Below are 72,089 nucleotides of genomic sequence, written 5' to 3'. Positions count from 1 at the left end.
CACCCTTCGGGGTACTTGAGCAACATCTTTCTAGTCCAGAAAAAGGACAAAGGGTTTTGCCCGGTCATAATCTTAAGGGACTTCAACGAATGGCTGGTCTACCGCCATTTCAAGATGGAGGGGATCCACCTCCTGCGCGATATTCTCCTCCAGGTGGATTGGATGGTTTGCCTGGACTTGAAGGATGCGTACCTCACGGTACCCATCTTTCCGCCTCACCGGCGTTTTCTCCAATTCTTATGGAACGGAGAGGTCTTCTTGTTTCAGGCTCTGCCCTTCGGCCTCTCATCGGCTCCATGGTGTTTTACGAAACTCCTGCGGCCGGTGGTGGAAACACTACGCGAGAGGGGAATACGATTGATCATCTATCTCAACGACATTCTGATTCTGGATCAGTCGCCGGACCGGCTCCGTTCCAACCTGAACATGACTATTGCTCTGCTCCAGGAGTTAGGGTTTGTGTGAATGCTCAAAAATCCGAGCTCCTGCCGTCGAGACAGATCACTTTTCTGGGGTTCCTCATAGACTCGGAATCAGCTTGTCTCAGTCTTCCTCAGCAGAAGGTGAACAAAATCCGCAACCCAGGTATAAAAATTTCTGGGAAGTCAATATCATGCTGCGGTTCCTCTGCTCCTGGCGGGACAATCAGTATCTTAACAGGAAGGAATTGTCGGCTAAGCTGGCGATCCTGCTGTGTCTGGTTTCGTGCAAGGGCGTCTCTGACGTGCGGGCATTGGACATCACGGCACGTATGTTCACTCCGGAGGAATTCATTTTCACGGTCGCTAGGAGGACCAAGACTAGTATCAGGTCGGTATCATACCCTTCGTTTCCAGATCAACCCAAACTATGTGTGGTGCGATGCCTCAAGGCGTATGAGGATATGACGACGGAGTATCACCCTCCTGGTGAACATCAACTCCTTTTTGCTTTGCAAAAGCCGTTTAAGGCGGTTTCCGCTCCATCCAACGCCAGGTGGGTCTGTTGGATCATGACCGAAGCGGGGGTGGATGTCACCAAATTTGGAGCCCATTCCACAAGGGGAGCAATGGCCTCTAAGACCGTTCAAGTGGGCGGTAGACTGGAGGATATTATGGCAGCGGCGGATTGGTCCTCCGAGTCCACTTTCAAGAAGTTTTACTTCAAACCCATCTATGGTGCGGCAGAACTGGTGGTGGATAGGCTTTAAACCTGCATAATCCTCGCCTCCGTCCTGACATAGAATGAAAAATTTCCTATCTAACGTAAAGGAAAGTTTCAATTCTATTAAGGACTAGGAGGCGAGGATTATCCCTCCCGAGACTTGCTGGTCTTGGCCCACCCGTGAATCCTCGTTCCGCGGTAAGTAACGACTTACAATTGACTTTGATGGTTTATGTTGTTGCATTGAAATAAAGTCTATACAGTATTAGAATGTCAACGTGTACTAAGTTTTCTTTGACATGTTTCAATGGTTTTGTACTTTTTTCACGGAAGTGCTGTGTACTGCCTTTATTTGCTTCCTTTCACGGAAGAAGATCAGGATAACGGTTGTCTTGTGTTGCTTTAGGACAAGACCAGAAAGATTGATGAGCCTTCCTGGAGTTTTTCCTCACAGAGAAGAAGAGGAAGCGGAATGGACGTCACGGCCAATTATACGGCGGACGGCATCATCATTGGCTGGCGGTTACTATGGACACTTTGCCCCATGTGCTCATGGGAGCTGTAGTTCCAATAATGTGTTTTGATTGGTTTTTCTTTAAATTGTTGTTATAATAAAGAGAAGAAAGGGCTGCATAATCCTCGTCTCCTAGTCCTTAATAGAATTGAAACTTTCCGTTACGTTAGATAGATAATTTTTCATTTCCAAGTAGCTAGCCTTACTCACAACCTGTCATAGTTGAAAGGTTCATGTGACGTGACCAGGGTCGCACTGGGAACGCAGAGCAGCCGTAGCACATTAAGTCAGACGGGTTTGGGAGCGGCGAGGGCTTCTCCCCATAACAACATTTGGGCAAAAATGGCGCATTCTACAACACGTATTTAATTATATATACAGTTGTATTCGTTTTTAAAGCATAGTAAAAAAATGACCTTACTGATCAACAGAATTCAACAATCTTTTTTGGGGCCCTTCACTGATTCCCCCACTAGTCACCTTCCCACAGTGCCCCGGCCCCCTCATCTCTCCATAGCCCATCCGTGACATGAATTTAATTTGTTTTAAAGCTACAGTGACAAGATTTTGAGAAGTACAAACCGGGAAAGGGCAGACATAAAAGTAGAACTTGCATTTAGCCTAACTTTTATGTCTGGCCTGCCCCGATTTTTCTTACTTTCATGTCTGGCCTGTCCCGATTCTTGCGTTGGGGAGTAGGACAGGAGTAGGTGTCTGTGTGTTTTTATCTCCCCTTAAAAAATATATATACAATCCTTAAGTAATTTTTGTGTTTCTTTCACGAAGTGCATGGGGAAATCAGCTGCATGCTTACAGCAGAGGGGAGAAAGAATGGGGAGAAGGGCAGGGGATCTCAGGGTTCAGGTCTTGTCATACCAGGCTTTAAGTGGGCCAGGTCCTGCTATGCTGCGCACCAGCAGTTCCAAAAAGCAGATGTCGAGTGGGTCCCTATCGGGCTCCCCATTTTTGCGATCACCCAACGGGTGAAAAAAAAATCTTACCTCTGCAGCAGTACCACCCTTCACTGCCTTTGGGGTAACTTCAAAGAGACTTGTTAAAGTTCTTTCCTAGTCTCACCATTTCAGAATTGAAGGATTGTCATATTATATTCAACCAAGTTATAGTTGTTTCTTATGCAACTAACAACAATTGACAGAGTCAATAGTTTTGGCTTTCTGTAGGTGTAATGTTACTTGTCCTATTATATATCTGGATGCAATGACAGAAGCAGCAACATGTACTGGGAAAAGTAGTCAATAGTCAACTGTCTAATTACTTAGAATCCGACAAGTTATTGGATCCTTCACAAACAGGTTTCAGGGCCACCAACAGCACAGAGTCAACTCTCCTGGCTGTCCTAGATAATATAAGATCACTGTTGGACCAGGGAGAGGCAGTTGCCCTGATCTTGTTAGACGCTTCGGCAGCCTTCGACACAGTCTCAAACCAACTCCTATTTGAAAACCTGCATGAAAAGGGGATACGCGCAAAAGCCCTTCAATGGCTCAGTTCATTCCTATGTAACAGAACTCAAACTGTGCAACTGGGCGCCTTCTCATCTACTCCAAAATATTTCAGCTGTGGCGTCCCGCAGGGAGCATGTTATCTTATGTTATGTTATTGGTATTTTTAGAGCGCAAACTGTTACCCAAAGGTGTTCTGGCGCTGTCTGCAAAAACCTCCCAAAGAGACCTACATATGAGGCCAAGGAGTACACGGCAAAAATCCAGGTCTTTAAGGCTTTCCTGAATGCTAGTAGATCAGTGCTATTTCTAAGATAGAATGGGAGGGTGTTCCATGCCTTGGCTGCCTCTGTCAAAAAAGTCCTACCTCCCCAGCTGGCTTTTTAAGAGATAGGGACTGTTACCGATTTTGCTCCCAGAGAGCGAAGTGGTCTATTGGGGACATACCACTGAAACTGCTGCTTCAGATGATGTGGACCGATACCCTGAAGAGCCTTGTAAATAGTACAGAGTGATTTGAACTGCTTCTTAACTGGTAGCCAGTGAAGTCTTGTGATATCACCAGAGACAGATGCAAATTTAGCCGTCCCTGTGAGAAGTCTGGCGGCCGAGTTCTGTAGGAGTTGGAGTCTATGCAGTAACCGCTCCTGAATGTTAAGGTAAAGGCTGTTACAATAGTCCAGCCTCAACATAGTTAATGCAGTTAGTCCAGCCTCAACATAGTTAATGTAGTGACTCCTGTAAGTTGATTTTCCTTAGATAAAAACTGTAAGATTTTCTTGCATGTTCGAAGAGCAAATGTGGTAGCCAAGACAACTGAATTCAATTCGTCCTCAAAATTGAGTTTGTCATCAATCAGGACTCCCAGGTTTTTTACTTTCCTAGTGGGGATCGGAAGCAAGCCCAGAGAATCTGGCCACCAACCTGGGGTCCAGAGCTTGGGGTCATTACCAAACAGAATAACTTCCATCTTACCAGAGTTGAGTTTTAAACAGTTTTGGGACATCCATTTACCCACTGCTTCCATGCAATCGTGCAATCGTTTTGCTGTCCCCATCTCTTGCCCTAGTAGCAGAAACACCACAATCTGAGTTTCGTCTGCGTACGATGTCAGAGCAAATCCAAAGGATTTGATCAAGGGGGCCAGAGAGGACACATAAGCATTAAAAAGCGTAGGGCTAAGAGAGGAACCCTGAGGAACTCTGGAGGGCAGTGAGAAAGGTTTGGAACAGAATGTGCCGAGTGACACTGCATTCTGTCCGAGAGGAAGGACTTCAGGAGCTCCCATGCTTTACCTTGGACTCCACTCCCCCACAACCGGTCCATCAACAGGTCATGATGGACCGTGTCAAAGGCCACAGACAGGTCCAGCGTAATCATTGCGGCCTTACCTCCCTGGTCAAGTACGGCCCTAATTTCCTCTGTAGATTTTAAGAGAACAGATTCTGTACTGTGCCCCTATCTGAACCCGTATTACGTTGGATCCAATACTTGCGCTTCTTGTAGGTATGTGCTTAATTGTGCATTCATGCTTTTCTCTACCAGTTTAGCAGGCAGGGGGAGACGCGAGATGGGCCGAAAGTTATTAGGATCCTTCGAGTCCAAGCTAGGCTTCTTGAGCAGAGGTAATATTGATGTGATTTTCCAAGCATTGGGAAAGCGTCCTTCCTTGAACATCGCATTCATCATAGAGTTAAAAGTTATAACAATGGGTTCTGGAGCTAGTTTTAAAACTTCCATCATCTGTATCATCAGCATCCCTGAGCCCCACATTATTTAATGCCTGTTGGAACTAGGATCACCAGTTCCCCGAGGGTAGCATGGCACGAGCGGGTAGGCATCCGAAAGCTTACGTGTAAAGTGACCATACAGCACACACATCCACTGAGACAGTAAATGGGCACGCAATGACTGACGCCACTCCAGTGAGTATGTGTAAAAATTAAATAACTTTTTTTTTTCCCCATCTATTTTTTTCCTTTTTTTTTTGTTTTTCTTTGTTTTTCTTATTTTTTTCTTATTTTGTTTTTTCTTTTTGTCCTCATTTGCCACCTAGGTTCTAAATAAGCAATCTATAGGTTTACAAGCGTTGTGCTGCCACAGTTGTTTCAACTGGTGGGGACAGTAATGGAGCGTGGGCCTCGTCCCTCAGCAACTAAACATCAACCATAACGATCGCTGGAATAAAACCATACGGAGGTCACTGGAGTACTGCCAAGATGCTGGTGAGAGCATATAGACGCGGCTATTCCCAATAATGGGATCGATGGCTTAATCATTGGACCTGGAAAAAAACCAAAAAAAAAACCCCAGATACTCAATGATCCCATTTCAGCAAATGCCAGAAAGATGTTTTTTCTGGGTTCCCTCCTCTGGCCAAGTCCAATTTGGAAACCTGCAAGGCCGAAGCGTACCAATCATTAATAGAGGGAGGAAGAGAGTCTTTCCATTTCCTGCATATCTCCCTCCTAGCGAGCAGAATAGAATAAAAAATTAACTTCCTCTCAGAAGAAGGAACCCCTTCGAAAAGACCAAAAATTACTGAGGCAAGATTCAAGACAATATTAGAGCCGACAGATACTGAAAGGGTCTTACTTATGTCATCCCAAAAACGGGTTACGTGAGGGCACTCATAAAACATATGAATGTCATATGTGGCCAACAGCCCACATCTCGCGCAGGCCACCGCTTTTCCCTGTGTGAATTTCGAAAGCCTAAGGGCTGAATAATACTCTAGGTGAATGGTAAACAAATGGTTCCTGCGTAACCAGGCAGGTTTCACGATGTCCCACATCATTCTACATGATGAACTCCAAAGATCTTGCAATTTAGAGTTGGGAACAAACGAGGACCAAAGCGTATCCGGCAGTAGGAATTCTCCATCCATTTCTTCCAAGATTAAATTATACCAGACTGAGATCTCCTTTTTGGCGGGAGGTTTGTCAGCTAGAAGGGTTATAAGGTAGCTATACACACCCAAGGGGAATTTACCTCCTCGCGGAAGTTGAACAGAGTATGCACGAGACCAGCTGGAAATTTGCAAATATTCAAGCCTAGAAAAATTTGGGCCAATTTTATTACTTAAACAGTCCAAAGGAAGCAAGTCCCCTTCAACAAATAGATCGCCCCAAACATCCAGCCCCGCCTCTCTTATCGGTACGGCAAGTACGTCCCCCAGCCAGGCAGGGCTGTCTGGAAGGTCCCACAGAGGTGTTCTACTTCCATAGTACCCTATTTTAATAGCCTTGGATATCTGGGCCCAGGTTCTTGCCATACCTCGTAGGATTTTCAGCGTAACTTTTTTTTTTAACTTGGGGTCCCCGAATTTAAAGAGAAAGCCTGTCTGGCCCACACCTTCTGCCTTCAACAACATTAAATAAATAGACCCCACTCCATGATTAACTGGATGTTTTAGTAACATCCTGGTATGAGATAGCTGCAAAAAGCCCAGGCATAAACCTGAAGATCAGGGGCAGCGAGTCCCCCCTTCTCCCTACGCCTCCTGATTTTTTTCCAGGAAATTCTTGGAAGATGTTTATTCCAAATAAAGGTGTTAATATCAGACTGTAGTTTTTTAATAAGGCAGGGGTCAAAATGTAAAGGAATAGTATTAAACAAAAAAAATCTTCGGTAAAATTGACATTTTGACAAGGTTAACCCTTCCCACTAGAGAAAGCGGGAGGTGTGCCCATATTTGAAGCAGCTTACGACATTCTTTTGCCACCTTTGAGAAATTGTTGGTTGCGATCTGGTCAATATCACCTACAATATCCAAGCCCAGATACCTCAACCCTTTCCCCGGCCTAATGCTGGAGCTAAAAGTACTCTGGTCGATATTCCAGGTCAACATCTCGGTCTTTAGTATGTTGACTTCGTAGCCGGACACCTCCCCGAATTCCGAGGCCAACTTAAATATTTCAGGAAGGGCCGTGCATGCATCTGAAGTAAAAATGAAAATATCGTCGGCATAGAGTGCCACCTTTCTCTCCCAACCCCTGTATGCAAGCGCCTTGATGCTAAAATTGTCCCTCAAACTCTGGGCAAATGGTTCAGCGTATAGATCGAACAGGAGTGGAGAGAGCGGGCAGCCCTGCTTCGTTCCCCTCGAGATGTTAAAAGGATCTGATAATACACCGTTAACCAGAACACAGGCACTAGGTTTCTGGTAAAGAAGACTAATTGCCTGATGAAATTTCTCACCCACGTTAACTTTTGCCAAGGCCTCCGACAGATACATCCAATTGACCCTGTCGAAGGCCTTGGTGGCATCCAACGTAAGGACCGCCAAGGGAAGAGAATGTAGAACAGCTAAGTCTATAGCTCTGATTAAAACAAAAGTTAATTCATACAACTGCCTGCCCTTGACGAACCCTTTCTGGTCACTGTGTAAAATGGTGGGAGCAACTAGGGTCAGTCTCTTTGCCAGAATTGAGGAAAATATCTTGTAGTCCCCGTTTAGGATCGAAATAGGTCTGTACGAACCACAAGCAGTTGACGGCTTCCCTGGTTTTAAAATTACGGTTATGGAAGCATTGTCCCATGACACTGGAGGACGTACCCCGTTCAGCAGAATCTCATTAAACAAAATTACCAGAAAAGGGACAACTTCCTGCTCCAGAGCTCTATAAACTTCAGCAGGAAGGCCGTCCGGTCCTGACGCTTTGCCCTTCTTGGCATTCTGAATAGCTTCCCTCACCTCTTCTTCCGAAATTCTGCTTTCTAGCATAGCACTCTGATCATCAGAAAGAATTGGGAGGGTAATTTTACTAAGCCAGTCCTTAATAATATCAGGTTCAAGCCAAGTGTCCTCAAGATAAGATAGATTGATAGAAATCTCTAAAGGCTGACCTAATATCGACGTCTAGGGACAAAGGGACCTCATTGACTTTAATCAGGTCAATGTTGTTACGGACCTGATCCATTTTTGCTTTCCATGCCAGTAACTTCCCAGCTCCCTCCCCATACTGGAAGTGGGCAATTTTACTGGCATCCCACCTTTCTTGTATTCGTTGGTTGAGAATAGAAGCTAATTGGCCCTTTAAAGAAAGTAATCTGTCTCGCAGAGGTGTTAAGACGGCATCCACAGAAGCAGAGTTAGCGTCAATGTCAAGCTGAGTCTTAGCTATACTTACCTCCACTGAAACCACTGCCTCTCTATACTCCCTCCTTCTATAGGCCACTTTACCTGTAATTAGACCTCTCAAAAACGCCTTAAGAGAATCCCACACTATTCCGATGCCAGCTGAGCCTGAATTTACCTCTAGGAAAAAAGCCACCTCATTTTTTAGAAAGCTGACGTCGTCAGAATGGGAAAGCAAAGTGCGATCAAACAACCAAGACCTAACAGGAGTAGAGAAAGGGGTCGTGAGTTCCAACACTACTGCTGAATGATCCGATAAATGCAATGGGAGATATTTAATGTCCTTAACAGCGTCAGCTAACCTCTGGTGGATTAATATAAAATCAATCCTGGACTGATGATGGTACTTGTAGTTCCTAAATGAGATACCCTGCTGTTGCCCTGCCCTTAATCTCCAGATATCTACATATCCGTACTGCTTCATCACACCCAGCAAGTAGGATCTTGTTTTCGACGGTACCCGGGATCTATTATTGTGTGATTTATCTAGGACAGGGTCTAGGACGATATTAAAATCACTGGCAAGTATCACAGGTTCGGGGAACGACAAAAGCTGTGAAAAAATGACTTCCAAGGATGATGGATCGTCTCGATTGGGACCATAGTACCTTACAATCGTTAGTTGGGCACCCAAAACAGACAGAGAGGCAATAACCCATCTACCAGCAAGATCCACCTTTGAATCTAGGACCCTAGCCCTAAGTTGTTTCTTGAAGATGAGTGATACTCCCCTGGAGGTCAAAGACTGTGATGTTGAAATTGCGAAGTCAATCCATTTATTCCCTTTCACTAAAGTGTCGATCTCAGCTTGGATCAAGTGTGTCTCTTGGAGTAAGATGACCTGTGCATCTGAGTCCCGAAGATACTGCATCAAAGTTCTGGCCCTAGATTTCGTACGGAGGCCATTGATGTTCCAAGACAATATCTTCAGTCTAGCCATGACCACTATCCCAAACTCCGCTCAGCCTTAATTTGATACAAAGGCCAGAATTAAGCTGCCCACCCCCTAAGAAAAATGGCATCACAATATGCAAGCACAATTGGCGAACATAAAAAGAAAAGGCAAAAGATTGGCAAATGAGGAATTTTATGTAGATTTCCCCGCCCTAACCGCGTGACCCCACCCCCCTCCCCTCCCCCACCCATGGAGAACCAGTGGTGTATCTAACCGGATCAAGTCCAGTAGATGGCACCCCTACCTCAAGCTCCCGCTACTCCTCCTGAACCATGAACCTAGTGAAAAGGAAAAAGTAGGAGATTCCCTACTATAATAAACAACCAGCCAAGAAATAAATAAAAATGTGCACTCTATGAAAAAAAAATGTATTCTTCTTTTCTTTTTTTTTCCTTTAAATTTTATGTTTAGTAATGTCGTTTTTTTTTTTTAATTCATCTATTCCTTTGCCTACCCATTACCAAACAATGAAAGGTAATTGTCTGCATCGATAACATAGATGTTTCTTAATTAACCCATGTCAGCAATGGAACCAAACCCTATTTACCTGAAGACCTCCCGCCCAGATCTAATAGGAGCTCATCTGCTGCTTGGACAGATCTAATATTCGTCATCTTATTATTGTGCATGACCTTTAGTGAAGCTGGGAACACAAGCTGGGCAGTTGTGCCCAGTTTCCTAAAGGCGTCCAATCGCCTCCCGAACTCCCACTGCTACTCTAGCATGGTTCTAGATAAATCTGACCTAACGAGGAAGGTAAACCCCTTACCGGATAAAGAGTTCTGCTTTAGAGCTAGGTTTAAGATCTGCTTTTTGAGGGCATACTTATGGAAGTTGACAAGAATCTTACGTGGTTTCGACCTCTGAGGGTTCTGTCTGAATGGGTCCCTGCGGACCCTCTGGATGTCAATTGTCAACTCCTCCAAAGTCTGATCCAAACATAATGCTTCCTTTAGTAAATGTACCACATACTTCTTAACATCAGCATCTTCTGATCCTTCAGGAACATTAAGAATGCGGATGTTCCCCCTTCTCGCGTTGTTCTCCAGCACTTCCATCCTGTCTAACAGAGCCTGGTCCTCTTTCTTGAGTTTACTAATGTCCTCTTCTGCTTTATCTAAATGTAAAAACATTGCAGCCATTGATTCTACCAAAACCCCCGTTCTTGATGATAACACATCGATCTTACTATCGAGGGACTCGCAATAATTCCGAATCTCAAGCTGAATGGCAGAGGACTTCTCGAAACCCCTTTTTATGTCCTGAGATATGGTGGAAAACATAACCAGCAGAGAGGCAGCCGAGATCCCCGAGGGTAGCCTGGCACAAGCGGGTAGGCATCCGAAAGCATACGTGTAAAGTGACCATACAGCACACACATCCACTGAGACGGTAAAATGGGCACGCAATGACTGACGCCACTCCAGTGAGCATGTGTAAAAATTAAATAACTTTTATATATAGAGCAGAGTCAGGGTAATCAAGAATTCACAGTATTATTAGCTTATTAGCTTTCCTTCAAATACATGTGTTTCAACACTTGGCAATAAATACTAGAGGAATAAATATTAAATATAAGATAAATATTGAATATTAGATAATATTAAGTAATAGATAACCACAGGCCTGACCTCAGCCTTGCTCCTTGTCAGCACCTGTAAGGATTACATTACAAAGGCAACTAAATGACATTGCATCTTATTAGTTCTGTAGGCATTTTACCCACTTCTCACCAAGCAAGGGTGAGCGTTTCACAGCAGTAAACATGTAAATAAATAACTGTAGGCTTCCAATAAATGTGGCACTAAATGGGTGAAAACATGTCATTGAGAATACACGTCCCCTTGTGCAGGTACCACCATCTCCTTTATCAGGAATAACCATGTTAAGAATAACTCCCAGTAGGAATAAGCATTTCCTAGATTAGGGCTACACATTCCATTAGTTATAATACATTTCTATAGGCCAGAAAGAACATTCTCCTTGAGCAGATGTCGAACTTCCTATGAAGCCAACGTAAAACATTTTATTAGGCCAGAATTACCCCACCTCATCAGGTAAGGATAATCTTCCATTGAATGTAGAACAGTTAATTAACCAGGGTAAACCCTCTCAGTAGATAGGGACACCCCTTTAAATAGTTACCTATAGGCCCCCAAGGGTTGCAGAACTAAAACAGGACTAAACATTTTCTTTTCCATCATAGGCAGTGCCTTGGATGACTGGATGCCTTGAGTCAACAGTTTCCTTTGCAGGCCTAAACACGTTAGTGAAAAAAAAACAGGCAACATTTCATAGTATAAAAATAAACAGTTCATTACTCAGTCCTCAACATGCCATTAGGCCCTAATAAATGAGGCATCAAGCAAAGGTGGAACATTCCATTGCCAGTGAGTAAAACCACTTATGGCGAAAGATAAGCAACATGACCTTCTGCGGAATCAACACCTATTTAGGCATACATGAAGCATTTCGTTAGCAGAAGTAAAATGTTTCATTAACAGAGGACCCACGGTGGCCTTCGGGGGCCCCGGCCCGGTCCCAGTGCCTGAAGGGGCATTCTGTAAATAATTAGGGCCAACGGGGCCCAGTTACCAGTTTCTGTATGGCTAATTGGGGCTAACGGGCCCAACAACAGTGTTCTCCCAGGGGAGGGGCAAACTCGGGCCTTCTGCAGCCTCCCCGGAGATTACCTTCGATCTTCGGACGTTCTCGGGCCCCTTGCGGTGGTTGTCGGGCTGGAAGGAAAGGCTCCTACTCTTTCTTGAGCCCCTCCGTCATGCCCTGCGCTGCTATGGAACCGGTCAGGGACACAGCGCGGGCGGCAGCGGAAGCAGGACAGGCCCGGCCTCTCTCTCTCAGGCCTGTTCGGGCCCCAGACACAAACACCAGAAGCTGAGGGAAAAGAAGGTGGGGGCGCGGCCGAAAACGCGGCGCACCCCAGTCATGTGATGCGTGATAATGCTGGCTGCACTCCTGCGAGGCCTACCACGGCCTGACAGACACGATGCGGCGGCCCTCCCCTGGCGCAGAGGGCCGCCAAGGGGGTTAAGAACACGGCAGAAGCAGGGGCCAAGAAGCCCTCCGGGCTGCAGCGGTGAGTCGGCCTGTCAGCACACACTCGGACTTCAAAGCGCTGCAGGGGGGCAGTTTCCGCCAAAGCGCTTCACGGACAGCACTTGTCTCTAGAATCCCAGCGCTCCTCACAGGCGGGGCTTCTAAGGCAATAATGTCAGCGCTTTAGCTAGCGCCACACGGGGCGCAGAAACAGTCCAGGCAGTTTTGAAAAATGACCAATAATTCTCATGCTAGTATGAGTATTCCCAATTTTGAAAATTTGCAAATATATACTGTTTCTAAACTCTATAATTTGTACCCAATTCAGAAATACATAGGTGTCTTTCATACCGACTTTTCCATGTATACATTTTCAAAGAATAAGTGCTCTATACCCAGTAAATAATAAAATACCATTGCAAGTTGCTGCTCAGTTTTTGGCTGTGGGTTCGTCGGGTTCTTGGTGAAACTACAAGTCCTATATATCCCCACAACCAGGAAGGTCAAACGGATGTAACTGTATATTGCTTTCAAAGAACTGTCAAAATTACTGAAGAACCGGGTTTTAGAACCCAGCGGCGCCAGGGGCACGCCCAATGTCTTAGAATACAAAGACACAGGATACTTCTCGGTGACGTCAAAGACCAAGTTTATTGCCTGCAACCAGGAACAGAGGTCTACGAACCACAACACGGGTGTTTCGTCAGAGACTGTACAATTGTAGTATTGCGAGACATCGTCTTTTATGCCAAAAATCACATTCCTGACTAGCATCAATTATTTACGAACTGTCCAATCACACATTGACATTTCAAAAGATATCGCATAACGACAAGCCCACTTTCAGTTGTCCAGCCCACCATAAATGACAAGGCAAAATCCAACATTCTTGCTCGGACAGGCCGGACAAAACCCATAATAAAAGGACCTCAACCCAAACCATAAATAGGCCATAAAAGAAGGAACAGAAACAGATGAGAAACAAGATAGAAAGGTGTGTGCATGTACCATAAACTCAGCAATGTCCTGCTCTTTGATCTCTATCTGACCAGCTGCCTAACAAGGAACTGGCTCAACAAGATCAGCTTCGGGCAATGGAGTCAGTTCATTCAGGTCACACAGAAGTCAACTAAAGGTGTACGTGTCCCAAAGACTCGTTCGGCCGTATTCATCGGCCTATGTGAGGGCAACCACAAAATGGCTGCCGAGCACAAAACGGAACCCGGAGGTTTGAACGAAATCCCTTAATATGCAGTGTATCCATCAATCGAACATGACGAAAACACTCGTACATACCGCACTAGTTATTTGCGGTCCGCTGATACCAAAATCGTCTTGATACGACGACCTTTATTGAACGGGTTCTGAATCACGGAACCTCAGGCCCTCCTTTTGCCCTTACATAGGCAATAAACCCAAACTCATGTCAGTCTGAATCCAGGTCTATATTCATCAGTTCATCAAGATGTTGCTGTAGCATCATCCTATTACTTAGTAGCTCTCTCTGGACAAGTCTACTCGTACACGAGGTAGCACAAAGGCCACATATAGCGGGAGCACACTGTACGCAAAGACAGAACAGGAAAAGGATAGCCAAGATCATCCCAACGATCATCAGAATCTTCCATCCACAGGTGGATAACAATCCCTCAAACCATCCCATTAACGACCAATCTCCTTCGTCCACATGTACAGACTCGGAGATCTTATGTAGCCTGGAAATAGCTTGGTAGACTGTCAGAGCGTTGTCTGGAATGAAAACGCAGCAGCTCGATTGAATCAATTTGCATACCCCTCCTCTATCTGCAAGTATGACATCTAACGCAACTCTGTTCTGAAGAGTCATAAGGCGATCCGACTGGAGCTCAGCAGTCAAGTTACTAAGGGCACCGGCAGTCTCAACTATGGTGGACTCAACCACTCTCGTCAGCTGTCGAATGTTCCTGCTGTTAACCATAGGTCCCCAAAACGGCAGAAAACCCTTCAAAAAATCTCCTAATTCTTGTCCTGCAGTATCTTCCTTACTGAAGACACCTCTAAAAACTCTCGTCTTGTGGTAATCTGCCGCAGCTGTATACGTAGGAGGCAACAGGAACGAAACAAAACATGTGCCCGAGAAATCAGGCACAACCATGTGTACGCTCTATCGTAACAGACAAAATAGGTACCCTTAGCTGCTAGAAACGATGGGGAAGTCTGGGATGCAAAAACATACGTCTCAGTGCAAACACTCTTCCCTAACTGGGCTCTCGGATTCTTGCCATTACCTTGCAGACAGTAATGACCCTGATGGGGTACAATCCAAATCAGAGAGGATCTTTTCGCTCGCTGGTTCTCACTCAGACTATCTCCATATCCAGTAACGTTCCATCCAATATACGCTAGTGTCTCATCTCTAGGGATAGTCTCATAGGAACTAATTCCTCTAATCATATCGACTATACCCTTGACTAGAGCACTATTCTTTGGACTATCCTTCACAGAACGTAGGGGGTAAACTTCATGAGCATAGATGAACATCGTTCTGTATGCCAACATAGAACCATTGTACCTAAAAGGCAGAACCAGGTAAGGAATAACTTTATCAGTAGTATGAGGCATAAGACCACACACCCAACAATTAGTCGTGTTCACTACTAGCTGGTGTTGGTGCAGAAGCTGAACAAAGGAATTATTGACGAATTCCAATCTTCTAATAGATTCATGTTCGGACAGAGGGTGAAAAGAATGCGAAGAAACAGTAGGAGGAGGCATAGGTTGTGTACTGGGTGCAAACGTCACTTTGAAAGAGAATATTATATATCGCATCAGAAACATCATAAACTAAACAGCATCAACAAACATAATATTAAAAAACATTTTCTGCTCATCACTGTACATATTTTGCTCTTGAAGCTCATTCTTTCAACAGGTCTCTCCATCTCGAAAAACTCCAGCGGCGGCGGTTGGGTCTTCTGTGCTAAGGAATGGGTCAGTCAGTCCAAGGAACGCCCTGAGACCAACCAGAACCATCGACCTTGTGTCTTTGGCTTGCGCTCCCAAGTCTATGCACCGCGACCTTACAGCTGAACCAGGATTGCGGTTCGAAAAATAAAAAGCAATCAAAACAGTTCCTCGGAGGAGAGAACATAATTTCAAAAATAGCAAAGAAAAAGAATTTCATTTTATTTGTCCCACAACTCTTGGTCGCAAATTATAACAGCCTTTGCCAGGCAATGTCTGATCTCAGAACAAAAGTTCAGGTTCGGAAGTGTCCAAACGATTTGACGGAGGCACAGCTTCTTGCAGAAGATCGTCGCTTTCTCATTCAGAGTTTGTCCCAATTAAACATGCATCGCTAAAAGGCAGAAAACGAGGCACGGTTTCAGTTTCAGAGTCAGGAATACCATTCTGGACCCACTGGTCGTACGGCAGAGGCAAAGGGGCCCTCTTACAATGTATGCCGTGGATCCAATTCTTTTTACTTCGCACTCGCACTGCTGATCGCGTGGACAGTAGCACCAAGTAGGGTCCAATCCAGCAGGGCTGATCGTTCTTGATCCGCTGGAAATTCTTTATCAAAACCCAGGAACCAGGTTCGATAACATGTCCTGGATCTTCAGATGCTTGTGGCAATGTATCATGAACCTGTTGGTGCAAAACACGCAATTTAGCCGTCAATTCATAAAGGTAATCAAGCAATACAGGGTGCTCTATTTCACTAAATTTGGTCGGCCGCGGCACTCCTCATATATTTGCCGGGCGACCAAAAACAACTTCATAGGGGCTAAGTCCCATTCGCGAATGTGCAATCCTTGTTGTTGACAGAAGTGCTAATGGCAAGGCATCGGGCCATTGTAGACCGGAGCTTGCCTGAATCTTGGCCAGTTTTAGCTTAAGGGTACCATTATAGCATTCTACCAAACCAGCTGATTGGGGGTGATTTGCAGCATGAAATTTTTGGCAGATTCCTAAACCATCACACACTCTCTTCATCACTTGACCCACAAATTCACTCCCATTGTCGCTCCAGACCATTGTCGGCAATCCAAATCTAGGGAAGAATTCCTTGACAAGGGTTTTAGCTGTGGACAAAGCAGTGTTATCTTTCAGGGGATATGCTTCTACCCATCTCGAAAAGGCACAACCAACCACAAGCACATATTTTAAGTTGTTGCACCTCTCCATGTAAATGAAATCTAGCTGCAAAACCTCGAACAGATACGTCGGAGGTGCAAAATGACCAGCTGGAGTTGGAGTTCCGTTACCAGGATTGTACATCAGACAAACCATACAATTCTTAACCAGGTTCTCTGCACACTTAGGGATTCCAGCATTTTGCCATACTGGAGCCAACAACTTACAAATCCCTTTCGCATTGATATGAGCCATTTCATGCGCCATCGTAACCAATGGAAGCACATACACATCGGGTAACAACCATCGCTGATGCTCTGACAACTCAACCCAACAACCATTCAAATCCAATTTACCCGTACTTTCTCTCCATTCATTCAACTCTTTCTCTGTAGCTTCAGCTTGAATGGACTTCACGCTCTCTGTCGTATCTTCACACATACTTCTATCTGGAACCCATCTCGCCGGACCTGCAACATAAATTCGACTCCTTACATCTCTCGCTGTTTCTTTCGCAACTTCAACTGCAAACACATTACCATGACCAACATCATCAGTAATTTTCTTATGCGCACTGCATTTCACGATCGCAACTTGCAACGGCAAAGTAAGTGACTCAAGTTGTTCATTCACCAACTGACCATGCTGAATCTTGGTTCCATGCGAAGTCAGGAACCCACGCTCTTTCCACAAACGTCCAAAACTATGAGCGACTCCAAACGCATACTGACTATCAGTGTACACAGTCACTTGTTTCCCTTTCAACAACACACACGCTCTTGTCAATGCAATCAACTCCGCTGCTTGTGCTGAATTATGTGGGATACGTGCAGCTTCCACAATCATATGCAAAGTCGTAACAGCATATGCCGCAGTCGTATCACCATTCGGAAGGTTGAAGCACGAACCATCAACCCATAAGGTACCATCACACTCTGCAAGAGGAGTGTCCCTAAGGTCTATTCTACCTTTCGTTTCTTCCTCTGTCCTAAGGAAGCAATTATGCTGTTCAATAACATCTGTCTCAACTAAAATCAGCAACAACGTAGCTGGATTCAACGTTTTACATCTCTTTATGTGCACATGACCCGCTAAGAGCGTTAACTCGTAACCTGACAACCGAGCACTAGTTAAGTGCTGTGTCTTGGTCCTGTTCAACAAAGTATCCACTGCATGTGGAACCATCACAATCAACGTATTATCCATCACCAAACCAGCAGACTGTCGAATAGAGACAGCCGCTGCCGCTGTAGCTCTCAGACAACTCGGCAACGCTCTAGCTACCGGATCCAAAGTCAACGAAAAATAAGCACATGGACGTTGTTTATCGCCAAACTGTTGTGTCAAAACTGACAATGCACATCCCTCTCTCTCGTGTACATAAAGTGTAAAAGGCTTACTGTATTTGGGAGTACCCAACACAGGAGCCGAACACAACGCAACACGCAATTCTGAAAAACTCTTCTGACATTCGTCAGTCCAAGGAATAGGATTTGGAGTATCCTTAACAGTAAGAGCTATCAAAGGCTTCGCAAGAAGCGAAAAATTAGGGGTCTACAGTACGATGTGATACCCAGGAAAGCACGCACTTCTCTCTGTGTCATTGGCACACTCTTTTTCGCAATCGCTTGCATTAATTCTGGGGTCATTCTTCTTCCCTCCTTTGATAGGAGGTGACCTAAGTAGGTCACTTCTTGTTGACAATATTGCAACTTCGAAAGAGATACCTTATGATGGAAATCAGACAAATGACGCAACAACGACAAAGTAGCCTCTTTACAAATCTCTTCATTGTCAGCAGCAACTAACAAATCATCGACATACTGAATAAGAGCAACACCATCAGGTAAGAAAATCGTATCAAGCTGTGTTTTCAAAGCCTGACTATAGATCGATGGACTCTCACAATAGCCTTGAGGAGCGCGTTTGAACCGGAAACTTCGGCCTCCCAAAGAGAAGCCAAAAATATCCCTACTCTCCTCGGCAATTGGGATGCTGAAGAAAGCATTCTTCAAATCAATCACCGAAAACCAGGTAGCAGAAGCCGGAATCAAAGTCAATAAAGCAGTGATATCTGGCACAACAGGAAATTGCAGAACTACGATCTTATTCACCTCGCGAAGATCGATCACAAACCTATATATAGGTGGTTGTGAAGAATCTGTACGTTTCAAAACAGGCAAAACAGGACTATTGCACACATTACCTCTTGTTTCTTCAATCACACCTTTCTCAATCAGATCATAGATGATTGTTAAAAGTGCTCTCTCACCATCACTGGAAATCCGATATTGGAGAATACGTGGCAATCTAGCATTCGCTTTCAACGTTACAACATATGGTGGAATCTCCAAAAGACACACATCATTAGGAACAGTAGCCCAAAGAGAATCAGGAAGAGAAGACAATTCAGCTGGGAGTCGATCTTTAGACAAATACATCGGAGAGACCACTCTCTTATCCAATGTAAGCTGCACTCCTAAAGGAGAGCAATGTAGCATCGCATACAATCTTTTCAACAAGTCTAATCCCAACAAGTTCTCGCCACAACCTGTCGTCAGAATAAGGGGTTGTTGGACTTGGCCTTTTTCCCCCAAATTTTTTCGCTTTTGTCCCCCTTATCTAGGATGTCTCCCCCATGGGATTAAACCTGTATAGGCCATGAGTGGTGTGAGACCCCTTGTTGAAAATGTAATTACATGTAATAATGTGAGCACTTGTAAAATCCCCCATTTTAAAACTGCACCTGACTGAAATGTAGTGTTTTTAAAATGGATGCCATGGCCATGGGTTTTGTCACTGGACTGCCATAGGTCAGCGGTCTAGATAATATTACCCAGCTACCCCTAGCTTTTGGAGAGCAAGCCTGGCACCCAGGGTGCTCACCCCCTCCCCAAGAACCAGTTTAGGCCAGATTTGCCAACATTCCGGAAGGTGCTGGCTCTGTGAGGGAGAAGGGTATAAATAGGGAGAAGTGCCACCAGAAAGTCAGTCAGCGCTGGGACAAGGAAGAGAGGGGACCTGCTGTGAGGTGCTACCGCCACATGGTCCTGTGAGCTGGGCCCTGCACCCCTATAAACCCCCCCTCTGCTGTCCCCATGGGCCCCTGACAAGGGAGGGCCCCTATCCAGGTCACTGACGCTGTTTGACCGGGTACCACGCCAGCGCTGTGTGAAGAAGCGCCCAGGAGGTGAGGAGTGTGCCCCTGAGGAATTGCTTTGGGACTGTCTGCCCCGCTGAAGCACCCTGGGGAAGATTGTGCCCCCCAAGGAACTGCTGCGGGCTGAGGTGCTGTGAGGCCCTGTGAAAGCGCTGGGCCCTGGGACTGTTGTGGCCCCTTAGTGCTGTAAAGCCCACCTGACAAATGCTAAAACTGCGAAGCGCTGAGGAGATGCTAAATTCCCGCCCCCTCTGCGTGGACGGCGAAAGGAGACTGTGGCAGCTTGTAAATAGGGCCATTTTCGCTGTTTCCTGAGGAGACTGTGGCAGCTTGTAAATAGCGCCATTTTCGCTGTTTCCTGAGGAGACTGTGGCAGCTTGTAAATAGCGCCGGTTGTGGAAGCGCGCTTTTGCCGCTATCTAAAGGAATATTTAAAAGGGAGCCTACCCCTTATTGTTGCCATCGTCACCGCCGCAGCCCGGCGCCGCCAAGGGGCCCCCACCGCTGTGGGCATCGTCGCGGCGACCCCCGGTACCAGGAGAGGGCCGCCGAAGTGCAGAGAGGGCCGCGCTAGGCCCTGAGGCCGTCAGGTCCCCCATCACGTGACGGGGGCTAGGCCGCGTCATCGGCCCGCCCCCGCCAACGCCGCGCACGGATTGGTTGTCGGCCAGGAAGGCCGGGAGGAGAGACGAAGCCCCGGGTCCCCGTGAGGTAGGAGGGGAGGGACCCGGGTGAAGAGTCAGTGTGGGGCCCCCGTGGTCGAGGGGGAGCCCCGAGGTGAGAGCGACCGGAGCGGGAGCCCACCCCGCCGGTCTGAGCCCCAGAGTGAGGGACCAGTGGAGGAGGCGGGGCCGGGGCACACTGTCGGTGCCAGCACCGCCGGCACGGAAGAAACGACCCGAAGGAGGAGGTAGGAAAGCCAGGCAGGCTTCCACCTCGCGGGCCAAGTCCCCGCGCCCGTCTCCGGTGTCCACGCCGACGCCGTTTGGACTCCCCGGGCCCCTGTGAGGAAGAAGGGCCCGGGTAAAGCAAGACGCCAGGCACCCACATGGCCAGTGAGTGTCCCGGGTCCCCGTAAGGCAGAGGGACCCGGGAGAAGTTGAAGGTTACCGCCGGGAGGGGCGCTCGAGGGAGAGAGCGAACCCCTCCTTCCCTCCACCCCGACGTGTCAGTACTGCAGGGGCCTCGAGGCACATTGTCGGTGCCTGGCCCCTACCGCAGAGGAGAGCTCTGCGCCCACATTGAGGCGGAAGAAGAGCCCTGGGGAAGCCGGTGAGTGAAGCCTCAGCTGCATGGTGGTTGGTGGGCTGGAGTCGGGGCACAGGGTCGGTGCCCGCCCCAAGGACCAGACTAACTTTCCAGGTGGCCCGTCTGGAAGTGGGCACCTGTAACGTTGGGCCCCAACGGAGTCAGGGGCCCCAGTAGACTGTGCCAGTGGTAGGAGGCCGATCACAAGCCCATAGGGTCCCCCAAGGAGTTATCGATGCCCCCCTGAGACACGGCCACACCTTATGTCAATGCGGGGTGCTTAGGTTACTGCGCCCCTGCCTATGATTGATACTACTGTTAAGTACTGCCTAGGTGATTTTACAGATAAGGCTTTTGTGCCCATCGGGCAGGTGAATGTGACTATTCCTTTACAGGTGTCCTGGCCCATGAGTTAGGCCTATGCCTACCGTCAGGTAAAAGGGGTAATGTTCTACATCTGATAAAATGCTTTACATTGACCGAAATGTTATTTCTTCATGAAATTCCCTGCTTATTCCTGCTAAAGGAAGTGCTTTACCCTGGCATAAGTAGTTTTATTCCGGCCTGGTATTTTCCAGTTACCTGTCCAGGTGTGGTGCGCTTCTGTGCCTAATTTGAATTGTAGGCTGATTACCCTGCTAATGTGGTTATGCTAATGTTATGCCTACACTAAGGTTATTGAGGTCCAGGTATTCTGTTGTTTTTCACATGCTGGGAGTTTGTATGCTTTGGTGCCCATAGGGCAAGTGAAGGTGCCCTCCCTTACAGGTTTGGGCATGGTGAGCCCCCTTGTTGGCCTGACGAGTCATTCCAGGCCCCTGTTCATGCCCCTGGTTAATGAGCCAGCCATGTTGATTCATGGCAGGTGCTCCTGTCTAATATTAAATGTGCTGTGATGCTCTGTTTTTCCCTTACAGGGGTGGGGTTTGGCGTTATAACGCAGGAGGTGTGTTTATGCATAAAGTTGGATTTTGCAATTACAGCCTACCCCCGAGGATGAGAGCCTGAGTTGGCCCCGCCAGATTGGCCCCAGGTCTAATGTTCATTTAACCAACCTTTTTCCTTTCAGCATGGACTTTGGACTCAACCCTTTTTGTCCCATGTAAATAATCCCCCACTGAAGTACTTGGCTCTGGTGCCAGTTGGCGCCTTGTTGTGACTACCACTATTCTGTTCCTTTTTACCTTGCAGGTTGGAGACATCACTAAACTTAGTCTTTTTCCAACCAAAGGTGGTGTCGTGACTCTTTTGTGGTGTGATTGGTGTGTCGTCTGTGGGTACTGCGTGAATGCTTCACATGTCCTCGAAGTTTGGCCTGCCCGCTTGATGCCATGCTACCCCCTTGGAGATTTGGGTAACCCCCATTTCTGACAGGGATGCTTCGAATTTACAAGGTCCAACAGAAAGAGACAAAGGACTAGAAATCGGATTACTAACTGGGGCGCCAGAAAAACCTACTGAAACATTCGTCAAGCCAGACAAAGGTGCACCAGGGAGTTTAGAGTGCATAATAGAACTCTTCGCAGCACCAGTATACAACAGAAAAGCCTCTGACACACCTGATGTAATCACATCAACATAAGGTCCACTCTGATCTACTGGAACTGAAAGAACTCCCTCTCTTTGTTTATGGCTGTCCTAACAATCATTACCATCCATATTCTCACCTTTGACATAATAGTCGTCCGCATAGTACTGAGCCGTCCTACCAGACGCACCATTCTGCTGATCAAAACTATTCATAGAATTCTGTGGAGGCAAGGAACGCGCATTCTGATGAAACACACCACATCCTCTACCTCTTGGAGCTTGCTGAACACCTCGACCTCTCACACCAGAAGCACCATTCGTGCGCTGTAACAGAACCGGACAACTGCTCTTAAAATGACCCTCTTCTTTACAATACACACACTGATTAGGCCCTACAGGAAAACGCGGCTGAGAAGACTCGAACCTTTGCGAGTTTCTCTGATACTGCTGAGATTACTGATAATCGCGCTGATTATTACGAGGCGGAAACGCTTGCTGCAAAAGAACCTTTGTCTTTAACTCTTTAGTCTTTTTATCGGCTCTATCTTTCTCGTCCTTATCCCTATTCTCGTAGTACTGTGCAGTAGCCTAAATCTGTGCTGACGACGAAACAGCCCAAGCACTCTCAGAATCCTTCAACTTAGTGCACAAATCTGGAAGCAAATTATGCACGAACTTATCAACAAACAATCGTTGACCATCTTCCGTACTCATGTCCTGGCCACTATGGTCGATAAACGTCTCTTCAAACCTAGTGAAGAAATCAGACACACTCGTCTTTCTTCTGCTTACATGCAGACAATTTGTCCCAGTTTACACGCATAGCAGGCATCAACGTCTTCATGTAATTAATAATCCTACCGGGGAGTTCTGCAACTAAAGGCTCATGTTTAGCACCACCAACTTTCGACCATCTGCAGCACCAATATTAGCCCATGTATCACCTAATTCCTGCGCATGATCGGTATGACGAATCAGTCCCCATAAAGGCTGTGGAACTACATTCCCAAACAACATGTCTATGTTGGCTAATTTCATAACACATGAGTCTGCAGTCTGTGATAATTCCTTATAGTACCCTGCAGGATTTTTACGTGGATCAGGCAAAGTCCGCTTAAGGGCCAAGACTTCAACTCGCTTCCATGGAAAATGTACCCAAACACGCTGAAAATGTGGCAGAATAGGTGGATTAGCGGCCACATCTCCCGCTCTCCAAACTGGGGGCACCTCTCATCGGATATTGACGCACTGTCCTCCTAACAGAAGAATCAGGCTCAAACAACGGCTGAGAAGGAGACTCACTCCTAAACGACAACAATGTCACAACTGCCCTTTCAACGTCGAGACCCACTATAGTTCCCTTCGCAAACTCGGACTGTACGTGGAACAACTCAGACGGAGTCTGTCCCAAATCACCATCTCCCATTCTTCACGAAGGAAAGTACACATCTTCTCGAAAACATATCTCTGCTTCGGTGCTTCCCATTGACGGAAGACATCCATAACAGACTCTAAATTATATCTCAAAGAATGAGTCACCCATTTACGCGCTAAATGATCCAATACTTCCCGCTCATCGGGACCAGGCAGTTGGCTACGCAACTGTGTACGCGCCGAAACAGGGGTCATACCCAATGACCCAAAGAGAGGAGAAAAGAGACCAGTAACAGTATCAGTCATTCTCTGTCGAACAGAAGGAGAAGTTGACATAAGAACAGGAGACAAAGCAGACTGAGAGGAAACCAACGTAGGAACAATAACAGACGAAGTAGCAAGTACTGGAGACAAAGTCGTAGGAGTTGGAGACTGAGCAGGTAGCAAAGTCGGCAGCCCTGGAGAAGGCTGCACCAAAGGAATATGAGCCAACTGGAGAGGAGCTGGCGGTTGTGCAATAGCAGGAAACAAAGCAAACGGAGGTTGCACAACTAAAGGTTGCGGAAGTGCTGTAGCACTTTGCACATAAGGGGGTGGCGAACTCAACAAATGTGACATCAAAGGATCTTTCTCAAGGTCCTTTGTTGCACCTTGCTGTTGAGGTGGCAAAGCTGGATAACACTTATCAATCACCATTTTACATTGCCTGTGCAACTGCTCACTCGCTTGTTCTTCTTCGTTATCTTTACACTGTAAAGCAGCTTGCATTATCGAAATACCTTTCTCTCTTTATTTCTTTTTGCTAACTTAATTTCTTTCTGTTTGGCTTCCTTTCGCCAGAGGCGGAAAGAGTCAAACATCTCCGGCCAGGCTTTCTTCTTGAACAGTTTAACTTCTAAATTATCTAAAATCTCCGTGTCATAACTACCATATTGGGGCCACTTTAGGACACCATCCTTCCTAGTATATCTAATCCATACTTCATTATACGTGATAGGGCCCACGCCATGTTTTAAATAGTAGTACACACGTAACAAACTCCAGTATATCAACAGGATATCACACTTTGTAATTAGCTGGAATGAATCAAAAGGAAGGAAAAAAACACACGGAGGAAGTGAGTTATATTCAGAAAAAAATTGTATTTAGTGATAGAGCATCAAATGTAAATCTGGGGAGACGAATACAAAAAGGTGAATTCAAGCAACAGCTATGAACAGAGGTATATATGACATCTACTCATCAGTTCACAACTAAAAAAATCAACTCCTGGTAATTATAACAGACAACCAAGTTAATCAATAGACAGTGGTCGTGTGTTGGTGACAACGCAACGTTTATGGAGATGGAGGTGTTGACGTTTCGGTCTAATATGCAGTTGTCATGAAGACCATCAGGACAAAATATTTCATTGCTGAGAAAACTCCCTGAAATTTCCAAGAAGGTTTGTTCCTAATTTCGATGAACAGCAAGAGATGTGGGGCAAGGGATCCACCAGATGGGTTAACATCTTCATTCTGGTATATAGAAGCACCCTTTGATGAGTGGTTCTTGGACAGCTGGAAGCTGAACATTCAGCGTAACTTTGAAATTTTCAATATGACAAGTTGCGCAATCGTGAAAGCAGCGTCTTCCGTCGGCATGCCAGGTCATGACCCAAAATATTTTGTCCTGATGATGGTCTTCATGACTACTGCATATTAGACCGAAACTTCGACACCTCCATCATCTCCATAAACGTTCCAATATTTAACTGTTAGTTTCTATAAAGAATCCTTCATGGATTTAGACAAATGACCCCTTTCTGAATTCAGAATTTGGTCTACTTTTCGGAAATGTATAGCTTTTCAGGATCCATTATTGCTTTCAAACTCATTTCTACCATTAATGGAAGGAGGTTGAAAGCTCTGAAAATAGCAAAAATAGGCTACGTCCCAGAAAAATGCCAAAACTGAAAAATGTTGACTCTGAAAAAAAGACTGTCATTCCCTAAAAGCTGAGAAAATGTAGATTTCAGCCCCACAAACACTTTTTTGATAACATTTGCAGGGAAAAACCCAGATGCTTTCATTTGCAGCCCGTTTTTCCCCATTTTTCTGGAAAAAACTAAAATTTCACTGTATTTTGCTTAATTTCTGAGAACCCTTCAAGGGAATCCACAAACCCTGGACACCTTTAGAATCCACATGATGTTGGAAGAAAAGGACGCAAATTTGGCATGGATACCTTATGTGGTCAAAAGGTTACAGGGGCCGAAGCGCGCACTACCCCCAAATCGCCAAAAAAAGGCTATGCACAGGAGGGGAAAAGGCCTAGCAGCGAAGGGGTTAAACGTTTTGAGAGGGGGCGTGGCCGAGACAGCGATGTGATCAGTCGCGTCTCGTGCGAGCTCCGTCGCCCCGCTGCTTCCTTGAGCCTGCTTCAGCGGATTCCGGGGGGCTTCTGTTCCTGGGGACCCTCCATGCATTGCTGACACTGCCAGCGATCCCTTCTGGCGGCACTTCACGGCTGGGCAAGTTCGTGCTGTCACCGACCGGAGCCCCGGATCCGCCGCGATCGGCTCCCTGGCCGCCCATTTGCCTGAGGGTCTGCTGCCGAGACGTCCTGGCTGGCTCCTGCGGAGTGGACCTGCGTAGCGGTCCGAGTGCGGCATCGGAGCCCCCTGACCCCACCTGAGGCCACACTCCACTAGCGGACCTGCCTGCTGCCGATTCAAGCACCGAGGCGGCTGGAGCCGGGCTACCCCCGGCGGGGACCGCGGCGGCTGCCTGGACGCCGCGCCCACGCGAGGCCCCGGCTTTGGCGGGAGCGGCGGGCCTGGACTGAGGAGATCGCCGGAGGCCCCCTGCTTGCGAGGCCTGGCAGCAGTTCCACCGACGCAGGATACCCCGGTGAGCTGCAGCGCGCCGCCCCCCCTCCCCCTGTCTTTTCCTGGAGGGGCCCGGCGTTAGTGAGGCCCGGGCGCGGGTCTGCCCGCCGCTTTCCTCCCCTGGCTGGCTCCCGGCGGCGGCGCTCCTGGAGGTGGAGGGCCGGCTCCCTAGCGCAGGCAGCCCCCGCTTGCGTGCCCCCTGCTGCCCTGGACGCATCGGCGGGCTGAGAGGCCGATCAGGGCCCACGTGTGGGTGAGGCCGGACCTCGGAGGGCCCCAGCGCTGCAGGATCCAACCCCAAACCGACCCTCCCCTGAGGCCCTGCTGAGCCTAGCGAACTATTGCCCGGGCAGCCCCCTACCCGGCTTGCGGAGACTCCGGGGGGCCCCCGCCATCTTCTGGCACACGGCCGGCTGCCCCTGCCCTGGGCCTGCTGTTGCTGGGACACTCAAGGGGACCCTCTTAGACGCTCACCGGCCACGACTGTGGGGCCACCTGGACACTGTGCTGGGAGCAGGCCCTCCACCAGGCGAGAGCGGGTGGTCGCATCCCGCCACAAGCTATCGGGGGCCTTCCGCCTGTAGGCCCTGAGCCCTGATCACCGTGGGTCACCTGTTGATAACGGCTCCCTGGCAGCCCCACCTGCCTGCACGCTGCCCTGCCTACCCGGCTGACCCACCTCCCCCCGCACCAGCAGCACTCCAGCACCCTGGCCTCCAGCTGTACGATCTGACCCTGCTTCGGGCTTGTGGAGCCTACACCCCCCACCGCCATCTTCTACCATGTGGCCTTGTCCCCTGAACGTGCGACTTGGGCTACTCGGCCACTGGGACGCCGACGCGGCCTCCTTCAGACTCTCCCCCACCAAGGAACAAGGGCTACGCGCATCAGCTGACCCTGCCCTCCACAGTCCCTTGACGCCCTAAGTGGATCATGACCCGCGGCAAGGGGAACAAACCGGACCCCCCACCAACGACAACAAGGGGAACATCAGTGGCTTCCATGTGGGGCAAGACGGGCTCGCCGTCATCTTCTGGGGGCCCCGCATCGGCAGGGGGGAAGCCCCCGCCGCCGGCCGACTCTCCACCGGTAACCCAGGCCTTCATGTCCTCCTTCATGGCCGATTTGAAGACGGAAATTGGGTCCCTCAGGACGGAGGTCCATACATGCGTCAAAGAACTACGCAGGGAAGTCACCGATCTTGGCGACCGGGTCGACGGCCTGGAAAAGACGGTCGACTCCCGCAACGAGGACCTAGAGCAGATCTGGCAGAGAGTGGCGACCCTTGAAGAGCAACATATCCAGCTCCAGATCAAGCAGGAAGACCTGGAAAACAGGGGACGCCGCAACAACCTCCGCATCCGGGGTGTGCCACTCGGAGAAGAGGGGACTGATACCATGGCCTACGTGGCCCTACTCCTGCAAGCGGTGTGGGGCGAGGAAGACGCCCCCCGCCGCGCCTCGACCGCGCACACCGAGTCTTTGGAGCAGGAGGTAAAGCGGGCCTCCTGCCCGACATCGTCACCAGACTCCATTACTTCACTGAGAAGGAGGCCATTTTGAAGGCGGCTAGGGACAACCCGGACCTGCGGTATGAGGGCCACAAGATCCAGATTTTCCAGGACTTAGCCCCCCACCACACTCCATAGAAGGAAGGTCTTCCGCCCGGTCACAGAGAGACTCCGGACCCTCAACATCTCATACCAGTGGGGCCATCCTTTTGCGCTCATCTTCAGGTGGGAGGGCAAGCGCAGGGCCCTCAGGTCCTATCGTGAGGCGGCGCAACTGCTAGGCATGCCGGAATCCCCGGACCACAGTCCAACTCGCCCTCCCCACTCAGAGAAGGCACCTCCACGTTCAGAATGGTCCATTGTGCGCAAACGTCGACGGTCCCCTCCGGTGGACGCACTCTCTACCTCGCAGACCAAGCAGGACATCCTTGCGCACATCCGCTCCCTTGAGGGCGATCGCGAGGAGCAGGCCTCCCAGCCTATCGCCTCTGGCTCTGAAGGTGGGGATCGCCCCTCGACCCCGGAAGGCCGCTGACCATTGCTATTGTGACCCAAGCTGCCCTGAACACGCACTTGTCCTCTGGGCACTTTGGTCTGTCCTCATGCACTATGGTGACTTAACCCCACTGTTCTTGGGGGTGGGGGCCCCCCCCCTCTCACTCGTGGGGGTCAAATGGAATGGACGATACCCCTTGCCTCTACCAGGCCATGAGCCGCACCACTGAGCCCCAGCGCCCTATAGGCACCTGCATAGACCATGTACACCCCTCGGCTCGACACACCCCCGGACTACCTTGAGGCAGCGGGGTGCACGGACTCTGAGACGACTCGACTTCATTTCACCTACCCGAATCTCCGCCCCCTCCCTTTGTCCTGTAGGAAGTGACATTCCTGAGTTCATCCAAACCCTCGGGTAGAGGATGTCCGGTACCTGGGACAATGTGCACTGGCCCTGTTGGCCTGTTTTGGTTCTGTTTCTTCTCTGCGCCTCTTCTCTTTTTTCTCTCTTTCCTCTTCCTACTTCTCTTTCACACTGCCCTCTCTTACTACTCTCTCCCCGCGCTTGCGGAGGGGCGGCATGGTGGGTCCTGCGGGGGTTGGCGCGCTGGAGGCGAGACGAGGTTGCCGCTGTTCTCTCTGCCGGGGGGTCTGCTACGCTGGGTCCTGTGCGACTTCACTCCCCCTTAGTGCTATGACAGCGAACATTCCTACACCCCTGAAGGTCCTCTCCCTCAACGTCAAAGGGCTCAACTCCCCCAACAAGCGGAAGCAAATATGGCGCTACCTCCTACACCACTCCCCTGACATTATACTCCTCCAGGAGACACACCTTCTCAGGGGGGACATCAAACGCATGGCGCACCCTAGATACCCCACACAATTCTGGGCATCCTCTGACACCAAGACAGCGGGGGTGGCAATCCTCTGCAGGGCTGGCATTAGGCGGGGATCCGTGAAACCCTTCAGGAGCGCTGACGGGCGGTTCCTCCGAGCCACGGTACAGATGGGCTGTGCACAATTCACTCTAGGATGTGTGTATGCGCCCAACCAGTCGCAGGACAAATACCTCCAGGCACTTCTGCGGGATCAGTTCCCATCGGGCGACACCAATGTGATCTTGGGCGGAGATTTCAATCTTGTTTGGGACCCAGAGTTAGACCGTGCGGGAGCCCCCTTTACCGGTGCGGGAGCGATGTCCTCTACCCTTAGAACGCAACTTACCGACCTGGGACTCGTGGATGTGTGGCGCTACCACAACCCGGGGGCCCGAGACTACTCCTTCTACTCACACTCCCATCGGACGTACTCCCGGATCGACTATCTCTTCACCTCCCTTGAATTGGCCCGAGACTCCTTAGCTGCCGCTATATCCGACATTTCCCTGTCGGACCACGCTCACGTGGAACTCTTGCTTCAGGATCCCCTGGCCCGCGCCACTCGTGAACGCAGGTGGGTGCTCCCGCCGAGGGTCCTTCGGGACCCGGACGACGTCGCTAGCATCCGTGACGCCATAGACTCGTATTTCGCCGTTAACGACACCCCCGACCTGCCCTTCCACACGGTCTGGGATGCCTTCAAGGCCACCATTCGGGGCCACATCACCTCCCTGGCGGTGGCACGGAGGAAGGAAGCGTTCAAGATGGAAACCGACCTGGCTTCCGAGATCAAACTGGCGGAGGCCCGGGACCGGGACACCCCTTCGCGGGCGTCAAAGAGGACTCTCGCCAATCTCAGGGGGCAACTCCGCACCCTGCGCACCAACAAGGCGGAGCACTCCCTGCTAGCGCTCAAGCAGCGGTATTACGAGGGAGGGGACAAGGTTGGTCGCCTACTGGCCGGCAGGCTGCGGGCACGTGCCGCTAGGGCCCACATCGCCAATGTCAAGCGGCAGGATGGCACCAGTGTCACCTCTGAGAAGGCCAAGCAGGCTGCATTTGTCGATTACTACTCCTCTCTGTATGCTGAGGAGCCCACCTCTGCGGAGGCACGGGAGGCCGTCCTCGCGGACTTCGAGGGGTCTCCACTGTCCCCGGCGTGTGCAGCCTCGTTGGAGGGTCCTCTGCTGGAGGAGGAAATAACGGAAGCTGTCAAGGACCTCCCTGTGGGGAAAACCCCGGGGCCGGACGGCCTGCCGTTGGCCTTCTATCGCCTGTTCCTGACCCAGCTCCGCCCGCATCTGCTGCGGCTCTACGGCTCCTTCTCTGACGCCACTGGCCCGTCCCCCGATATGGGTCTGGCGGAAATTGCCCTGATCCCCAAGCCTGGGAAGGATCCCGACCTCTGCGCCTCCTATCGCCCCATCGCCCTCCTTAACACCGATCTCAAGATTTACACTAAGATCCTGGCCAAACGGCTGGACCCGCACATGCCGGGATTGGTGAACCCGGACCAGGTGGGATTTATACGAGATCGCCAGGGAGCCGACAATGTTCGCAGGCTGGCGCACTTGGTGGGAAAGGTGCACCATTGGAAAATCCCGGCCTGCCTCCTCTCACTGGACGCAGAAAAGGCCTTCGACCGGGTCGACTGGACCTTCCTACGGGCGGTTCTCAAGAAACTAGGTCTTGGCCCTAACATGATCTCCAGGTGCATGGCCCCTTACCTCGGGCCACAGGCCAGAATTCGGGTCAACGGCCAACTGACATCGCCGCTTTCGATTCACAGGGGAACACGGCAGGGATGCCCGCTCTCGCCGCTCCTGTTCGCTTTAGCGGTTGAGCCGCTGGCGGAGCTGATTAGGCGCGCTCCTGACATTCACGGTATCCCCCACGGGGGACGCACCAACAAGGTAGCGTTATTCGCGGACGATCTGATCCTTACTCTTACGAACCCTCGGGTCTCCCTCCCAGCGGTGCACAAAGCCCTCTCACTGTTTGAGCAGGCGTCCGGCCTTAAAATTAACCATACCAGATCTTGGGCACTTAACCTCACCATCCCCGAAGAGGAGGTTTCCTTCCTGAAGGGGGTCACACCCTACCGTTGGGCGGATGACCACATTAAATACCTAGGTCTGGACATCACACCCCCACCTCGACTCGTGGTCCTCCAGAAACTGGGCCTCTTGCCGCAAGGAAGTCCTGACAGACCTGCGGAAATGGAAACCCTTGATGATATCCTGGCTGGGGCGGCTCAATGCGGTCAAGATGTCGGTCCTCCCCCGCATTCTCTATGTTTTCCAGTGCCTCCCCACTCCGATCCCGATCCACTGCATCAGGAACCTCCAGCGCGACCTCACGTCCTTCATATGGGGAGGTAAGCGACCCCGGTTTTCGCAGAAAGTCCTCATGGAACCGAGAGACAGGGGTGGCCTCGCCTGCCCGAATCTCCTCCACTACTATTGGGCGGCGCATCTCCGGTTCGTGATCGAATGGGGTGCACGCGAAAGCGACAAACACTGGTTCCACATGGACCGAGTGGTCACGGGGCGCACCATATGGGACTTGCCTTGGTTACCGCGGGTGGCGCGTTCCAGAAGCGCGTATATGGCAGTCCCCACGAGGACGGTGCTTTACGTATGGGACCGAGTGGCAGTGTCCAAGGGTTTAACCACGTTCCCCTCTCCGCATACCCCCATTGCTGGTAACCCGCACTTTCCCCCTGCTGCCCGGACCCGAGCTTTCGAGAGCTGGACACAAGGAGATTGCAGGGTTGCAGGGGATCTCTTTCTTGGTGGGTCGCCTAAATCATGGCTGGACTGCAGGGAATAATTTGGCCTCCCTTTAACCGCCAGCTTACAGTATGCGCAGCTGCGCCACTGGATCTCGGGAGACGACATGTCTCAGGCTGCCTCCAGGGCGTATACTCCATTTGAGAAGTTGGCACGCTCCCTCGGGGGACTGAAACGGCTCATCTCCCAAATTTACAATATCCTGCAGCACCCCCTCACTCCGCACGCGCATCCCTACCAGAGGCAGTGGCAGACGGCGACTGGCACTGAACTCACGCCATCTCAATGGTCTAGGCTCTGGAGTGACATCCCCAAAACCTACCGCAGTATCCCACAGAGGGAAAACGCGTACAAGATGCTAACGCAATGGTATTACACCCCCCTGCGACTCAGCAAAATGTTCCCCACCTCCTCACCGCTGTGCTGGAGGTGTGGCACTGCGACTGGTGACTTCATACACATCTGGTGGTCGTGCCCTGCCCTGGCTGTCTTTTGGAAGGAGGTCCTTAGTCACATTAAGAAGGTGTTGGGTTTTCCCCTCCCTGAAGAGGTTTGCACACTCCTGCTGGGCGTTCGACCCCCCACACTTAGAGCACTCACGCGCAGCGACTGGATCCTCACCCTTCACATGTTAGGCGCTGCCAAGCAACTCATTGCTCTGTACTGGAAGCGGGCTGAGGCACCGCCGATAGCTTCCTGGTTCGTGCGCCTCTGGCAGGTCCTGACCATGGAGCTGCTCACGGCGCGGATACAATCAAGGGGGGTACGATTCAAGGCAGTGTGGGAACCTCTCGTGCGTCACCTGTGCTCCATCAGCTATGCCCGCCGCATGCCTCCCAGGCTCCGCGCTCTGCAATTGTTCGAGGACGCCCTCATCCCTGCTGATCCAAGCAGGCTAGGCTCTTAGTCGCTTCCCCCAGTGCTGGTTTGCGTTTTACGTCTCTTGTAGGCGTCCGCAGCTACACCTCCCTGGCCCCTCTCCACCTCACCACTGCTCTTCTTCTTCCGACTTTTTCTTCTTTCTTGCTTGCCACTCTGGCTTCCGCCCCCCTTTGGGGCAGTTTGGTCCCTGTTGGGCCTTTGAAAATGTGACACCACTGCTCTCCTTCCCATACGCGCCTCCCCCGTACAACGGCACGTTGCCAGCGCATGGCCACCTCTTGCTATATTCTCCCCTAAGCCACGCGGCCGGCCCCCCCGGGGGTTGTAGGCAGGGCGCTGTGTTAAGGATTTCACCTCTCCTGGTTAACTACATCTACTGACTTTTCTCTGCGCGGCCGGCCCCGATAAGGGGTTGTAGGCTTATCGCTGTGTTCACAATAAAAACAGCTTTGAACAAACGTTTTGAGAGTAATCCGTCAAGCTGAGACCCAGGTGCATAGCATCAGGAGGGGTGTTTGGGGTACTACCCCACCCTTCCCAATAAACGCATTTTCTAATAAATAGTTGGGTACAGGTGCTTCCAGTCGGGTATTGTGGGATGTCAGTCGGATTTCAGCAGGATGTTTTACATACACAAAAACACATACAAGTGCTCCGCCCTCTATATTTTGAAAGTCCACAAAGTATTTATTTTATAAAATATTGTGTTTTTTCTCTTAGTACTCACACCCATCCATATTTCTCTCCCTCTCCACTGCCCCTTAGGCACATCTCATGCACCCTGCTGGTCATGTAATGTACTTAAACATTATATTCTAACCCGATTGTCAGAAAATCTGAAGTTCACACACCCCAACTTTACTGACCAGGCTATGCCCCTGCTGGGAACGAGAAAAAAGGGCAGTTCCAAAATGTATTTCCCCAGGCATTTTACATAAGGGTTTTTGAACAGTGCTACAGCCAAAACAGCTATAAAGAGATACTCCAAAATGTGGCAGAAAGCTAGACCTTGGTGTAACTCTGTTCAGTAAAAATGAAGGTTAAAAATACTTGTATAGCCAGACCTTTGTTTCAAAATTAAAGCCATTTCACTGGCTGATGGGGCGGTCTCAGAGAGAGTGCTATGATTGGCTGGCTATGACAAACATTTGTGTTGCAGTGACCACTACAGGACTCATGAACTTAGTCCCCAGCCCTGAATAAAGTTTAAAGAATGTACAGAAGTGAATTTAGGAAAAAAAAAAAATGACCATTTAAAAATCAATTTTGATCAGATTTTCAAAAAAAAGATTTGAGCTGAACTTAAATCACTGAGTGGTACTGCACAACAGTGCCAGCTGCTGAGCTAGGGTTCAAAATCCACAGCTAGGCACATTGCAACAACAAAAAAAAAGTCAGTTTTCACTAGAAAAATGTGGTGTCCATGTTGCGTTTTGGGTCATTTCCTGTTGAGAGCACTAGGCCTACCCACATAAGTGATGTACCATTTTTATCGGGAGACAGAAATGCCTGGGTGGAAGTTTGTGGCCCCCTGCAGATTCCAGAACTTTTCATCACAGAAATTTGAGGAAAATGAGTTTGTTTACATAGTTTGATGTTTGCAAGGGATTTGGAGTAACAGAACCTGATGAGTCACACAAGACACTCCATCCTGGATTTCCCTGGGAGTCTAGTTTTCAAAAATGTATACGTTTACTAGGTTTCCCTAGGTGCCGGCAGCACTAGAGTACAAAATACACAGCTAGACACATTGTGAAAAAGGGTCAATTTTCCCAAGAAGAATGTGAATGTCCAGGTTGCGTTTCAGGCTGTTTCCTGCCACAGGCACTAGGCCAACCCACACAAGTTTTATCAGGAAACTTAAGGGAACACAGAACTGTAGAACAACTGTTAAAGGGAACACAGAACTGTAGAACAACTGTTATTATCAATTTAATTTCTATGCATTTCTGCCTTCCAAATGTAAGACAATGTGATAAAAAGGTCACTTTGAAAAATGTCTTATAATTCACAGGCTAGTATGGGTATCCACAATTTCAGAGAAGTGCAAATAACTACTGCTTAAAAACTATTCTGTTCCCATTTCAGAAAACATAGGTGTCCTAGATACCCATTTTTCACTTTACATCTTACCAAATAAATTGCTATATACACTCAGTACACAATGAAAACCCATTGCAAAGCACAGCTCAGCTATTGGCTCTGGGTCCCTCAGGTTCTTTATAAACCTACAAGTCCTATATATCTCCGCAACCAGAAGTGTCTAGCGGACGTAACTTTATACAGTTAAAAATCTGCCATAGTTTGACGTTACAAGTGAAAAGTTACAAGTGAAAATGTTAGCACAAACTGCTGTTTTTTCACCTCAATTTTTTTATTTCAACTGTTAGTTTCTATAGGAAACCCTTGAAGGATCTACACAAATGAGCCCTTGCTAAATGCAGAATTGTGTCTACTTTTAGGAAAAGTATAGTTTCAGGATCCATTATTGCTCTCACACCCATTTATAACACTAACTGGAAGGAGACTAAGCACAAAATAGGCTATGTCCCAGTAAAATGCCAAAACTGTAGGAAATGTTGGTTTTCTAACACGTTTGCCTGTCCCTGAAAGCTGGTGATTTCAGCACCACAAACCCTTTGGTACCACTCATGCAGCACTTTTCCCACCCAAAAAAATATTGCTGAATTTTGGCTAATTTCTGGGTACCCTCCAGGGGAATCCACAAACTCTAGGTACCTTTAAAATCATCAGGCGGTTGGAAGAAAAGGATGCAAACTTGGTGTGGATACTTTGTGGACAAAGAGTTCCAGGAACCTAAGCACAAACTACCCCAAATAGCCTAATAAGACTTAGCACTGGGGCAGGAGGCCTAGAAGGAAAAGGGTTAGGATGCCAGACAAGGCCTCTTGTACCTTGTGTCCCTGCAGTTTGAACTGGCGGTCAACCTTCTGATCCTTGGAGTCCACTTTGTCCTGGAAAGACTAAAGAGCAGGTCCAATGCTCCAGGGATTTACTCAGGTATCCGACAGCAGATTCGGTCCTCTGATCTTCCATAGGTGTAGGAGTGTTCTGAAGTGTAAGCTTGGAGAGCTCATATGTCTAACAGTCACAAGCCAGTGAGTGGGAATGACTCCTAAGGACACCATATCCAATGGGGTAAGAGTTTCCAGTGTTAACCCTAAGCAGTTTGGGCATTTGCAAGTTGGCCAATGTCTTCAGCCACACTAAACTTTCCACTGAGGGGGTGTGTGGTGCACAGAGTGTACTATGGTAATCCTGGTATCCTCCCACATCTAACACTAAAATGCAGTGTTAAACAGTCGCTATACCGTCAAAAACTCAGTCTGGTAGAACAAAAGCAGAGTTCCCAGCAACCAGATAGTGGATAAACACAAAGTGTTTTGGGGTTCTGTTTCCCTTATCTGAAGTACACTTCAAATGAAACACAGAAAAAACAGTTCAGAATCAGATGCCAACAAAAAGGCCCCCATGATGGCCTGTGTGTAATCTACATCTGCTTGTGACAAGGTAGGCCATGGTCATGTTAAGTCATTGGGGGCAGCTGCCAGTCCATTCCGTTAAGGGCTCACTCCCCCTTTTCTTTTTGACCATCCTGGGAACAAGTTCACCGCTCACACACCTATTGACATGGTACTTGCAGTGGTTGGGGACGAAATTGCTGATTTTAGCGTCCAGTGACTTCAGGTAGGACAAAGGTAACTTTCTAAAATAACGTGGTTTCACCATTGAATTGTATTTGATAATTTAATTATTTTTCTAGCTAGTACCATTGCAGATACATTACTATTTAAGTATTAGTCTTTAATACCGCAGTGATTTCCTATGGTACAGCCAACCCAACTACAGTGAGGGGCTAGTTAGGGTAAGGTCATGTTTAACATTAAACTTTAACATATCCTTTTCATATACCATATAGCCTGCCTTATGGCCTACTTAGGGGTGACTTAGGTTTATTTAAAAAAAAAATAGTTATTTGGAAAGGTCAAATTGGCAGTTAAAACCTTCATGTGAGCAGTTCGGTTTACATGGTCTGTAGTGCAGAGATTCTTAACCTGTGAATCTTTGAAGTAGCTTGGCACTTATCGAATAAGAAAATTGACAATAGGACATGTATAATTGACGATCCCTGCCTGGTTTAGTAGAGGACTCAGTCATAACTGGCGCTGTTGCCTCCAGGTCACCCATCAAGTTGAAGAGGCACAAAGTATAATGCCAGCTTGAGGCTGAAATTTTAAAACAGGAATGTATCCATTGAGGACAAGGATTTCTGCAATTCCAACTGCAATAGCAGCTATTACCTTGCCTATCCAGATTGTTTTTTTTAGACTGTCATCCTAGGATGAGGTGTCCATAGATTCCGTAGGTTATTTGGAAACACTAACGGTGGCATATTTATGAACCAGTCCTTGATTAACACCTTGGCTGCTTCGAACATTCTGCGCCAGTGCAGAACGTTAGAAAAACGGGTGGGGCTGCATCGGCCAACAGCCGTTCGCAGCACCAGCCAGGTAGTGCTCCGGCATATCAACCCCCCCTTACACCAGGAAATTGTTATAATCTATTTGTTAGTTGGCACTTTGCTAGTAATTCTGGGTTTTCTTCATTTCATCGCCAAAGTGATTTGCTTTGGCTGGTATGGTTTGTCAGGCTATGGCAGGGAAGAATAGGATAGTGGGCCACAGGAGCTTCTGCCTGACCCCCTAAACATGGTATGCCATTGGTTGGGTCTGCATGTGTTGGCTCAAGCTGCTGTAGCCCTCTCAATATGTATCAGCCAGGACGGGATGATCTGCTTAGCTTCAGGGCCAGAGTGCACCAAAGTGAGTGAAAACTTAGTAGCCCCCCACAAAAAAAGGGGAGTGGTCTCCGGGGTTAATGTCTGGGGTAGATGAGCATCAGGTGAAGCAGAAGGCCATTTGTTTTCTTCTGATAGCCACCGCCAGATAATCCCTGGTGGCGAAAAACTTTTGTAATGCTTTTTTTATTAAACGTAATTCCCTCCAAGTTGGCCAAAGTGTCCGATGTCTGTACTGCAATGGACCCCTACACCTTCAGGCAGTCTGATTATGGTTCAGTGGCAGAGCTAACACTGTCAGAACACAGTTTCCCAGACTCTGAATCAAGTGGACAGACCAAGAATTTAGAAGACCATCTTTGGTCACGTTTGTAGCAGAACATTCTGCCTAACAAACTAAATCTGGCCCATTGTTTCCCCCGATGATTATTAGTTTAGTGAGGTGTTGCTCAACATTAAAATGGCTTTAGACTAAACTCACCTTCTGCAGGCCTTCTTGTACTTTATTCAATTATGACCCATCTCGGCATCCCACACTCCTTCCCTTTTACTTCAGGTTTGCTCCAGTTTCTTACTTCACTGTATACAGCACACCCACTTGGTGAGCTTAGAGTTGAAAGTGTGGCACGCGAGGCCCAGGCACCCAAACACCTGCATATCCAAGCATGGTCGGACAATTCATTTGCAACCATGAGGGGGCACATGCTAAACTCAAAGTTACATGGGTGTAGGGCTTGTGAAGTTCAATCAGCCCTCCATCAGATCTGATTAGGTATGAGCACAGTCATTCCATCAGAACATTAGGTGTGTTTTCCACTTGCAACCCAGACTTTAATTTTCACCCAGGTGGATACATGAAAGGTTCACTCGAGACAGTATGCTGCTAGAAGTGTTTATTACTATAAATACACAATACATGGTGACACACTATGACGTGGTGTAGAACCAATTCGGATTTCGGATACCATAGCACTTACTAAAAAAGCATGTTCACCAGAAATTCATGTGCAATACAAAAAGTGCTCAATAAAGACCAGTAACTGGCAAGATTCAGTAAATTACCTTCGAGGTAAAGACAATTATGGTCATACAAGTGCTCCGCAAGCTTTTATACATTTATCCTTGCATGTCCAACTTATCCATCACGATTAGATGATCCATGCTGCACAGCTGGCAGATAACTTGGCATAAATAGTATACAGTGAGAGCTGCAGTGCATATGGTACAAACTAATTTTTGCATGCATGTTGGCTGTTAGTCTCCTTCACCTTTTCCTCCGTATGATGAGTGCCACCCAACTGGGGATAAAAGGGACCCACCAACCAGTTGAGTGGCGTGTTGTTCACAACATAGTCCACCATATTATCCATTGAACCCTTCATTTTGTCCAATTGTCCTCTAGTGGTCGCAAGAACGTTGTCGGAGATTTCTCTTACAGAGGAGGCCAAGTGGAAGTTCTGGTACAATTCACCAGCCATTGTACTCATGTGGTGAGCCTGTTCCTGGATGTTGTGGGGCAGGCCGTGTATACTGGACACTAGAGTGATGCAGGTGGTCTGAAGATGTTTTGTAAGGTTGTGGGCAATCACCAGGGTACGAGACTCAACATCCTGGGGAAAGAAAAAGATTGCAAGTACTTGAACTGACAAGGCTACGCAGTATTAAGTTTACAGACTGTACAAGCTGGCTATACTAGCATCAGTTTGAGCACAGGAATCCAGTCACATCAGCTTCATGAGTGATGCCACTGAAGTCTTGCAGGGTTCTGCAGAGCTTCAGTTTAATGTACAAGGCTGCAGCAAGCATCCACAAATGTAAGGTATAAATAGCACTACATTGCCCGCACAACAAATTCTTAAACATTAAGGCAGTAATCTGGAAAAATCTGTAGATCAGAAGAGTGCAGAGTTACCTCTGTGCCGTTACACTCCTCGCCAACGTTTTGGCCTGTGCTTTTGCTCCATTCCAACCAAGATTGGTAAAGCTTTTCTTGGGCATCATGCAGCTTCTGGTTGGCGCTATCCATATTTTTCCGTGCATATTCCATCTGAAGGAGAAAGTGCGTTGATGCCTTGCGTTACAGTTCAGTAGATAACAGTAAGAAAGTAACCAGAGTGCAGCTAACCACTGCAGTAACATTAAGAAACCCCCTTGCAACACATTTGCATGTCCAGTATTGTCCATTTTGAATGCTATTGGTCTAACAGGTCAGATTAAAAGGAAACGGCAGGCAATGAATGCAGCAAATGTTTAATGCACATTTCCAACCCGACTGAGTTGAAGCAAAGTGGTAGAAAAGAAAGTTTTAATAAGAAGATATGGACTTTCAGCTCAATACTAGACACATGTATACAGAGGGATACACACAGTTGCAATGCATTTCTTACCAGGGCAACTGTACGGTGGAGGTGAGAAATTGCTTCCTGGCTCCTGGATTTTGCATCACTCAACCCGGCTATGGCTTGACTGTAGGCACGCTTCTGAACTTTGCGCGACAAGGAACATATTCGAATATAGTAGTTTGGCTTCTGAGCCCCATCTTCAAAGCCTTGCACACATGCAGTTTCTGCAGCTGCAAACAGAAAACAAACTATAAGTTAGGACCACAACCTGCCAACGCGATACACAATAACCCACACTTATGCATTCAGGGAAGTGAAGGGAATAATGTCCCGCAATCACAGTAACCATTACAAGTGGTAAGAGAAGCCATTTACCCAGCTTCTTTGTGAAGCAAGTGCTGTATGATTGGGGCATGGAAAGCATGAGCTCCCTAGCCCCTTATAAAATACTAACTTTAGCTTCACCAAGTTATGTCTCGTGTTAGAAGGGATATTTGCCTGTTGGAGAATTAAGGGGTGACATTTAGACATGAACATGTGCTGCCAAATGAGCAAGACAAATTTAGTATCCTGCCGTGGTAAAGGATAAGGTACACAGCTTTTGTATTCAATTTTATATTTGGAAATAAATGAACAAACCAAACAAAAACCATTCAAACTCAAAACAAACTCAATTGTTTGGTGCATAGCACCACTAACGAATTCTACATTTTTTAACAAATGTCCTGAGAAAGCAAGTCTGGCAGCCATGAAAGACGTCAAACGTTAACCAAGTCAGTCATAGGAGATCTTTGTTGCAGCAACCTCCCCCCCACCCCCCAAAAAAAAAAACAGAAAGCAGCACCTGCAAGTTGAAAACAGGTCTCTGCAATAACCAAATGAAACCACCACCTCCTCATCCTACTAGGATAAAAGATGGACAAATGTAGGTTTATATTTAGTTCAGAAGACACCAACGTGGTTCTAAACTGCAAGACCCCAAAGAGTCTTTGTAGATTTCTGTTAAAGGGCTTCCATGAGCCCATAAGCTGGCGAGCTTTTGGAAAAACACCTGCGTGCCGGAGAGGCATCGAGGCCTGTGACGGTTACTTGGCGGCCTTCTCACCCACCCCTAATCATGTGTCTACTGATGAGGGAAACTATCCGGAAACCCGGGCCTTGCCACGGGTCTAGAGATCCTGGGAACCACAAGTACTTACTTGCACCAACTTTGGTGAAACACTCATGAACTTGTTTCAACTCTTCAAACTACATGCACTTCATAAACCAGAATGCTCAGAGGCGATCCGGAGGAGAGGCTAGCGGTGTGCGATCGTAGAAGACTCCAAAGAAGCATGTAAATAACAAAAATATCTATGTGCACACATGAACTGGCACCTTGTAAGCACAATGCAGCTTATGTACAGCTCAACAAAATCCCACCACACAAGATCTTGGCATAAAGTCCTACTGTTTCAAAGCAATAGTGTGCCCAGTGGTGCAATGTAGACACTTTTGAGGGGATGAATGGACAGGTATAGGTTACACATTCCAAAGACTACTTTGCAGAGGAAGCCGACACAGCGGGTTATGCTGATGGGTGGCACCCTAGGAGCTTCAGATTAAGGAAACTCCATCCGGCACACTAAACCGATCACTTGGATTTCTACAGGATAAGGGATGAAGGTAGACTGATAGAAATCCATGGATTAGTCTGCCAAGGAAGGTGCAGTGGAGAGTGTAGAGAGGGGTTAAGACTATTTACATTCTTGGGCCTGGGGGCGCTCTGTGGCCTTTTTATGGGCAGAAAAGACAAACTAGGGGATCTGAGAACAAGCTTGAATAATCTACGCTTTAAGAGCCAGTAGAATCTAGTCTGCCAGTTGCCAAAAATTGTTCAGGCCAGTACAAGAATAGGATGTGGACTTATGGTGGGAAAGAGCAAGTTGAAGTCTAGGAAGATAAGGCCCAGTAGGGAGTGTATAAACTGAGCACAGTAGGAAGACCAGTGGAAATTCTGTGTGCCAACTGAAGGTTTGTCATAAATTGCTGCGGATCAAATGACACTAAACCCCGACCAGCTGTGGCGATGCAAGGACTAGGTAAGGGCACCCTGAGACCTAAGAGATAAACATGTGATGGCAAAGTGAGCAGCAGCCAGCATCAAGGTCCCATAGCCATCAGTTTCCCTGCACAGTAGGCCCTTAGAGAGTCCCTTCGATACTACAAACTGGACAGAACACAAGATGTTTTAGATACCAGCAATAAAAAACAAACTTCAAATATAGAAAGGCTTACGGTGGAGTAATTAAACGAATCCCAGATGCACTCACCCAACTCTTCCTCGGTCAGTGGGAGATACTGGTCTATTAGAGTCTCTGATTTGGTGAGTGCCGAGTCCACACCATTATTCACAATTTGCACCACATGGCTGCCCAGCACTGTGTTAATACTGCCATTTACAACAGACTTTGTCAATTCCACACTCTCATGAACAGCTCCTTTGGTCTTGTCGACCACACCAGTGATTGTATGAGCCACAGTATCTTTGGCACCCGTTACTGTAATGGATAAGGCTTCTTTGGCACCAATCATCATATCGGAGGCGTTGGAGACAATCTAATGAAAATAGAACATAAATCTTAACATTTCATTCAATGTATAGTTGAAGCATAAAAGAAATTGCCCGATTTGGCAAATGTTCAATGACAAAAGTATTTACAAAAACGACTAAGATAAAAGCTGCACAGGGTGAAGTTTAGAAGTAGCAACAAAGTACAGGAATAATCAACTACAGAACCAAAAAAGGGCATGCACAGTCAGTATTGCTAACCACACATTAAAAAAAAAAAAAATCATGCATCTGTATTATTGAAACCATTACCTTGTCTGACGGCTGATACAATATTGGCAGCTTCTCCTCTATCTTATCAAGACCCATACATGCGTAGTCATTCGCAACTGAAACTAAAAAAATAAATATTCGTTTCATACAGTTTAAACCATTCAGTTTGTATAGTTTCAATGAGCAATTATTTACATGCAGCGGCCAGCCTCTACTCAATTAGTAAGATTGAGGGTGCGACGTGACTTCATGTCTAGGTAGACAGTTTTGATCTCACGGCCATAAGAGTTCAATTTATAGTAACCATACTATCACTCAAATTTCTGAGGGATAGATTCACTTTTCTTTGCATATACACAACAGTATACAAACAAATACCAAACAATTGTAAACATAGGTAGATGCCCAGTGCAGCAGTTCAGTTTACAGTCGCATGATAAGTTTTCTGGCAACACATTCCAGTGGTCATATGGTATGCGACAGCCAAGACCAGTCATCAATAAGACCCAGCCCATAATAGTGCCTCCAGGTAGCCACTACTTTATAGCATTATCAGAGCAGCCTCTGCTATTCTAGGTACCTCCCTGGCCATATAAATATCCAACCCCTTTCTCCACCCTTGTAGGTTAGACCTCCTGACACAACCACCTCCTCCCAATGCACGGCAATATCCCCCTTATGCTACCACCAGTCCCTAATGCTAAACAGGAGCGTGGCCCAGGGACATTCACATGATTTTGTACACCTAAAAAGGACATTCTGGCTCAAGTGGGTTATCAAACACCAGGGTGTTTTGCAATTCGTGTGCCACTTGGTCCTAATGTGGCTGGATTACTGGGCAAACACATTGTGTGTGTTTGTGGGGGCGAGAAGAGTGAGTCCATCTCACGCAGTCCAGGGATATCGCTCTTCCCATTGCATGTAGTTGTGCCCTGTCATAATAAACCGTGTTGTATTTCGAGCTGTATTAGCCTCAACCTAGAGTTAATGGTTACTGACTGTTGGTGCATTAAGGCGGTCTCTTAGTCAGTGTAAGCCATCTCACTCCTGTCCCGCGCCCTTGGAGATTCACAAGGGTGTGCATCATGTTTAGGGTTTTGTAGGTATTCCCCCTCTCGAGCACCTCCAAAAGCAGCCAATCCCAAAAAGGAACATAGTCAGGAACCTCACTTCACCTTCTCCTGCCATTTGAGCAACTGATACCCTCTAGAGCAATAACAAAATCGAGCCACCCCCCCTCCTCCCGACCCCTTTCCAGGAGGCCCCAGCCTTATTGTATCCCAGGCCTAAAGGTGCAGATACCGCACTGAAAGGGGTTACTTGCATCACTACTTTCAAGGGATGCATTCACAAATTGGAACAGTATGCCGAGTAAAACAGTAGTTTAACTGCAGTCCATCTTCCCACCCAAATCACGCATTGTAAATGTAAAACACCGAGTAAAAATGTTTTAAACCTTGAGCAACAGCATTGCATTTAACATTTCCACGGGGGCGGGGGAAAGCGAGCCAATAATTAGACCTTAGCTTCACTTACTCTGAGGCTCCATCTTTTGAAGTATTGGTTTAGCGCTGGTTATAGCCACGTTAGTGACCGTCAATACTCCCATTTCAGCCACTTCACAGACAGACCTCAGGTAGGGATGGTTCTCCTTTATGTTTGCGTAGACCGAGGACACCATGCCATAGGTGGAGCTAATGAGGGGGAGGCCGATCACGCGTGACACCACATTCTGTTTAAGAAACAAACATTGTAAGTCAACTGGAAAAGGTCTCTGGTTTTACTAAACAAAAAAATAAGCAAAGTCAAAATAAGCCATTACCTGTGGATGCTCAACTGCTACCGAAGCCATTGTGGTTATTTGACCAATAGCCATGTATATCTTCTTTACCCCAGTTGCTGATCCATCCCTTAATTAGCGCCGAGACGCCCACGGGTATTCGCCGCGCTCTACAAATGTCAATAAATAAATAAATAAATAAATTGTTGTATCGCAAATCCTATTGAACGGATAGATAGAGGATTAGTAACATAAGGAGAAAGTCACGGCAGCAACTAAACTACTTACCACCACTAATACACATTAGCAAAGGAACGAGAGAAACCAGCCAACTCCCGAAAGAAAAATCATGTCTTTGGGGGACACTGCAAAAAAATGTTAACTAGAATAGGAATGAGCCCGTCTAATCCCAGACTAATATAGCGGAGTAGGAAGGGATTTTGGATTGGCGTGGAAGAGAGAAACACCATAGAAGTAAATGCCCAGCTTAGTGACAGACATCGAGCGAAATCAAAAGCCATTAATTCAAATATGGTTTAAACAAATAAAAGTCACGTTTTCAACATGCGACATTAAAACATGGATTTCGGAGTTTGTCGCGTTTTCTTTACCCATTTCTACATGTGCCAACTAGCAGTAGTGTGGGCCCACTCCCCTCCCGAAATCTCAAAAGGAACATAAGCCCTCCAGGGCGGAACATTAAAACCGACAACAACTGAAAATCAAAGCTAGATATCGAGGGGTTGCAAGGGATGAAAAAATCTTGGGGGGGGGGGGTCTCAGAGGAGCGCGGCCGACGTAATTAAAAGGTGCGAGTTAAAAAAACACGTAAACTGAAAATCTATGCGTAGCATTATATGCCACCTGACTGGTACTTTGCTGTTTCTGTCACTGTATCTACATATATAACACCACAAGTAACATACAACAAGCCAGGGATATTGGATTCGTCAATTGTGTTAGTTGCCAAAGATAAATAAGCAACAACTATGGCTTTGTTTAGAATATTGAAAATACTTTGTTTATGAAACGAGACCGATCTATCTATAACGAGTCTCTATGAAGTTAGATCAAAGGCAGTGAAGGGTGGCCCGGCAGTTACCATCTTTTTTCTTTTCACCAAGGGTGAAGGCGAAAACGGAGAACTCGATAGGTACACGTCTCAGCACCCTCTTTTTAGACCTGTTAGTGCTCAGCACCGGCAGGACCCGGCCCATTTAAAGCCCTTTAAAGAATCCCTGTGGTGTCCTGTGATATGCGGTAACACAGGAAGTGCAGAGGGGTACTATCCGCTTAAAGTTTACAAGTGAACCCTCTAGGGGTTAAGAGGAAAATGTTAGAGCGCGTATATTAGAAAATAAATAAATCACCACTCCTTCCAGAGGCGACGAAGTCCTTATGTATAACACATAACGGGGATAAATACCTTCCACATCCCGGCCATTGTAGGCAATCGCCACAAACAACTCACCTTGCTCGCTTCGCCAAACACGTTCTGCTACGAAGTATGATGCGCGACCGTTATTTGGGGCCCATTGGCGAAAAGGGGGGGGGGGGAAGAAAGCACCGACCCGAGACTCAATGTAAGTGTGATAAAGGCCGCTTTATTGGAAGCAGGTGCATCCTACACAATAACAACCTTGGCCTGCGTCGCACAATCTAAACCTCATAAATATGTAAATTCCTGCCTCACCCCCACCCCCTCCCCTAACTGATTCCCACAATCCACAAACAGTAACAATTAGCATAACGTCAATTTGCCTCTCCACCTGGCTAACTACTTTATTGTGCTTGCCTACCCCCCGATAATCCAAACAGTTCTCCTACTCTTCCCCCATATATTAGGAAGAACCGCCCCTACATACAGAATGCACCCCACACCTGCTCCAGCGACATGTGAAAACCCCCCCAGCCAATCCAAAAAACCTCCTTTTTGCACCAGCCTCCAACAAAACGTCGCCCAAAATCCCCGTTGCCCCCAACTCCCCCGCAAAGGAAGCTCCCCCGTAAGGAGCGATGCCTGCCCTTGGGCCCCCCCCACCCCGAATCGTGACCCAGGGAGGGAGGGAGGGAAAAATTGTCCACACACCAAAACCCCCGCCCAGCGGCCGAGACACCTCACTTAAAATGGTGTCTCTGCCGCGTGGCCGGGCGGGAACCACCGCCCAGCCCAAAAGAAGCCCAACCAAGCCCCGCCCCCCAGCCCAAAAGCTACCAAAAACGCCCAAACCGTCCCCGGGGGCGCCGTCTCTACCCCCCCCCCCTTTTCCCCGGCCCCAAATTCCCCCGGGCGGGACAGGCCTCCCTTCGGTCGGCCGCCCCCCCCCCCCAGGACCCCATTGGGGCCCATTGGCGAAAAGGGGGGGGGAAGAAAGCACCGACCCGAGACTCAATGTAAGTGTGATAAAGGCCGCTTTATTGGAAGCAGGTGCATCCTACACAATAACAACCTTGGCCTGCGCCGCACAATCTAAACCTCATAAATATGTAAATTCCTGCCTCACCCCCACCCCCTCCCCTAACTGATTCCCACAATCCACAAACAGTAACAATTAGCATAACGTCAATTTGCCTCTCCACCTGGCTAACTACTTTATTGTGCTTGCCTACCCCCCGATAATCCAAACAGTTCTCCTACTCTTCCCCCATATATTAGGAAGAACCGCCACTCGAGGGACGTGCTAACGGTCCTCGACCCCCCCCCCCTAGGACTCCCCCTCCCTTAACCCGGGACGTGCCGCATGACCCAGTCGGAAGGAACACCTCCTAACTAAATGGCGTGCCGCGGACCCCCCTCAAGCCCCGTGCAGTCCGGGCCATGCCTTTGAACCGCCGGCAGGTCCTCCCCCCTTACCACAGGGCCATGCCCTCTGTCCCAATGTACAGGGCCATGCCTTCCGTCACCACGTATAGGGCCATGCCCTCCATCACCAATGTATAGGGCCATGCCCTCCGTCACCAATGTACAGGGCCATGCCCTCCGTCACCAACGTATAGGGCCATGCCCTCCGCCCCCAACGTATAGGGCCATGCCTTCCGTCCCCAACGTATAGGGCCATGCCCTCCGTCACCGTCGTATAGGGCCATGCCCACTGTACCCAATGTATAGGGCCATGCCCTCCTTCACCAATGCATAGGGCCATGCCCTCCGTCACCAATGCGCAGGGCCATGCCCTCCGTCACTAACTGTATATGGCCATGCCCTCAGTCGACGTCACCCCCCCCGGGGCGTGCTTCCTGGCCGCGGAATTGGGCTCCCCACGAGGTATGCCGCTGAAACCGGGGCCGTGCCCCCTCTCTGGCGCCCAGGGTCCCCCCCTGTCAACATAAGGCCTGAGAAGCCGCCCAGCGCCCGCAGGCAGTCCGCCGAAGCCGGCCGTCCCACCAGAGAGAAGCTCTCCGGATGCGTGTCCCACACCTGAGCCCGTCCGCCAGGAAGAAACCCCTGCCGCAGTGCCCCCAACTCCCCCCGTCACCTACCATACCCCGCAGCCCCCGACATGTCAGCGGCACCGATCCGCGTCAGACCCCACTGGGCGTCGCGACCACCCTGTCCTCCGGCGGGCGTGCTCCCTGACCACGGAGTCGAGCTCACCACGGAGAATGACCACACCGACATGGGACCGTGCCTCCTCTCTGGCGCCCAGGAAAAAGTCCTCCACACAGTGCGTCACCCCCAGAGCCAGTCCGCCAGGAAAAAGCCCACTGCAAAGAACCTACCTCTCACCCCACACGACTTGAAACGACCCCGTCCTCCGGCGGGCGTGCTCCCTGACCACGGAGTCGAGCTCACTACGGAGAATGACCACACCGACATGGGACCGTGCCTCCTCTCTGGCGCCCAGGAAGAAGTCCTCCACACAGTGCGTCACCCCCAGAGCCTGTCCGCCAGGAAAAAGCCCACTGCAAAGAACCTACCTCTCACCCTCACCCGACTTGAAACGCCCGCGGCCCAACCGAGGCTATGCCCCTGGTCACGCTTTACGCCCGTACCGCCCGCTCAAGCCCCCCCCCCCAAACCTGCACCTAGGCCGACACCTCAAAGTACGTTGGATGGACCCTAAGACTCCCCAGAGTTATAGGGGCGGGTCCAGGGGATTACAATAAAACAATAATAAAATGGATTTAACCTATTTTATTATCACTTTATTTGCGGGTGGTGGGGGTTGGCGCTCCTCCGCTCTAATGGAGTGCCCGCCGCTGATTTAGTATGTCAAATAGAAGTGAAATAGAGATGAATGCTGATAGGCTTTCAAAATTTGGGGAATATTGTTGACCTTGGAGCAATATCATCACTGAAACAAAAGCATGGAAAAATTCTCATTGATATTACTGTGCCAGAGTGTTAGCAAATGTCAGGCCTCCATAAGAGAGTCAACGGACCAATTTAATAACCAGCCTGAAGTTACAAATTTGAATATGTGACAAATAATTAGAAATGAACCTTCATGAGCTAAATTATATGTCTGAAGTCAAGATTCCTTTTTATACTAAAATTAAAATAAGGTTCTAACAAAAGTATATTTTGGCTAAATAATTGAATAACACTAAATATAGGTTTCCGGGATCTCACTGATACATTTTTGGCAAGGTTATCCAATCTCAACAGACATAATCAAAGATTTGTATTGCTTCATCAAGAGTCCATGGTTTATAATTTAGCCAATAGAGAAAACGTGGTATAACAATAATTTTAAAATGATTTGTATTTAATTTATTTTAGTTTTTCGTAAAATTCACTATTTGTTTTGGGCAAAAATGGCATAAAATTAGCATCGTATTCTAGAAATAACGCCCCACGTAAAACAATTTGTGTGAATTTTAATGATATTTATGCTATACTCCAAACTATTGCGGAACATGATCTAAAGTACGTGATAAATAGACAGTTCAGTAGGAATCTTGGACAGACATCAAACAAGATGCAAAAGACAGTCAAACAAATTGCTCTTAATTTATAGCATAGGTTTCAAAGGATGATAGACAAGGCCACGCTTCATCAATGGTTTCCTTCTCCTATTCTTGTCAGTAGAGACCACCAGGATGGACTTAACCTTTTGAGGGGGTTCAGCATAAAAACTAACTTGATAATTGCAGGGATCCAGATACACAAAAAACACCTTGGGTGGAGCCAAATGATAGTTCTTTAACAGGTGGGTAAAACACCTTGGGTGGAGCCAAAGATAGTTCTTTAACAGGTGGGTACCTAGGGTACGGTCAGAAATGAAATTGTGTGGGATGTCTTTGAAATTAATGTTTAATACATCCACAGTCTAATGCCAACATGATTTGGTACCCATATGGTTGAGCGCAGTACCCTTCGTCCAATCTGGGTAGATCCCTACCATGAGGACATGCACCGGCATACACTCGTAATCGTAACAGCCACGAGGCGTCATACCTTCGCTATTAGTGGGTAGTGATACACCTATGATTCAAGAGACAACAGAATTGTCAGGTTGTGGTATATAGAATTGTTCTGCATCACTATCACGCTCAAAGCAAACACGAGTGAATTCCCAGGGTGCTTTGTAGGGTACTCACTGCACCTCACAGCAGATCATGGCACGCGCGCAGGAACGACTTGAACAGACACACAATTTACCCTCATCTGGGTTTAGAACTACTTCATGGGCATGAGTAGGGCACGTGAAACATGGCACTGTGAACACCAACGGTTGGACTGGGGACAGCCAGTGTAACTGACCTACAAATGGTCAGAACATTTAAAACACATCTAACCAGACCCACCTGTATATAGCGATTTCACAAACCGCTCTTTTAATGTGAAATATGCAGAAGTACACAGTGGGAGGATATTCCAATACAAACGCCGCATTCAAATAAACAGCCTGAGTGTTTTCCCTGTTTACTTCCTTGTTTCTTCTCTGAAGCTCTGTCGGTCATTGGTTTTGCTTACAGCAAGCCCTAGGGAGCTGGCGCCTGCTGCCCAGTACAACAACCAAAAGGGAACTCATCCATCTTAAGAGCAACCGACCTAAGGGGCACATTTGTTCCGCTAGACAGGCAGCAAACCTGTGCAGCCGACAAAAGGACATGAGGGCCATTGAACAGGCATGAAAACCGTCTGGCGTTCTCCTTCCTACTCTGAAATAATTATTTGTTTGCCGGAGGATGGTAACTCATGAACTAGTCACAAGTTTCGAAAGGATGTGGTGAAACCAATATTGCCAAGTTGCGACGAAGTCAATCTTGTTTGGAAAGGTTGCAAACACTTCGCAATTTCCCGAAGTCCCAGTACACACCCCCCAAGCCGGACCGGGTGCTTCCCTCACAGTGACTATGTTTCCTATGCTCTGAACACTGCCACCGTGTGCAGCTCCAAATGATAGCAAGTACCTATCTGTTCCCCCTTCCACAAGACTCTCCTTGAACGAAGTACAGTGCCGCCCGGAATTCAGTGTTACAGCGGTCACAGGCACCGGAGCGCCCCCCCGTCTCTTCCCGCCCCACCCACCCCCCAAATTACAGCCTCGTGGACCTCCTTCATTTTGAGCTAGCTCGCGCCACGAGGAATACACTTCACGTCCATACCCCCAGCGTGCACTACGAAACATTTCAACCCCCCAGAAGCACCTAATGCGCTATACACACAAATGTACCTTCCCTCGAACAATTATACTCACTCGTGCACGTAAAGCGGGAGCACACAAAAACCCCTCTACCTCCGTCCACATACCCAACCACGCACCTCTTGTACACCTCCAAATTAATTGTCACCACAACTCGCTACCCCTTATGCGAAGAGACTATAAATTTCGCCCTCCAAGGAGCACATCAGTCTTTTCACCACTGTCCCAAAATATAAACCCCGGGGCCGTATGGACCCCTCGGGTAGGGGCAGCGGGACTCACCTAGTCCCACGTGGGAGCCTGACCGCCCGCACCAGGCAGAACAGGCCCATCCGCTCGGCCGCGTGGAGCCACATGCTGCTCACCCGAGCTCCGCCGTCCTCCTGCGATGCGTCCAGCACACCTTCTGCCCGTCCCTGCTCACGAAGTGTCCAGCCTGCCGGGAAAATCCGGTATCGCCCAAGCCTGCACAGTCCCTCTGCACCCACCACATTCCGTAATGTCCAACCTGGCGCAGGCTATCCATTCGCTTGATACCCCGGGTGATTTTGCACAACCAACGTCCACGAAGAAAATTGTCCGTAATGTCCATCCTAAAAATTGTCCACACACTAAAACCCCCGCCCGGCGGCCGAGACACCTCACTTAAAATGGTGTCTCTGCCGCGTGGCCGGGCGGGAACCACCGCCCAGCCCAAAAGAAGCCCAACCAAGCCCCGCCCCCCAGCCCAAAAGCTACCAAAAACGCCCAAACCGTCCACGGGAGGCGCCGTCTCTACCCCCCCCCCTTTTCCCCGGCCCCAAATTCCCCCGGGCGGGACAGGCCTCCCTTCGGTCGGCCGCCCCCCCCAGGACCCCATTATGCTCCTGCGCTTCTCGCGAGACTGCTGCTCAGCCCACTCTGTGACAGCACAGGAGCGTCATAAAGGCCGGAGTGCATCCGCTCGTCACGCGCTGCCTCCGGGAATTCCCACCTGCGGAAGCCCCGCCCTACTTCAAGCTGTTCCGTAGTACGTTGTTGGGTTTAACTTCATGCAAAAAGCTAGGTTGAAAGGGTCGTCCGGTGGTTATATCTTAGTACTGTGCCCTCTCGTTTAATTTTCACAAGTATGTCGTCAGACTGTCACTCAGCCACAAAGAACGTGCTGGATGGACTTATGATGCCAGTTCCAAGTGGCTAGCCTTACTCGCAACCTGTCATAGTTGAAAGGCTCATGTGACGTGACCAGGGTCGCACTGGGAACGCAGAGCAGCCGTGGCACATTAAGTCAGACGGGTTTGGGGGCGGCGAGGGCTTCTCCCCATAACAACATTTGGGCAAAAATGGCGTATTCTACAACACGTATTTAATTATATATACAGTTGCATTCGCTTTTAAAGCATAGTAAAAAACGACCTTACTGATCACCAGAATTCAACAATCTTTTTTGGGGCCCTTCACTGATTCCCCCACTAGTCACCTTCCCACAGTGCCCCGGCCCCCACATCTCTCCATAGCCCATCCGTGACATGAATTTAATTAGTTTTAATGGTGATGTGATCACTAATGTCAAAATATTTACCTACCTTGGTTTAATTTATGATACTAAGGGTAGCTGGGCTCCTCAAATTAGAGCCAAAACTAAAGCGGTTAGGAGCTCGGCAAATGCAATTTTAAGTTTTTCCAGGAGACTTGGCGGGAAGCCGAGTGGTGCTTTATTAAGTTTGTACAGGGCAAAATCTGTGGCAATAGCCAGGTATGGCTCAGGTCTGTGGGGTTATGTGAATAGTGAATCTATTCAAAGGGAAGAAAACAAGTTCCTTCGATCCATACTAGGGCTCCCCCAATCGACAGCCACGTTTTCAGTTCACCAGGAGCTTGGTTTAGGGTATATTACCGATATCCTTTTAATGGCACCTATTTTGTTATGGATTAGGACCTGGGCCAATAACAACCTAGGTTTAAATCATAAAATACTGATGGACTGTCTAAAATTGGACAAATCTAAAGATATTGCTTGGCTATCATATATTCATAAGTGTTCTTTGTACCTTGGTCGTCCCGAGATTTTTCTCGCCCCTCAAGGTCTAAAGAAATCTGATCTAGATTGGGTTAAGCTTAACTTCTCTAAATTGAAAACTTTGGAGAGAGAGGAACGCCAACTCACAAAGCCAACGGTTAGAGCTCATTTTTTGACTATTACCTGCCTTGCTATACAACCGTATCTTGCCATTGTTAACATCCCTTTTCACAGGTGGCTTCTGGTAAAATTCCGATTTAACCAGATTTATACGGTTCTTTGTGATAGTCAAGGTTGGTATAAGCAGGAGGATGCACCTGTGTGTAACTGTGACAACTTTTCACTGCAAGATAATATGCACCTTATGCTGTTCTGCCATTTTTACATTGTGCCCAGACAGAAATACCTGGTCCCTTTATTGAAGGACAAAGCTTTCCATCAGGCAAAACCAGCCCTCCTGTATCTCCAAATGCTGGATTCACCTCTGGTTATGTTTAGCGTGGCCAACTATCTTGTTGCTGCCGTTAGGATCAGGAGGAAGCGACTTCAAATGTAATATAGGGGTTTGCACTGGAGGCTGAAATGTGTTCTTTGTACCTGTAATTTTTAGCTAAATATTTATTTTTTCTTTTAGCTGTTTTTAACCGCATCGCTGCGATGGTTATTTTTGCGCTACGCGGCTTTTTTCCAAAAGCCGCGTTACATGACGAGCTCAGCTCGTCATCCGCACACGACCACCGTGGCTGATGACGAGCTGAGCTCGTCATCAGCATCGAAGGGGTTAAATTGTGTATATATAAATTGCTACTGATGTATGTAACTAATCATGAACTTGAATTGTCCCTTTTTTAAATTGTTTGTAGAATGCTTTTATGATTTTTAACTAAATCGAATAAAGTGGTTTTTGACTTGACTTTGAATTAGTTTTAAAGCTACGGTGACCAGATTTTGAGAAGTAAAACCGGGACAGGGCAGACATAAAAGTAGAACTTGCATTTAGCCTTACTTTTATGTCTGGTCTGCCCCAATTTTTCTTACTTTCATGTCTGGCCTGTCCCGATTCTTGTGTTGGGGAGGGGGACAGGAGTAGGTGTCTGTGTGTTTTTATCTCCCCTTAAAAATATATATACAATCCTTAAGTAATTTTTCTGTTTTTTTCACAAAGTGCATGGGGAAATCAGCTGCATGCTTACAGCAGAGGGGAGAAAGAATGGGGAGAAGGGCAGGGGATCTCAGGGTACAGGTCTTGTCATACCAGGCTTTAAGTGGGCCAGGTCCTGCTATGCTGCGCACCGGCAGTTCCAAAAAGCAGATGTCGAGTGGGTCCCTATCGGGCTCTCCATTTTTGCGATCACCCGCCGGGGGAAAAAAAAATCTTATCTCTGCAGCAGTACCACCCTTCACTGCCTTTGGGGTAACTTCGAAGAGACTTGTTAAAGTTCTTTCCTAGTCTCATCATTTCAGAATTGAAGGATTGTCATATTATATTCAACCACGTTATAGATGTTTCCTATGCAACTAACAACAATTGACAGAGTCAATAGTTTTGGCTTGCTGTAGGTGTAATGTTACTTGTCCTATTATATATCTGGATGCAATGACAGAAGCAGCAACATACCAGTCGGGCGGCAAACTATGCTAAGGACAGATTAATAAATGAAATAAAAACTGTAAGAAGGACTACTTGGTATGTGTGGAAAATCCAAGACGTCTGGCCATCCTATCTAAAGCGCCTCTCATATCAGTGTAGGGTGTTGGAGCACTTTACATCACCCACAATTACAGAGTCAATAAATCATGTGTGTAAATCAGTGTATAGAAAATATTACATAAGACGAAGAGGACTAACAAGGTGTAGGATTGATGTTATCCATGCTGCTAGACATTTTCAAAGAAATGTTTCGTCTGGAGAAGCACAATTTCGGGATTCATAATGTAACACAGTGGTTAGGTTGGCTTTATTAATAATAATTTATTTCTGCCCGAACAAACCATTTTTAGCAACATTAGGATAATGATAGACTTGAAAAAACATAACTTTCTTACCTGATTATGTAGGTTCCATGCAGCTCTTTGAAGACACTTCATAGTTCTCTGTGCTAGATTTTGATTGTTACTTATAAACTGCACAGTAACAAAAGAGTCTCTGTGACAAAGCAGTAAACCACTAACCTAAACACATATAATAGTGGTCTGAGATCTTCCTGGTATCCATCTTTTGCAGTAGGCATATTAACCCTCTGCAATATCTTAGATGAGTCAAAACTCCCACCTAAAACAATCTGATCTCTTTCCAACAGATAGATTAATCACCAGAGTTATGTTGTCACTTTTATTGTTGTCTAAAAACTACTGGATGTAAAAGGAATTCTGCAGCGAGTGCTTTAAAAACTTCTGTACTGCTTCAAAACTGGCCCCACACCCTTTCAGCCTCTCGGGGAATTGCCCAATGCCCGGTATAAACTGGGAAAGCAGGGACCCTCATCCCAACACCCCCGCACGTCTAGGCTGCTTTGTCCCTGTCACGGAAAAAGAGGTTGCTAAAGCAATGGGGGAAGTCAAATCGGTATCCCCTCTCGACCCTTGCCCACATTTTATCTTTTCACAAATTATACCTACCCTGTGCCCCTACGTCACACAGCTGTTCAACCAATTTCTAGAGACAGCAGTTTTTCCGGATATTTGGAAACAAGCTATAGTGACACCCTTATTAAAAAAGATAGGCTCAGATGTAAACAACCCAGCCAACTACAGGCCAATCTCCCAGCTCCCCTATCTCTCAAATGTACTGGGAAAAGTAGTCAATAGTCAACTGTCTAATTACTTAGAATCCAACAAGTTATTGGATTCTTCACAAACAGGTTTCAGGGCCACCAACAGTACAGAGGCAACTCTTCTGGCTGTCCTAGATAATATAAGATCACTGTTGGACCAGGGAGAGGCAGTTGCCCTGATCCTGTTAGACGTGTCGGCGGCCTTCGACACAGTCTCACACCAACTCCTATTGGAAAACCTGCATGAAAAGGGGATACATGCAAAAGCCCTTCAATTGCTCAGTTCATTCCTGTGTAACAGAACTCAAACTGTGCAACTGGGCGCCTTCTCATCTACTCCAAAATATTTCAGCTGTGGCGTCCCGCAGGGAGAATGTTATGTTAAGTTATGTTATTGGTATTTTTAGAGCGCAAACTGTTACCCAAAGGTGTTCTGGCGCTGTCTGCAAAAACCTCCCAAAGAGACCTACATATGAGGCCAAGGATTACACGGCAAAAAGCCAGGTCTTTAAGGCTTTCCTGAATGCTAGTAGATCAGTGCTATTTCTAAGATAGAATGGGAGGGTGTTCCATGCCTTGGCTGCCTCTGTCAAAAAAGTCCTACCTCCCCAGCTGGCTTTTTTAGAGATAGGGACTGTTACCAATTTTGCTCCCAGAGAGCGAAGTGGTCTATTGGGGACATACCACTGAAACTGCTGCTTCAGATGATGTGGACCGATACCCTGAAGAGCCTTGTAAATAGTACAGAGTGATTTGAACTGCTTCTTAAAGGGTAGCCAGTGAAGTCTTCTGATATCACCAGAGACAGATGCAAATTTAGCCGTCCCTGTGAGAAGTCTGGCGGCCGAGTTCTGTAGGAGTTGGAGTCTATGCAGTAACCGCTCCTGAATGTTAGGGTAAAGGCTGTTACAATAGTCCAGCCTCAACATAGTTAATGCAGTGACTCCTGTAAGTTGATTTTCCTTAGGTAAAAACTGTTAGATTTTCTTGCATGTTCTAAGAGCAAATGTGGTAGCCAAGACAACTGAATTCAATTCGTCCTCAAAATTGAGTTTGTCATCAATCAGGACTCTTAGGTTTTTTACTTTCCTAGTGGGGATCGGAAGCAAGCCCAGAGAATCTGGCCACCAACCTGGGGTCCAGAGCTTGGGGTCATTACCAAACAGAATAACTTCCTTCTTACCAGAGTTGAGTTTTAAACAGTTTTGGGACATCCATTTACGCACTGCTTCCATGCAATCGTGCAATTGTTTTGCTGTCCCCATCTCTTGCCCTAGTAGCAGAAACACCACAATCTGAGTGTCGTCTGCATACGATGTCAGAGCAAATCCAAAGGATTAGATCAAGAGGGTCAGAGAGGACACAGAAGGGCTAAGAGAGGAACCCTGAGGAACTCTGGAGGGCAGTGAGAAAGGTTTGGAACAGAATGTGCTGAGTGACACCGCATTCTGTCCAAGAGGAAGGACTTCAGGAGCTCCCATGCTTTACCTTGGACTCCACACCCCCACAACCGGTCCATCAACAGGTCATTATGGACCGGGTCAAAGGCCACGGACAGGTCCAGCGTAATCATTGCGGCCTTACCTCCCTAGTCAAGTACGGCCCTAATTTCCCCTGTAGATTTTTTTTTTTCACAACCAATTTTATTGAGCATAAGAGTATCAAGGATGTGGTATCTTCACACACCAAGATCACCACAACAGTATCAATGCAATGATGACATATACAGTAATGAATGCAGCAAGTGCCAATGAAGCTCAGCTTTAAAGATGCCCTAGCAGCCTACCCAAACCCCAACTACACCCCCCCCGTACCCAACACCCCCCCCCCCACCACACGTGTACAGAAAGCAACACATAAAAGAGGCACAAAGAAGATGCAGGTATAGCGCAGCCAGGGCTGTGCCACTCGAGGCCAGAAGTGTCACCGCGATCAAATGTCCTCCTCCTGCTCTGCTGGGGGATCCAAGGATAGGCCACGGTAGTCGGCCCACCGCTTCCAGATCTTGAAATGTTTGCGTGGGCATCCCCGCGCCTCAAAGACTGGTTTTTCAAGGCCCATGAAATAGTCTAACCCAGCCTTCCATGCAGACAGAGGGGGGGCCCTCACAGACTTCCATGCCCGAGCCAGGTCACGCTTGGCCACCACCAGACCCAGGAGCAACAGATGGCGCTTATACACGTTGCCCCCAACCCCTTCCATGACATGCAGCAGGCCGAGCCGATGGGTACGAGGAAGATCCCAACCCAGGACCTCAGCCAGGCAACTCCACACGCCCCTCCAGAATCCAGCCAGGCGACCACACGACCACACCGTATGTATCAGGGAGCCAGGCACTTCCCCACAGCGCAGGCACTCCGGTGACACAATCAAGCCAGCCTTCCACAGACGTTCACGTGTATAATAGGCACGGTGCAAGTATTTGAATTGTATCAGGCGGAGCCGAACCGCAATAGCGGTGCCGCGCGGGGACTCCAGCGCCTCCCTCCAGTCGTCCTCATCAAGGGCGCCCACGTCCACCTCCCACGCCTCCCGAAGGGAGCAGAGAGTGGAGGAGCAGTGAATAACAAGTGACTGATAGATCCTAGAGACCTTCTTGTCACCCAAGTCCCCCATAAACACTTTCGCCTCTAGCGGGCTGAATTCCGGCAGGGAGTCAAGACCGGCAATGCTCGGGGCAAGGGCATGCCGCAGCTGGAGGTAGCGGAAGAACTGGGACTGAGGCATCTGGAACTCCACGCGGAGTTCCTCAAAGGACTTGAGGGTGGTACCCGACACGACCTGGCCCAGTTGCGTAATTCCAATAGCCTCCCAACCCTCAAACCCGGCCAGGGCCGCCAGTTCCGGGAGCATGCCATTGTGCCACAGCGGCGTTTCAGCTGTTAATTTGCCCCACCAACCCATGCGGCGCAGAGATTGCCGCCACACCGTAAATACCACCTTAGTGACCGACGGCAACCCACGGCGTATACGAGCCGAATAGAGAATAGTGTGGAGTGTGCGATCTCCCATGAGAAGTCTCTCCAGGGCATAGGCCGGGTCACTCCTATCTCCATACCACCATTCATTGAGGACGAGTAGGTGCGACGCTTGGTAGTAGGAGAGGAGGTCGGATGTGGCCAAACCACCACAGTACGTGGACAGAAAGCACGTCCTCAAGGCTACCCTGGCCGCACCGCCATCCCACAGGAAACGGCTCAGCACAGAGTTCACCTGGCGGAACCACTCCATGCCAATAGGGTGCGGGAAGTTTTGGAGTTGGTACAGTAGCCTCGGCAGCGCCACCATCTGAAAGATGGCCGACCTCCCAAATATCGTGAGGGGCATCCTGGACCAGGTTTTAACATCTGACTGGACCCGTTCCCACACCGGCAAGACGCTGCGCGTCCAGGCCACTGCCCGCGAGGTCGAGAGGAAGACGCCCAGATACTTCAGGCCATCCGTCGCCACACGCAGGTCGGCGGCCCATGGGTCGGCAACTACATCGCCACCTAAAAGCCACAGGGTCGATTTAGTCAGGTTAAGGTGAAGCCCAGAGACCTCGCCAAACCCCCGCATGATCTCCAAAATCCGGGGACCCGAGCGCCGCAGATCAGTGAGAAACAGGAGGACGTCGTCTGCATATAGCGCAATCCTGTCCGCCAGGTCATCGTTCCAGACAAAGCCACGTAGGTGGGCGTCTGTCCGTATTCGCAACGCCAGGGGCTCCATGGCCAGGGCGAATAAGTAGGGGGACAGCGGGCAACCCTGTCGGGTACCACGTCCGATTTGGAAGCGCCCAGAGACCGCGCCGGCCACGCGGACCGACGCCGTGACATTCGTATAGAGGAGCCGAATATATGACAGGAAGACAGGCCCTAGGTTGAGGCGGGCCAGCAAAGTGAACAAATACGCCCAGCTCACTGAATCAAAGGCTCGGTCCATGTCTGCAAGAAGGAGTGCGGCTTGTTCATCCCTAGCACCCATGGCGTCGACCGCCGCCTGCGCCCGCCGGATATTATGCCTGGTGGCCCTGCGCGGCATGAACCCGGCCTGGTCAGGGTGGACCAGGTCGGCAATGTGGGGCAAGAGGCGGTTCGCCAGGGCCTTCGCCAAGATCTTGGCCTCAATGTTGAGAAGGGAGATCGGCCTGTAAGAGTTGTGCCGGTCCGGCGCCCTGCCCGGCTTCAAAAATACCACTATCTCGGCGTGACGCCAGTCTGGTGGCAGCTCGCCCTTAGTCCGCGCCGCCTCCAGGGCACTGCGAAAGTGGGGTCCCAACTGGGCGTGGAACTTTTTATAAAATTCGCTAGGATAGCCGCTCGGGCCGGGCGCCTTCCCAGTATTCAATTGGCCAAGGGCCTCCCCGAGTTCCTCAGATGTAAGCGGGGCCTCCAAGGCGGTTCTAGTCTCATCAGGGACTGCCTGCGGGAGCAGGTCGTCCAGGTATGATGCAATCTCGCCCTCCATCAAAGGGTCACGAGGAGCGTATTGTGCCTCGTAGTAGCGGGCAAAGCTAGCCGCCAGCAGACTCGGGTCGGTCACGACCGAGCCGTCATCCGCCGTGAGACCGGGCAGCTCCAGGGGCTGGAAAGTTGCCTGGCAAAGCCTATGCAACATGGTGCAGGACTTATCGCCCCACTGGTACACCCTGCTGCGCGTGGCGAGCCACGCCTGTCGGGCCTCCTCGTATAGGACCGAAGCGTATGTTTGTTGGGCCTGCAGGAGCTGCCGCACAACGCCCTCGTCACCCCCAAGCCGACCACGCTGCTCCAGCTCCTCTACGCGGGCTGCGGTGGTCACAATGGCTTCCCGACGTTTCCGCCGAGCAGCCGCACACCAAGTTATATCGATGCCCCGAAGCGTAGGCTTCAGCGCCTCCCACACAACCATTGCATCAACACCCCCCACCAGGTTCTCGCGCCAGAAGTGATCAATCGCTTCGCGTAAATGCGTCACGTACTCAGGCCGCTGCAGCTGCCAGGCGGACATACGCCAGCGAAAGGGTTGTCGTTTGGAAGGGAGGGTCACGGTGGCCAAGACAGGGGAATGATCCGAGAGGCCCCTGGGGAGTATTACGGCATCCCTGACACGACTTAGACAGGCACCCGGCACAAACAAATAATCAAGCCTCGAGAAGGACCCATGCACCGCCGATACATACGTGAAGGCCCGCACTGCGGGATGAAAATGCCGCCATACATCAATCCAGCCCAGGCCACGCACAGTCGCACACAATCTGGTGGGAGCAGCCGCAGGGGGGGGGGTCAGACACTACAGGAGCTCGTCTCAGGCGGTCCAGGCCCACATCCATGACCTCGTTCCAGTCGCCCCCCACCATGGTCAAGACTTCCGGGATCTCGTCCCACAGCCGCTCAGACAATGCCCACTGCAGGGGGGGAGGGGCGTATACACTCCCAAAGACCACCGGCTCGGAGCCCAGCAGGCCCTTGATAAAGACAAATCTGCCCTGGGGATCAATCCATTGCTTCTCGTGAACATAAGCCACCCTACGGTGTACCAATATGGCCACCCCCCGCGACCCCCTCGTAAAGCCAGCATGGTAAACCTGTTGATACCCAAACCTCTGGAGGCTAAGGGCCTTGGAGCCCAGCATGTGAGTCTCCTGGAGCAGAAGCACGTCCACCATCTCCCTCTTCCCCCACCGCAGCACAGCCCCACGCTTGATCTTATCCAGGATACCCCGCACATTCCATGTCACCACCCGCAGCGTCTTTGGAGAAGACATAGTCACGGTATCAGCCATTATCGACACACAGTCCAGAATCCGGCCTCCCCTCCCACCCTGGCGCAACCCGCAGATCAACCAAAATCAAAACCTCAGACACGTGTGGTCCCACCCCTCCAGCCCGCGAACTCAGCAACCCCCCCCCAACCCAGAACCCCCCCAACATTTGCAACACCAGAACTCTCCCCCACACCCCACACCCACCACCCCAATACCTCAGAAAACGTTGAAGTATCTGTCGCGGCATGGAGAGACCCGGGTCCAGAACAGAGGACCCAGGGCCCGCCATACCAATGGATCCCAACAACCCCATCATGTCACACACACCACCCCCCCAACAACACTCACATCCGTGAGGGTCTGAGGCCCACAAACAGTACCCCCCGAGCCCCACTGCGTCCCATGGCAATAACTGGAGTCCTCACATGGGAACCGACCGGCATCTCAAGGACAGAATGAAACAGTCTCACCGGCCAAAGCAGAGCAGTTCAGTAGGCAGCATACAGAGTGTGTTCAGTCCCGGCAATGTTCAGCTGCCCGCATCGGAGTGCTCCGAGTCCCTGGCACCACCCGACCGCGATGCACTGGCTGAAGCCGACCTCTTCTTGGAGCGAGACCGCCGATGGCGGCCCTTCTTGTTCGGGCGATCCGTCCGCTCCGGCGACGATCCCTGGGACCTGCCCGGGTCCAGCCCCGGCTGGGCGTGAGGCCTGAGTCGCACCGCCTCGTCGGTCCAGCGGAACACCTCCTCCGGTGAATCGAAGAAATGGGTCCGGGACTGATATATCACCCGCAGGCGGGCCGGATACAGGAGAGAGTATTGGAGCTTGAGGCCCCGTAGCTTAGCCTTAGCGTCCATGAAGGATTGCCTCTGTTGCTGTACCATCTTCGTGTAGTCCGGGAAAATCATGATAGTATGATTCTCGAAGGCGAGTGAGCCCTTGTTCCTCGCCTCCCGCAGGATAGCATCCCGGTCATGATAATTCAGCAGCCGGGCGATGACAGGTCGCGGGCGCTCACCCTCCGGCGGCCGCTGGGTCAGGGCCCTGTGTGCCCTCTCAATCACGAAGCATGTAGACAGTGCCCCTTCGGGAAGCCAGCTTTCCAGCCACTCAGTCAAGAACCGCTCCATATTGTCCTTCTCGCACCGCTCCGGAAAGCCAATGAAGCGGAGGTTGTTGCGCCGCGCGCGCCCTTCTGCATCCTCCACGCGGGCCGCCAGTGTCTTTTGGATGCTCTCCACCTCCGCCAACCGTTTCTTTAGGCCACCAATGTCCGCCTCGGTCGCTGTGATGCGGGTCTCAGCCCCAGTGATCCGCTCCACCGCGTTGCGGAGGTCCTGGCGCAGGAGCGTGACATCTGCCCCAACTGCCCCAATTTTGGCATCGAGCATGTCCCGGGATTGGGTGATGGCCGCCAGAATAGCCGCATTGTCCGGCCCAGGGCCACCGCTGCCACCGGCCGCCCCCGCGCCGCCGCTCGGCCCAGTGAATTTGTCGATGGGGCCATGTTTAGGCGGGCCACCTCCTCTGTCCCTGGTCATGGCACACGCTGGGCAGGGCGGACACCACCCCTGAGCTGTCGGGCACTGTCACAAGTCCTGGATGGGACGGACCAGACGAGGCCTCAGAGGAGAAAGTGGGCCGGCCTCCCAAATCCGGCGTCGCGAAAATCGAGGTCCCGGCGTCACCCAGGCGGGACAGGCCTCACCCGCACTCGTCACCACGAGCGGCTGTCCAAAGTACAGGAAAAGGCAGTGGCGCCGTGATCTGTGGGCAACCGAGCCCAGCGGGCCGGGCCAGGAGAGGCAGATCGGATGCCACCACCGTTCGCCAGGCCGTCGCCGGCTGCCTCAGGGCTCAAGGATCCCAGTCTCCAGGCCGTCACGGGGCCACGCCTCGCCGTCACCGCTCGCTGGTCACACAGGGGAAGAGCCGATGATTAGGAGCGAGTGGCACTGTCCCAATCTCCAGGTGATCGCAGCCAGAAAGATGAGCCCAGGTCGGCGCAGCGGATGCCACCCGCACCCGTCAGATCGCAACTGCCACCATGCGTCGCGAAACTCGAGGACCCCGGTCTCCGGCCGGCCACCAGGCCGCACTGCGCCGCCGCCTCCCTCCGATCACAGGAAGGGAAGAAATGCAGGATCGACACACCAACGTAGACAGGAGACTTCCCCAGATCGAAATCAAACACTGGGTATCAACAGCGGGCTCGGGGGTCAGGATAAATGATCGGATTAAGTCCGGGCCGGCGGGAGCTCTACAAGGCTGCGACCGCCATCTTCGCCCGCCAAGCCACGCCCCTCCCCTGTAGATTTTAAGAGAACAGATTCTGTACGGTGCCCCTATCCGAACCCGTATTGCGTGGATCCAATACTTGCGCTTCTTGTAGGTATGTGCTTAATTGTGCATTCATGCTTTTCTACACCAGTTTAGCTGGCAGGGGGGACGCGAGATGGGCCGAAAGTTATTAGGATCCTTCGAGTCCAAGCTAGGCTTCTTGAGCAGAGGTAATATTGATGTGATTTTCCAAGCTTTGGGAAAGCGTCCTTCCTTGCACATCGCATTTATCATAGAGGTAAAAGTTATAACAATGGGTTCTGGAGCTAGTTTTAAAACTTCCATCATCTGTATCATCAGCATCCCTGAGCCCCACATTATTTAATGCCTGTTGGAACTAGGATCACCAGTTCCCCGAGGGTAGCATGGCACGAGCGGGTAGGCATCCGAAAGCTTGCGTGTAAAGTGACCCTACAGCATACACATCCACTGAGACGGTAAAATGGGCATGCAATGACTGACGCCACTCCAGTGAGTTTGTGTAAAAATTAAGTAACTTTTATATATAGAGCAGAGTCAGGGTAATCAAGAATTCACAGTATTATTAGCTTATTAGCTTTCCTTCAAATACATGGGTTTCAACACTTGGCAATAAATACTAGAGGAATAAATATTAAATATAAGATAAATATTGAATATTAGATAATATTAAGTAATAGATAACCACAGGCCTGACCTCAGCCTTGCTCCTTGTCAGCACCTGTTGAAGAACCGGGTTTTAGAACCCAGCGGCGCCAGGGGCACGCCCAAAGTCTTCGGGTTCACCTGTCTTAGAATACAGAGACACGGGATACTTCTCGGTGACGTCAAAGATCAAATTTATTGGCTGCAACCAGGAACAGAAATCTACGAAGTACGACACGGGTAGGTTCGCTAGAGACTGCTCAATTTTCGTATTGTGAGACATCGTCTTTTATGCTAAAAATCACATTCCTGACAAACACCCATTATTTACAAACTGTCCAATCATAGATGACATTGCAAAAGGTATCGCATAACGACAAACCCACTTTTCAGTTGTCCAGCCCACCATCAATTACACAGGAAAACCCAACATTCTTGCTCGGACAGGCCGGACAAACCCAAAATAAAAGAAATACAACCCAAATCATAAATAAGCCATAAAAGAAGGAACAGAAACAGATGGGAAGCAAGATAGAGGGGTGTGTGCGTGTACCATAAACTCAGCAATGTCCTGCTCTTTGATCTCTATCTCGACCAGCTACCGGACAAGGAACTGGCTCAGCAAGGTTAGCTTCAGGCAACAGAGTTAGTTCGCTCAGGTCATCTAAGAGTCAGCTAAAGGTGTATGTGTCCCAAAGACTCGTTCGGCCGTAGGCATCGGCCTATGTGAGGGCAACCACAAAACGGCTGCCGTACACAAAATGGAACCCGAAGGTTCAGAACGAAATCCCTGAATACATAGTGAATCCATCGATCGAACATGACGAAAACACTTGTACTTGCCGCACTCGTCATTTGCGGTTCGCTACTACCAAAATCGTAACGGTACCATGACCTTTATGGAACGGGTTCAGAATCACGGAACCTCAGACCCTCCTTTTGCCCTTATATAGGCAATTACCTAAACTCACGTCAGTCTGAATCCAGGTCTATATTCATCAGATCATCAAGATGTTGCTGTAGCATCATCCTATTACTTAGTAGCTCTCTCTGGACAGGTCTCCTTGCACACGAAGTAGCACAAAGGCCACATATAGCAGGAGCACACTGTACACAAAGACAGAACAGGAAGAGAATCGCTAAAACCATCCCAATGATCATCAGAATCTTCCATCCCCAAGTGGATAACAATCCCCAAAACCATCCCATTAACGACCAATCTCCTTCGTCCACATGTATAGACTCGGAGATCTTATGTAGCTTAGAAATGGCCTGGTATACTGTCGGAGCGTTGTCTGGAATGAAAACGCAGCAGCTCGATTGAATCAATTTACATACCCCTCCTCTATCTGCAAGTATGACGTCTAACGCAACTCTCTTTTGCAGCGTCATAAGGTGATCCGATTGGAGCTCGGCAGTCAAATTACTAAGGGCACCAGCATTCTGAACTATGGTGGACTCAACCACTCTCGTCAATTGCCGTATGTCCCTGCTGTTGACTGTTAGACCTGAGACCCTTGGCGTGGTTTTCCCCCATCTTTTTGCCTCTGCCTCCTGTATTTTTGATGCTGTGCTGGATTTCGTTTTTGCTGGTTCAGATGCTTTGGACACTCTCAGTGCCAGAGTGTAAGTGCTCCCTATGTAAATTGTCATATTGATTGGGTATACCTGATTGGCATATTTGTATCACCATGAAGTCCCTAGTAAAGTGCACTGTGTGTGCCAGGGCTGGTGATGACAGATGCTACTAGTGGACCTGCAGCGCAGATTGCGCCACCCACATAAGTAGCCCTAAAATTGTGTCTCAGGCCTGCCACCGCAGTGCCTGTGTGCAGTCAGTGGACTGCCATGTCCGCCTGGCCAGTGTCCCCACTGGCTGGGCCTAACCCTTCCCTGTCTGTGCACATCAGTCACCCCTAAGGAAGGCTCAAGGTACCCCCTTGGGCAGGGTGCAGTGTATGGTTAAGGTAGAGCATGTACTAGTGCAAGTAACATGCTCGGGTAGGTAGCAGCAGAATTTCTTATTTATCCCCTGAGGCGGAAGCCGGGGGCTCTTCACGCTATCCCTCTTGCTCTACGGGTATTTTATTAGCAGATTTGTTGGCAAATTGATTTTTAACACTATAAATATTTTAACTGTTCATTTTAATCATCACGTATCCCGGACCCTTTGGTGTGAGACCCACGTCATACCGAGGCTCCCTGCACCCGATTTTTGTACCGGCACAGCCGACTGAGGTGCTGACGCCGGGAGGCAAAGAGGGTGGACGCCATCTTGGTGGGAGGAAAGGGTAGCGGTCCAGCAGTAGGACACCTCCCGCCCTCCCAGAATACTTAAGGGCCTTCTACTGTTATCATTCAGAATTGCTTATTTCTCCCCTGAGGAGGAAGCCGGGGGCTCTTCACGCTATCCCTCTTGCTCTACGGGTATTTTATTAGCAGATTTGTTGGCAAATTGATTTTTAACACTATAAATATTTCAACTGTTCGTTTTAATCATCACGTATCCCGGACCCCTTGGTGTGAGACTCACGTCATACCGAGGCTCCCTGCACCCAATTTTTGTACCGGCACAGCCGACTGAGGTGCTGACGCCGGGAGGCAAAGAGGGTGGACGCCATCTTGGTGGGAGGAAAGGTTAGCGGTCCAGCAGTTGGACGCCTCCCGCCCTCCCAGAATACTTAAGGCTCTTCTACTGTTATCATTCAGAATTGCTTATTTCTCCCCTGAGGCGGAAGCCGGGGGCTCTTAATGCTATCCCTCTTGCTCTACGGGTATTTTGTTTTAGCAGATTTGTTGGCAAATTGATTTTTAACACTATAAATATTTTAACTGTTCGTTTTAATCATCACGTATCACGGACCCCTTGGTGTGAGACTCACGTCATACCGAGGCTCCCTGCACCCGATTTTTGTACCGGCACAGCCGACTGAGGTGCTGACGCCGGGAGGCAAAGAGGGTGGACCCCATCTTGGTGGGAGGAAAGGGTAGCGGTCCAGCAGTAGGACGCCTCCCACCCTCCTCCACAACGTATATAAAGATGACGACTTCCCGTCCGCGCAGCGGGCGGGTATAGCGGGCACGCCAAAGGCAAGCCCGTCTGCGCCCGTCCGCGCCTGGACCGGGCTGAGGGCCCTGCCCCCTACATCTCAGCCACTAAATGTCAGGTACTATAGCGCGGAAGCCCTCCTCAGTATGAGGCCTTTGGGAATCGAATGCTGTGCGCACTCTTTTCATGCTATAGAACTACCGGTGATCTGGCCGAGGTGTAAACAGATCCTTAAGCCCATGCAGTTACGGGGCGCAAAACGGGACTACTGTATGTTTTTGCTAAACTGTAGATCCCTACCAAAACATAGGCTGGAACTCGCCCTTCTGTTAGAAGAACGTATGCCAGATGAAGTCTTTCTCACAGAAACGTGGCTTACGACGGACTCTGACCCTGACATAGCGACAGCCCTTCCTTCAGGCTTTCAAATTATTCGGCAAGATCGCCCTGAAGGGAGAAGAGGAGGTCTAGCCATTATATATAAAGAGCAATATCACTATCGAATAACTACTGAATTAATTCCAGAATGCGAGAGCCTAGCATTCAGCCTTGAATTTTCCCCTAACAACTGTTTTTCAGGCACTGTTGTATACCGCCCCCCGGGACCCTCTAAACAGTTTCACAATCACCTTCCGTCTCTTGTAGCCGAACGGGTTAGAACTGCTTCGAACTATACTCTGTTAGGGGACCTTAATTTCCATTTTGATGTCGCCCTGGATCATACTGCCATGGCACTTGCAGATGATCTAGCGGCACTACAGTTATTCCAACGAGTGAAGGCACCTACCCACATTAAAGGTCACTTACTGGACCCTGCGTTCAGTAACTGTACAGAGCTTGTGGTGGGTTGCCAATTCCCCTCCCATGGACTGACCACCTACTTGTGCCTTTCACCTGGACTACACTTAAGCCAGTCCCCCCTAGACCCATCGTAAGAAAGGCTAGAATTTGGGCCCGGCTACCAGTTGAATCCTGGTCGAGCAGACTTGTGATTAACCAGCCCTCTTATAATGAGGACCCATGTGTGGCCAATCAGGAATATGAAGACTGGATCGCACGATCCCTCGAGGCCACCCTACCCCTATGTAAAATCCCATTGAAACGCTCTCAAAAACCCACCCTCTGGTTTTCAGAGGCCCTTAGGGAAAAGAAACGCCTCTGCAGGAAAATAGAAAGACGGTGGCGTTTAGGTTACTCACTGGAGGAAAAAGTCCAATATAGAGAGGCAATTAAATCCTATAAAGCTGAGGTCAAATCTGCCCAATCCAGGTACTTCTCTGATAAAATCATGCGAGCTAAGCCCAAGCCGAAGGACATTTTTCAAATAGTGAAAAATCTCACTAAACTTCCCTCTCATAGCACGCATTTGGACAAAACTACAGCCCATTGTAATGACTTGGCACAATTCATGTTCTTTTCTTCTGTACATTTTATACGCCATTCCGTAAGAGGTGGATTCTACCAATCTTAAAAGTAATGAAGGTCAGAAGATGCCGCCCAGCATACCTGGCGTTGCAGTTTTTGGAAAACAGCTTAGTGTCAAAATCTGTGGCACATTACCTTAGAATGTGCCTCAGACATCGTACGAACTTATGAGAATTATAGAGCTGCCTTAATATGGACCTTAGTAAATGCTCTGTCCTTTATAAGAGAGACTAATTTTAACACATCATGAATTTTTAACGTTTTTAATGGTTTTTTACTGTGTATATTTGTACTTTTGTGGCTTTCATAATGAAAACCGAATAAAGTTGTTTTGAATTTGAATTTGAATTTGACTTGGCAGAATTTTTCCACCAGAAAGTTAACCAAATCTATTTATCTTTTCGCTCCATAGCACCAGATCCCACAGCCCAGGGTCAGACAAACTTGGGGGATACTCCATCTCAATCCCGGATAACTTTGGATCACTTTCCACCACTAGACCCTGAATCTTTGGATTATATAGCTCGCAAGGTAAAATCTAGGTCTCCATGTGATCCAGCACCCCCAGAAGTCATGATGTTGGCATCTCAGGTCGTTCTACCGACCATCATGTACCTCCTGAACGCCTCCATCACCTCCTGTACCGTTCCTCCTGCTTGGAAGCATGGTTCGTGCTCTGCTAAAAAAAAACAATCTGGACCTCGGTGACTTCAGTAGCTACCGTCCGATCTCTCTGCTCCCCTGGGTGAGCAAAATTCTCGAGAGGCACATCAATATCCACCTGGTAGACTTTCTCGAGAATAACCAGCTGTTAGATGCCACCCAGACAGGCTTTAGACCCAGACATGGGACAAAGACTGCCTTGCTGGCATTCACAGAGGAAACCAGAAAGATCCTGGATCAAGGGGGATCAGTGGCAGTGATCCTCCTCGACCTAAGCGCGGCATTCGACACGGTCAGCCATGACACCTTTCTGAGCCGTCTTTCGAATGTCAGAATAGCTGGCGGAGCATGGCTATGGCTCAAATCTTTTTTGAGCGACAGGTCCTTCCAAATTTTTGATGGAGACACGGTATCCACGAGCAGGCCACTGAGGTGTGGTGTCCAGCAGGGCTACTCCTTAAGCCCTGTGCTTTTTAACATCTACATGAGACCACTGGCTGAGGTTGTCCGTCCGTTTGGTATTAAAATCATTTCTTACGCAGATGACACTCAGCTAGTGGTCTCCTTGGCGCAGGAGGCTGGTTTATCATCCTCAGGTGGGCTGATAAAATGCCTGGAGGAGGTAAAGGGATGGATGACTTCTTCCCTCAAGCTCAATGGGGACAAAACAGAGCTGATGCTCTTGGGTCCCACAAACCCCCACTTAATTTAACTCCTTGTGGCCCCCTTGCCTTGGTGCCCCCCCAACACCCAAGGACAATATAAAGAGCCTTGGGGTTTGGCTGGACAAAGCCCTATCTTTTAACACCCAGGCTATAAAACTCTCGGCTACCTGCTTCGGTCTCCTTAGGATGTTGAAGGAAGTTCTCCCTCTTTTGCCTGTGGAGGCAAAGCAGGTGGCCATTCAGGGTTTGATTCAGTCCCGTCTGGACTTTAACAATGTCCTTTATCTTGGTGCCCCGGAATACACACTGCGCAAGCTACAGATAGTGCAAAATTGTGCGGCCCGCACATTGCTTCAGCTGTTGCGCAGACTGTCAGCCAAACCTGGACTGAGCAGTCTGCATTGGCTACCAGTACGACAAAGAATCGCCTTCAAGGCCATGTGTATTTCCCACCAAGCCTTCTGGGACACAGGACCGGCTATTGTCCGGGACCTAATAACACAGTATCAACCTAGCAGAAACCTTCGTTCTAGCCAGTTATGTATGGCTATAGTCCCTAGAATAAAAAAGGCAAGAGCTGGCGGCAGGATGTTCACTCACAATGCTGCCAAGCTATGGAACTCACTACCTTTTCAACTCAGGTCCAACCCCAACCTTTCCTCCTTTCGGAAACAGCTGAAGACCTTTCTGGTTAATGCTCCACATTAACTCCTCAGCGATTCCCTTCTGTTAAGCAATTTCATACTGTCCGCTAGCGCTTGGACGCCCCAGGGCAGCAATCACGCTCTATAAATTTACATTTCATTTCATTAATTTCATTTCAATTCATTTTGTGTGCTCACTGCTGCAAGGTTATCTTGCTCCATAGACTAACATGGGGGAGACTGGTCCCAATGGATACCAGCCTATCTTCCCATAGGAGCAAGATGGGACATAAGTGATTGATATCCCTGAACTCAGAATTTAATAACACATCTTTTAGGCACGTTTTTTTTTTTAATTCTGTGTTTGAGAATAGTACTTTTAGAAAGTGGCTGTTCTCTTGTCTAACCTTTCTGTGTGCCTGGGCCTGCTTGTGGATTGACTGTCTGGTTTGAGGGTGACAGGGGCTTCAGAGCCCCCAGGAGTTTGTCTGAGTCAGCCCGGGGTTGAAAGACTGCATCTGCATCTAGGGAAGTGGGAGGAGAGGGCACCTGGGAGTGAACAGGGCTGTGTCTGCCTGACCACAATGCTGGCTCCACCTCCCGCTGGGCGACTGTCACCTCTGCCCCTCACACTGAAAGAAAGAAAGAAGCCAGGAAGCCCAAGGGCTCCAGCAACACCCAGAACTGG

General features: G+C 48.9%; 1 protein-coding gene across 1 annotated transcript; it reads right to left on the bottom strand.

Moving 5' to 3' along the window:
• Window positions 1-38,825: 38,825 nt before the first annotated feature.
• On the bottom strand, window positions 38,826-44,967 carry LOC147727373 (perilipin-2-like). The gene is made up of 7 exons (XM_086961455.1): window positions 44,938-44,967; window positions 44,652-44,847; window positions 43,155-43,237; window positions 42,604-42,889; window positions 40,337-40,521; window positions 39,862-39,996; window positions 38,826-39,559 (listed from the first exon to the last, which is right to left on the bottom strand). Exons 1-7 carry the CDS (start codon window positions 44,965-44,967, stop codon window positions 39,179-39,181), a joined length of 1,296 nt encoding a protein of 431 aa, XP_086817581.1. The 3' UTR covers window positions 38,826-39,178.
• Window positions 44,968-72,089: the final 27,122 nt, after the last annotated feature.

This window comes from Lissotriton vulgaris, chromosome 3_1 (genome assembly GCF_964263255.1).
Source record: "Lissotriton vulgaris chromosome 3_1, aLisVul1.2, whole genome shotgun sequence".
Taxonomy (NCBI): domain Eukaryota; kingdom Metazoa; phylum Chordata; class Amphibia; order Caudata; family Salamandridae; genus Lissotriton; species Lissotriton vulgaris.
Note: the sequence above shows the minus strand (reverse complement) of the source record. Positions and strands in the feature narration are given on the sequence as shown.

Excerpts from the sequence above, each read along its gene's own strand:
- LOC147727373 (XM_086961455.1), bottom strand. The coding sequence starts at position 44,967 with ATGGCTTCGGTAGCAGTTGAGCATCCACAG. Across the intron at positions 42,890-43,154 it reads TGTATCAGCCGTCAGACAAG|ATTGTCTCCAACGCCTCCGA; the intron begins GTAATGGTTTCA and ends TATTTTCATTAG. Across the intron at positions 39,560-39,861 it reads AGGAGTGTAACGGCACAGAG|GATGTTGAGTCTCGTACCCT; the intron begins GTAACTCTGCAC and ends TTCTTTCCCCAG.